This window comes from Phyllobates terribilis, unplaced genomic scaffold, assembly GCF_046119375.1.
Source record: "Phyllobates terribilis strain yellow unplaced genomic scaffold, ASM4611937v1 Scaffold_3__8_contigs__length_932513732, whole genome shotgun sequence".
NCBI lineage: Eukaryota > Metazoa > Chordata > Amphibia > Anura > Dendrobatidae > Phyllobates > Phyllobates terribilis.
In genome coordinates this window covers 840,055,310-840,127,398 of record NW_027362763.1, presented here as the reverse complement: position 1 = coordinate 840,127,398, position 72,089 = coordinate 840,055,310, and the positions used below count along the sequence as shown (strand labels likewise).

Sequence of the window (72,089 nt, the reverse complement as noted above, 5' to 3'; positions counted from 1 at the left end):
GCTCTGAGGCGAGGCGAGCTCACACACGTACCATGCCTGGCCCATGTGCTTAACCTCGTGGTTCAGCGGTTTCTCAAATTCTACCCGGAGCTGTCAGATATGCTTGTTAAAGTAAGCCACCTGTGTGCCCATTTTAGAAAGTCACCTACAGCTTCCGCCGCTCTTGCTGTGTTTCAGCAGCGTTTGCAGTTTCCGGCTCACAGACTGGTGTGTGATGTCCCCACGCATTGGAACTCTACACTGCAGATGTTGGGAAGGATTTGTGAGCAGAAGATGGAAGTTGTTGAGTAACAGCATCAACAAGGTCGTCGGTATTCAGTTCAGACTCCACTCATAAGACCTCAGGAGTAGAGATGAGCGTTGTTCGACTCGAACTGTTCGCCAATCTCAAATTCGAGCTGTTTTGGGCGGTGTTCGAGCCGTTCGGCGAACACGAACGATTTGAGAAAAATTCGGCTGTTCGAGGTTATGTTCGATAACTGTTCGTGCACCAAAATCATAACTGGATTTTTTCTCAGTAATGATGAAAATTAATGTTAATACGCAGTTTGAGTGTAATGAAGATCTCCATTTTTTTTTCTCTTTCCCGCATTTACAGTGGGGAGGTGCAATCTGTCAGCCTATCAGCAGCGCACACACGGAGCGAAGTGCTTTTTTTCACACAAGCAAGGGCATGTGTCATTGGCAGTGTATGTCACATGTCCTTGCCCTATAAGACCAAGCCATTTTCCCCGTCGCTACCATTTTCTCACTGCTGCAGCTGCGTTTTAGACGGCACCGCTGTTGCTGTGTGCGCTATACCTTGTTAATTTCAAGCCAATTTTCGCACAAATCTACAGATAGCTTGGGAGTAGGGAATAGTTGTGATTGCAGTCCTTTTAAGGACTAGGTTACAGCATTTCCTACGACTTTTATCAGGCAGGTCTGTGCTCTTAAATAGATAGGTTGTGGGAGTAAAGACTAATTGTAATTGCAGTCCTTTTCAGGACTAGGTTACATCAGTTCCTATCAGTTTTTGCCAGGCAGGTCTGTGCCAGTGCTGTGCAAGTTTTCTTCACAGCATTTGGCTGAATCTAGCAAAGCTAATCCTTTTTGGCCTATTGCAGGGTGTGTTAGTCAGTGGAGTAGCCTATCTGTGTTGCAAGATATACAACCTGTGTATAGAATACCAATTTTTTTACTGCACCTAGTGAAGTAAAATCTTTTGGGCATAGCATCATTCTATTAGTCCATTTATACTGACCTCCATCAGGTTGCAAATTGAATATAATTTTTTTCTGCATCTAGCTCTGAAAAAATATTTGGGCTTCTAGCAGTGTGTGGGACTTGTTCTATTAGTCCATCTATACTGACCTCCATCAGGTTGCAAACTGAATATAATTTTTTTCTGCATCTAGCTCTGAAAAAATATTTGGCCTTATAGCAGTGTGTGGGACTTGTTCTATTAGTCCATCTATACTGACCTCCATCACGTTGCAAATTCAAAATAATTTTTTGTCTGCGTCTAGCTCTGAAAAAATATTTGGCCTTCTAGCAGTGTGTGGAACTTTCTCTATTAGTCCATCTATACTGACCTCCATCAGGTTGCAAATTAAAAATAATTTTTTGTCTGCATCTAGCTCTCAAAAAATATTTGGGCTTCTAGCAGTGTGTGGGACTTGTTCTATTAGTCCATCTATACTGACCTCCATCAAGTTGCAAACTGAATATATTTTTTTTCTGCATCTACCTCTGAAAAAATATTTGGGCTTCTAGCTGTGTGTGGGACTTGTTCTATTAGTCCATCTATACTGACCTCCATCAGGTTGCAAACTGAATATAATTTTTTTTCTGCATCTACCTCTGAAAAAATATTTGGGCTTCTAGCTGTGTGTGGGACTTGTTCTATTAGTCCATCTATACTGACCTCCATCAGGTTGCAAACTGAATATAATTTTTTTCTGCATCTAGCTCTGAAAAAATATTTGGCCTTCTAGCAGTGTGTGGGACTTGTTCTATTAGTCCACCTATACTGACCTCCATCAGGTTGCAAATTCAAAATACTTTTTTGTCTGCATCTAGCTCTGAAAAAATATTTGGCCTTCTAGCAGTGTGTGGGACTTTCTCTATTAGTCCATCTATACTGACCTCCATCAGGTTGCAAATTGAATATAATTTTTTTCTGCATCTACCTCTGAAAAAATATTTGGGCTTCTAGCAGTGTGTGGGACTTGTTCTATTAGTCCATCTATACTGACCTCCATCAGGTTGCAAAATGAATATAATTTTTTTCTGCATCTAGCTCTGAAAAAAATATTTGGCCTTCTAGCAGTGTGTGGGACTTGTTCTATTAGTCCATCTATACTGACCTCCATCACGTTGCAAATTCAAAATAATTTTTTGTCTGCATCTAGCTCTGAAAAAATATTTGGGCTTCTAGCAGTGTGTGGGACTTTCTCTATTAGTCCATCTATACTGACCTCCATCAGGTTGCAAATTAAAAATAATTTTTATCTGCATCTACCTCTGAAAAAATATTTGGGCTTCTAGCTGTGTGTGGGACTTGTTCTATTAGTCCATCTATACTGACCTCCATCAGGTTGCAAACTGAATATAATTTTTTTCTGCATCTAGCTCTCAAAAAATATTTGGCCTTCTAGCAGTGTGTGGGACTTTCTCTATTAGTCCATCTACACTGACCTCCATCAGGTTGCAAATTAAAAATAATTTTTATCTGCATCTAGCTCTGAAAAAATATTTGGCCTTCTAGCAGTGTGTGGGACTTTCTCTATTAGTCCATCTATACTGACCTCCATCAGGTTGCAAATTAAAAATAATTTTTTGTCTGCATCTAGTTCTGAAAAAATATTTGGCCTTCTAGCAGTGTGTGGGACTTTCTCTATTAGTCCATCTATACTGACCTCCATGAGGTTGCAAATTAAAAATAATTTTTATCTGCATCTACCTCTGAAAAAATATTTGGGCTTCTAGCTGTGTGTGGGACTTGTTCTATTAGTCCATCTATACTGACCTCCATCACGTTGCAAATTCAAAATAATTTTTTGTCTGCGTCTAGCTCTGAAAAAATATTTGGCCTTCTAGCAGTGTGTGGAACTTTCTCTATTAGTCCATCTATACTGACCTCCATCAGGTTGTAAATTAAAAATAATTTTTTGTCTGCATCTAGCTCTCAAAAAATATTTGGGCTTCTAGCAGTGTGTGGGACTTGTTCTATTAGTCCATCTATACTGACCTCCATCAGGTTGCAAACTGAATATATTTTTTTTCTGCATCTACCTCTGAAAAAATATTTGGGCTTCTAGCTGTGTGTGGGACTTGTTCTATTAGTCCATCTATACTGACCTCCATCAGGTTGCAAACTGAATATAATTTTTTTCTGCATCTACCTCTGAAAAAATATTTGGGCTTCTAGCTGTGTGTGGGACTTGTTCTATTAGTCCATCTATACTGACCTCCATCAGGTTGCAAACTGAATATAATTTTTTTCTGCATCTAGCTCTGAAAAAATATTTGGCCTTCTAGCAGTGTGTGGGACTTGTTCTATTAGTCCACCTATACTGACCTCCATCAGGTTGCAAATTCAAAATACTTTTTTGTCTGCATCTAGCTCTGAAAAAATATTTGGCCTTCTAGCAGTGTGTGGGACTTGTTCTATTAGTCCATCTATACTGACCTCCATCAGGTTGCAAAATGAATATAATTTTTTTCTGCATGTAGCTCTGAAAAAAATATTTGGCCTTCTAGCAGTGTGTGGGACTTGTTCTATTAGTCCATCTATACTGACCTCCATCACGTTGCAAATTCAAAATAATTTTTGGTCTGCATCTAGCTCTGAAAAAATATTTGGGCTTCTAGCAGTGTGTGGGACTTTCTCTATTAGTCCATCTATACTGACCTCCATCAGGTTGCAAATTAAAAATAATTTTTATCTGCATCTACCTCTGAAAAAATATTTGGGCTTCTAGCTGTGTGTGGGACTTGTTCTATTAGTCCATCTATACTGACCTCCATCAGGTTGCAAACTGAATATAATTTTTTTCTGCATCTAGCTCTGAAAAAATATTTGGCCTTCTAGCAGTGTGTGGGACTTTCTCTATTAGTCCATCTACACTGACCTCCATCAGGTTGCAAATTAAAAATAATTTTTATCTGCATCTAGCGCTGAAAAAATATTTGGCCTTCTAGCAGTGTGTGGGACTTTCTCTATTAGTCCATCTATACTGACCTCCATCAGGTTGCAAATTAAAAATAATTTTTTGTCTGCATCTGGCTCTGAAAAAATATTTGGCCTTCTAGCAGTGTTTGGGACTTTCTCTATTAGTCCATCTATACTGACCTCCATGAGGTTGCAAACTGAATATAATTTTTTTCTGCATCTAGCTCTGAAAAAATATTTGGCCTTCTAGCAGTGTGTGGGACTTTCTCTATTAGTCCATCTATACTGACCTCCATCAGGTTGCAAATTAAAAATAATTTTTATCTGCATCTAGCTCTGAAAAAATATTTGGCCTTCTAGCAGTGTGTGGGACTTTCTCTATTAGTCCATCTATACTGACCTCCATCAGGTTGCAAACTGAATAAAAAAAATTTCTGCATCTACCTCTGAAAAAATATTTGGGCTTCTAGCTGTGTGTGGGACTTGTTCTATTAGTTCATCTATACTGACCTCCATCAGGTTGCAAATTGAATATAATTTTTTTCTGCATCTAACCCAGCCAATAGTTTTAGCCTAATACCACAGTTTGGCCACTCAGCTCTGCTCGGTTCCCATCCAGTGTTTTTTTGTGCAAACAACTCCAGAGTTGTGAATTAGTTAACCACCAAAATGAGTGGAAAAAGGCCTGCTGCTGGTGGAAAGGGGACTAGGCGTGTTGGGAAGGGGAAAAAAGGTTGTGTCCGTGGGGTAGGTGTTAAAGCAACAGTAACATCTGCAGAAGAAAGACCATCTTCCAGCCAAACTAAAATGTCTACTTCTTTTAGCGGACAATGTGATAAGATCTCTTTCTTACGGCCACGCCAATCGCTACAAATTCCAGATGAGGCACAAAAACAGCAGGTGCTTCAACGGATATCAAGTGCTCCTTTAAGTGGGCTCTCCTCCACATCAACTTCAACATCACAAATACTCCAGTCCTCAAAGGTGTCACCCCAATCGCACTTGCTTCCTCACAGCTCCCAAATCTCCAGCTGCCCATCTGAGTATGAGGTAGAACAGATGGTTGAGTCTGCAGAGCTGTTTACTCATACTATAGCCTGGGAATCAGAGGTCGACTCCAGCGCTTCTGTGAATCCAGACGAGGAAATGATCTGCACTGATGCCCAGAATCTTTATGAGTCGGATCCAGGACCAGACGCAGAAGGTTCTGACCATAATGTAGACCCTCATTCCCAAACAGTAACTCCTGTTGGTGGAGACAATGAGGAAGACGATGATGAGACTCAAATATCTGATTGGAGCGACAACTTTAGTTTTTTGTCAGGGCAGGAACAGGTTGGCTCTGAGGACGACGGGTGTGATAACGCACAGGGTGATGATGATGAGGTTGGAGATCCCACTTACTGTCAACCCACAGTCAGCCAAGAGATGAGGTCAGCAGAGGAGGTGGAGGAGGATGCTAGTGACGACGAGGTCAGGTTGCGCCTTCCTGGACAGAGACGTAGTACTGGAAGCACGTCAACAACTGCATCCTCAAACACAACTCTGCCTCTCACCACAAGTCGTGGTGGCTCTTCAGGTCGCATGGGTGCTAAGCCTTGCATAGCCTGGGCATTTTTTCAGATTGATAAAGATGACCCAACTCGTGTTATCTGTAACATTTGTCAGCAAAAGCTAAGTAGAGGCCAAAAAATACATAGTTTGAGTACTTCATGCATGAACCGGCACATGGACATGAAGCATAAGTTGCAGTGGGAAGCTCACTGTGCTACAATGCGGCCTAGCCGGCCCGGCCAACCACCGTCTGCCATATCTTGTGCATCCGCGGCCTTTTCATCCTCTGTGACTGGGGGGACAGCAGTCACACCTGTTTTGGGGCGCAGACCTGCCACCTCTTTACCCGCAACAGCCAGCGTGATTGGCAGGTCATCATTTTCTTTGGAGGTGGTAACACCAGCTGGTGTTGAGTGCTGTCCGACATCGATAGCACCACCTTTGGATCAAGGCAATCTAACATGTCCGCCTGCATCTTCCTCACAGACCGGCAGTTTGCCGGGGACACCCTTAACAACCCCGTATAAGCACAATACCCAGCCCTCGGTCCCTCAGATGTGGACAAGTAAAAGACCATTTCCTCCTAGCCATGAGAAAGCTAAGAGGTTGAATTTCACCATCTGCAAGCTCTTGGCTACAGAAATGCTGCCTTTCCGCCTGGTGGACACAGAGGATTTTCGAGACCTTATGTCCGTCGCAGTGCCCGAGTACCAGATGCCCAGTCGGCACTACTTCTCAAAGAAAGGTGTGCCTGCGCTCCACCAGCATGTCGCACACAACATCACCGCTTCTTTGAGAAACTCTGTGTGTGACAGGGTGCATTTCACCACAGACACTTGGACGAGTAGGCATGGACAGGGGCGTTACATGTCGCTGACTGGGCACTGGGTAACTATGGTGACAGCAGGACAAGGGGCTGCTGTCCAAGTCTTGCCGTCCCCACGAGTTGTGCGTCAATCCTCTTTATCTCAAAGTTCCTCCACTGCTTCTGTCTCCTCAACCTCCTCTCGGTCCTCCACCTGCACCCAAAGCCTGTCTGGTCATGCCACAAGCTTTCTAACTGCGCAGAAGGGATCCTGCACACCTCCTTACTATGCTGGCAGTAGGGCTCAACGTCATCAGGCGGTTTTTACTTTGAAATGTCTGTGAAATGTGAGTCACACAGCTGAGGAGTTGTGGTCAGCTCTGGAGAACCAATTTCATGAATGGTTGTCTCCACTGGACCTGAAACCAGGGAAGGCCGTGTGCGACAATGCTGCAATCCTGGGTGCGGCCCTTCGCCGGGGCAATGTCACACACGTGCCTTGTATGGCTCACGTGTTGAACCTGGTTGTCCAGCAATTTTTAGCCCACTATCCCGGACTAGATGGCCTTCTGCAGAGGGCACGGTCGCTGTGTGCTCACTTCCGCCGTTCGCATCCCGCAGCTCAGCGACTTACATCTCTACAGAAGTCGTTGGGCCTGCCACTTCATCGGCTAAAATGCGATGTGCCTACCCGGTGGAATTCAACTCTGCACATGTTGCAGCGACTGTGGCAGCACCGACAAGCCCTGGTGCAATATGTTCTGACGTATAGCCTGGGCCAACGAGATCCAGAGTTGGGGCAAATCACGCTGGAGGAGTGGTCTCAGATCAGGGACCTATGCACCCTTCTGCACAGTTTTGAAATGGCGACGAAGATGTTTAGTGCTGACGATGCCATTATCAGCATGACTATTCTGGTAATTTACATGCTGGAGCACATGTTAAACAGAATTCGGAGTCAGGTGGTGGCACAAGAGAAGGTGGAGGAAGTAGAGGAGGAGGAGTTGTATGCGGAAGGGCTAACATCTGCAAGGTCCAGACGGTCGGCAGCATCAAGGCGGCAGGCATGTGAGGGTGGGGGAGATGGTTTTACCAGGGCGGATAGTAGCAGCCAAACTAGTGAGGAAGGTGCAGGAGCCCAGGAAGAAGTGGAGGACGAACTGATGGAAGACTCATCAGATGAGGGAGACCTTGATCACATTTCTGTTGTGCGAGGTTGGGGGGAGAGGACAGAGGAAGGAAGCATGATTGTTACCTCGCCACCAACACAACAGGGACTTGGTGCTCCTGGATGCGCAACACACATGAGTGCCTTCTTGCTGCACTACCTGCAACATGACCCTCGAATTGTGAGAATTAGAAATAATCCTGACTACTGGGTTGCCACACTGTTAGATCCCCGGTACAAAAGTAAATTTGCAGAAATTATTCCTGCCATAGAAAGGGATGCACGCATGCAGGAGTATCAGCAGAGACTGTTGCAGAATCTTACATGTGCTTTTCCACAAAACACCAGTGGTGCACGTAGTGAATCTCACAGTTCCAACTTGCCAACCGTGGGACGGTCGAGTGTTCAGCACTCAAACCGTAACAGAACCACAGTATCTGCTGGTAACATCAATTTTGCGGAATCATTTCACCACTTTTTTAGCCCATCCTTTGCAAGGCCACAGGAGACAAGAAGTCTGACACATAGTCAACGCCTAGAGACGATGGTACAGGAGTATCTCCAAGTAAACATTGAAGCCATGACTGTGTCACTGGACCCTTGCTCTTTTTGGGCTTCCAATCTGGATAAATGGCCGGAGCTAGCCACTTACGCCTTGGAGATCTTGTCATGCCCCGCAGCCAGCGTTCTGTCTGAACGTGTGTTCAGCGCTGCTGGTGGTGTGCTGACAGATAAGCGCACGCGGCTCTCCACTGATAATGTAGACAGACTCACGTTCATAAAGATGAACAAATCATGGATCCGAAACGACTTTTCTACCCCTGTGTCATCCTGGGGAGAGTAAAAGCTTGATGATTGGTTAAAATCACCTCACCAACCGTTTTAAGCTTTCAAATTAATAATCATGTTTATCTGTATCTTGGCTGGAAAATAATTTGGGCTTTGTAGCAGTGTGCAGCACTGATTCTATTAGGCCATCTATGATAAGCTCCACCAGATTTAAAATTACTAATCATGTTTATCTGTATCTTGGCTGGAAAATAATTTGGGCCTTGTAGCAGTGTGCAGTACTGATTCTATTAGGCCATCTATACTAAGCTCCACCAGATTTAAAATTACTAATCATGTTTATCTGTACCTTGGCTGGAAAATAATTTGGGCTTTGTAGCAGTGTGCAGCACTGATTCTATTAGGCCATCTATACTAAGCTCCACCAGATTTAAAATTAATAATAATTTTTAGCTGCATCTAGCCCGGAAAATAATTTTGGGGCTCCGAGATGCGCAAGACACATAAGTGCCTTCTTGCTGCACTACCTGCAACATGACCCTCATATTGTCAGAATTCGAAGTAATCCTGACTACTGGGTTGCCACACTCTTAGATCCCCCAAACTTTTCGATCAACCTTTTCATTCTAATAAAGACCAAAAAAATGGTCATTTTTGAAATTATAAGCATTAGCAGGTTATTAGAAACTGAAATCAAACAGTTTTCAACTCAAAACTTTATTCTAGGTGATGTTACATTTTCACATAGGACCCCTTGTTTGAAAGGAGCTTCTGAACTCTCTCGTCCATTGAATTTGTTAGGTTTTGGATGGTTTCTGCTTCAATTGTTTTGCATGAGGACAGAATACCCTCCCAGAGCTGTTGCTTAAATGTGAACTGCCTCCCGCCATCATAGACACTCCTTTTGATGATGCTCCAGAGGTTCTGAATGGGGTAGAGGTCAGGGGAGCATGGGGGTCACACCATAAGTTTGTCCCCTTTTATGCCCATATCAGCCAGAGATGCAGATGTTTTATGTGCAGCATGAGATGGTGCATTATCATGCATAAAAATGATCTTGCTGTGGAATACACAGTTCTTCTTCTTGAACCATGGCAGGAAGTGCTGTTTGAGAAACTCCACATATATTATGGAGTTTATCTTTACCCCTTCAGGGATCCTAAAGGGGCCGACAATCCCTCTCCCCATGATTCCAGCCCAAAACATTACTCCACCTCCTCCTTGTTGGCGCTGTAGCCGTGTTTGCGTGGGGTGTCCATCAACCAGCCATCCTCCACTCCATCCATCTGGACCATCGAGCGTTGCACGGCACTCATCCGTGAACAAAACAGTTTTGAAATCAGTCTTCATGTAATGTTTGGCCCACTGGAGCCGTTTCTGCTTCTGTGAAGTGGATAAAGGAGGTCGACAGGATGGCGCATGCACAGCTGCAAACCTCTGAAGGACCCTGCATCTTGTTGTTCGGGGGACGTTGGAGGCACCAGCAGCTTCAAAAACTTGTCTGCTGCTATGACAAGGCTTTTTTGCCGCTGCTCTTTTAACCTGACGTAATTGCCTGTACGAAAGAGTCCTCAATTTGCCCTTATCAGCACGCACACGTGTGTACTGTGAATCAGCTACATACTTCTTGATTGCCAAGACACTTCATCCTGATCATCGCACAATGTTGATTGTAGTCATGCCTTGACCTAAACACTCCACAATTTGTTGCTTCTCAGCAGCCGACACATCCTTTTTCTTTCCCATTTTGGCAGAAAATGTAGGCTGCTTAATAATGTGGGACAGCCTTCTTAAGTAGTCTTGCCTTTCATTGGACACACCTGCCAAACTAATTAGCACAGGTGTCTGCAATTGCTTACAGTGATATAAAGAGCCCTGACACACATCACCATCAATGAGTTTAACTGACAAACAAACAAATTCTTCCCTTATCACTCTTAAACACTTTTTGCATAATAATTTGGAACACAGTGTACATGTGCTTTTCCACAAAACACCAGTGGTTCACGTAGTGAATCTTACAGTTCTAACTTGCCAACCGTGGTCTGTATGGAGTTGTTCAAGAAAGGGCCCAAAATTAAGATAACATAGATGGGAGAGGTCTCTATGAATAGGAATTCCTAAGTATTTGATATCCTGTGAGGGCCAGGCAAAGGGAAAGTTGGACTGGATGGAATCCTGTATGGATTTGGGGAGGGAGACATCGAGGGCCTCAGACTTCGCTGCATTGATTTTAAAATTTGACCATGTAACAAAGTGATCTATTTCAGCCATAACAGCATGGATGGATATATGTGATTGAGTGATATATACTAGGACATCATCAGCAAATAGAGAGAACTTGTACTCGGTGCCTCCCACCTCAATCCACCTAATATTGGGGTTATGGCGAATTGATGAGAGCAGGTGCTCCGTCACTAGGGTGTATAAGAGAGGGGACAGAGGACATCCCTGCCTTGTCCCATTGGTGATTGTGAAAGGTGATGAAAATGTTCTGATGCACGCCGGACCCTTTTTGGTGGATGCTGGTGGTTGTAGTCTCCGTGGCGGCGACCCGGTTCCGTGGCTCAGGGCGGTCAAACCAGTGGCGGAACTATTTATGTGGTTTTGATGTTTAAATGTCCGACTACGCCACCCGTGGATTGCGGTCAGAGTGAACCGCCGCTGCAGGGCAGACCGCTGAGGCTGGTGTTGTGGGTGCAGCAGAGCATAGCATAACTCCCCACGGGAGGAGTATAGCCTCAGGGCAGTGTATGCGGAGGATGGGGGTGATGGTGCAGGGCAGCAGCAGTAACGACACGGAGTCAATGATGCAGTCCAGGGCCTTTACTCACAGTTCTTATTATCCAGACCACGTCTGCAGGTAACGGCTGCCCACGTCGTACTGTGCTCACCAGGTGAGGGGCTCAGACAACTCCCAGATAACTTTGGAGCGCTTCACAGGACCCCCTTTGTGTGTCCTTTGTCTGGCCTTTCTTACCAACCCTTCTGTCCGGCTGCCTCCGGCCTCCTATTGGTAAACTTGGCGCCAGTTTCCCTGACCCTATGTGGTGCCTTCCTAGCGGGTGTAGCGAGGGGCTGCACCACATAAAATGTCACAGCCTCCGGTTTCTAGCTGAGGGTCGTTTCCTGCCTCCACTAGTTTCGGGGACCGGTCTCCCCCTTTGGCCTGACCCCTCCACGCTGGTGGATTCGGGCGTGCGGTGGCGACTCGCCCGTCTGCACCCCTGGGATCCCTTTGTTCCTCGTTCCTGGAGCCTTCTCTGCTCCTCTTCCTTCCTTCTCCCTCTTCCAGGCCTGGGCCTCTGTTACTAGGCCCCTGCTCCCTGTCACTTCTGCTCAGACTTCTCTGCACTGAACTAAGATGGTGCCCACCTTTTATACTCCCTTCTCAATGCACCCAGGAACTGCTTCCTCCCTGCTCTTGCACTACAGGGTTCCCCTTTCTCAGTGTTCCCTCCCCCCACTCCAGCCAGGGACAGGGACTGTCATGCCCATCTCAGGGGCATATTGGTCGCCCTGCCCCACGGCAATGTGGTGTAATGCATGCAGGTGTCGGGTCCTGATCCACACTCCATCCTTACCTGAGAGTGAGATATCACACCTCTGGGTGAGGTGCAATACCTCTGTCGCAACCGAGCCCTCAGGGTGCTACAGTTCCATTCATCTTCAGCCTAGGTGACGTATTGCGATACAGGGCCGTGATTTTGGCTATAAAAGGGTCCCCTAGACCCCTACCCCAAGCTTTTTACGAGAATCATATATGGCGTGCCAGGAGACTCTATGGAATGCTTTCTCAGCATCCAACGAGAGTATCTAATTACAAATTTTTAACTGCATCTAGCCCAGGAAATACTTTGTGCCTAGTAGCAGTGTCTGCTAGTCAGCGGATTATCCCGGCTGTTAAGCAAGCTACACCACCTGTAGTTTGGACACTTAATTTTTTCAAAGGAAATGCTTCGAGACCACGGGATACTCAGTGAAGAGCATCAGGAGGCACCCCAAGGCATAGGGGCTGGGACTGGCAGTAGGATGCCTTGCGGTGGACAGCTGAGCTCGATCCTTATAAAAGCTTTTTAACTGCAGCAGCTTTAGTGGACGCTACTGGAGCTGGAATTACGCGGCTGCTGGCATGAGACTTGCCCTCCAATAGATCCTTGTAAATGGATTCAAAGTGTATTCATTCAAATTAGAGAGACAATTTAAATTAAAAAGCTTAGAGCTGCCTCCACCACAGGGGGGCTCGCTCGACCCACCAGCGGACAGGCACCAGTATTGGGAGAGGGGGGCTGGCCATCAGGGTTCACCGCGGCTCTGGCACAAACCCGGCGACACGGAGGTGGCACGGGCAGGAGCGGACTGGCCGTGTCGGCTTCTCACTTTTTGGATTTTAGAAGGGCATGACATGCCTATATCTGTCTCCCCCTCCTTTTATTCCTCCACCTCTTTTCTTTTCGCATGACTATATGTACTTGTCACTTTTCCATGTGTTAGTTGTGTCTTCTGAGCAGTTTGTCAGCTTTTGGACACCTTTGAAGGTGTTTTCTATGTGTTTCTATGTGTTTTTGTTTGCCTGCCATTGGTTTTAACGGTGTTCGAAGGTGTTCGACGAACAGTTCGGCGAACACACGGGTGTTCGACGAACCAAACCGAACTCGAACACTACGGGGGTGGCTCAACACTACTCAGGAGTGGACATGGATGTCAGACATATGTATCATCCTCCAAAACTTTGAGGACTCCACTAAGATGGTGAGCGGCTATGATGCCATAATTAGCATCACCATCCCACTTCTCTGTCTTCTGAAACGCTTTCTGCTCACAATCAATGAGGATGCATTGCAGGCGGAGCACAATGAGATGGAGCAAGGAACAATACAGGGTGATTACACGCAGCCCGCCTCATCTCATCCCAACGTGCATTGAGTGACAATGAGGAAGAGGAGGAGGAGGAAGAACAGGAGCTAGTTTCATGCGCTATAGACGGTACTACCTGCACTACTATCATACCCTCTGTTCAGCGTCGATGGCCTGAGGACAGAGAGGAGGAGGAGAGCATGGTCAGTCGTCCTCTTGGTGAGGACACGGAAGTCTTGCTTGTTAGCACTCTGGCACTCATGGCTGAGTTTATGTTACGGTGCCTTTCCCATGACCCTCGCGTTCTCAAAATTTTGGGGTGACAGTCAATACTGGTTGGTGACACTTCTAGACCCACGCTACAAGGAGAACTTTATATCTCTTATTCCTGAGGCGGACAGGTCTACAGAAATGGGGCAGTACCAGAAGGCCCTTGTTGCGGAACTATTAAAAAATTCCCATCTGAAAACGCTGGCAGCAGAGGTAACATTTTGTTGGACAACCAAGGACTACAGGAAAGAGAGACACAACTTCAATTCACCAGAGGCAGGGGAACACTGTAAGTTCTGAGAGAATTTTCTCAGCCCCTCCCATCGCACAGGCCCTGAGGCGCGGGTACTCTCACAAGGAGTGCAAAGTTTGGGAAGATGCTGAGAGAGTACCTTGCCGACTGTACCAACATCCTCCGTGATTCCTTTGTGCCTCATAATTATTAGGTATCCAAGCTGGATACGTGGAATGAACTGGCTCTCTACGCCTTGGAGGTCCTGGCCTGCCCTGCCGCTAGTGTTTTATCAGAGTGGGTTTTTAGTGCCGCTGATGGAATTATAACTGATAAGCGCATCTGCCTGTCAACTGAAAATGCTGACAGGCTGACTCTTATAAAAATTAACAAGGGCTGGATTGGGCCAGACTTCTCAACACCACCAAATGATAGCAGCGTAACATAAACTCAAATCCAGTGTCTTTTTTTGGAAGGTGTATTCCCATGCACCTCCTCACAACCACACATGGGTATATGCTTTCTGATTTTGGCTATTTGCTCTTGTCCTCCTCCTTCTCCTCATCCTTATCCTCCACCACCATATCACCAGGGTGACCGAGGTCCGTGATGCAACACCCACATAATTTTTTTAAAGTGTGTTTATGATGCCCGTAAAAAGATCTTTTTATACAGTATGTTCATGTATACCCCCCAGGGGTAAATGTTTGTCAGCCCATACACTTAGTGCATGGGCATTACAAGTATAGGAGACCCGCTCCTTTCTAATGGGAACATTTTTTTATGAGGCCCTCCTCCACATCTCTTCCAAGGGACATTGGAGTGCCTCCAAATTTTTTTTTCAGCCCTTGCATTCGCTGCATAGGTCAACACTATGGGAGACCCACTTCCTAATAATGGGAACATTTTTTCATGAGGCCCTCTTCGTCTCTTCCAAGGGGCATTGGAGTGCCTCCCAATTTTTGGCAGCCCTTGCAGTCACTGCATAGGCCAACACTATGGAAGACCCACTTCCTAATAATGGGAACATTGTTTTCAGGAGACCCTCTGACCTCCACGTCTCTTCCAAGGGGCATTGCAGCGCCTCCAAATTTTTGGCAACCCTTGCAATCACTGCATAAGCAAACACAATGGAAGACCCATTTCCTAATAATGTGAACATTGTTTTCAGGAGTCCCTCTGACCTCCACGTCTCTTCCAAGGGGCATTGTAGTGCCTCCAAATTGTTGGCAACCCTTGCATTCATTGCATAGGCAAATACAATGGGAGACCCACTTCCTAATAATGGGAACATTGTTTTCAGGAGAACCTCTGACCTCCACATCTCTTCTAAGGGGCATTGGATTGCCTTCAAATTTTTGGCAACCCTTGCATTCACTGCATAGGCAAACACAATGGGAAACCCACTTCCTAATAATGGGAAAAAAAATTTTCAGGAGGCCCTCCTCTACGTCTCTTCCAAGGGGCATTGGAGTAGGTCCAAATTTTTGGCAACCCTTGCATTCACTGGATAGGCAAACAGTATGGGAGACCCACTTCCCAATAATGGGAAAATTGTTTTCAGGAGGCCCTCCTCTAAGTCTCTTCAAAGTGGTATTGAGGTGCATCCAAATTTTCAAAAAGGTATTGGGGTGCATCCAAATTTTGGGCAGCCCTGCCCCTCACTGCATATGCAATAACAGTATAGGAGACCCACTCTTTAGTAATGGGAACAACAAAGTATAGTCGGCTGATTGCTCTCTAAGAATAGTGAGGGCCAACTGGTGGCCCTTTTAGAATAGTAAAGGCTGCCTGATGGCCCTATAAAAATAGACTTTGTGACTTTCAGAGTCCCTCCTTCATAAATCAAACAGGATGTGTCTGATCATGTCTCACACACCACATGGCCAGATAAGGTTGTAAAATGTTAAAATGACATTTCCCGGTGAATGCATTTGTCACGGTTGAAAGCAATACAAAAGTGCAAAAACGCATCAAAAACACTACATGTGAACATAGCCTATGGTGTGGAGGAGTATTTTTGTTTTTGGTTATTTATTTTGCCTTATATACAAGTCATTACCCTGGAAAGGATGTTCCTTAACATATTTACCAGGAAAATCCATTTTGGTTTCATTTTTGTATGTTTTATTGTGAGTCCGTAAAAGTGGCGTAATACCTCTGAAAACATTGTCGACAGCAGTGACCTGGGAGTCAGAAATGCTTCCAGGGGTCTTCCCCATGCTGTTCTCATGCCATTTGAGCACTGTTCCCATCGATTTGGGCAATTTTGAGGCCCTCTGCAGACCGCCGGGAAGAGCCACCTGAAAAATGCTCAAGATTCCCATAGACTTACATTGGGCTCGTTGCTCGGGTCGAGCACCAGAGTTTTCCAATGAGCTCGACCCAAGCAACGAGCATCCGAGCATTTTTGTGCTCGCCCATCACTAACCACCACTAATCAAAAAAAGATTCTATTGTGTGAAAAGTTTTATGAAATTACAGTTAATTTTTTTTCAGTCCTTGGGGGGTCATATATGAGGGGGTTCTTATTCATATATGGCCTATTTTTAAGCACATCCTTCAGAGGTTTGATCTGATTGAGATCTGGGGAATTTGGAGGCCAAGAAATCATATTGAACTCTTCACAATGTTCCTTAACTAGTTCCTGAATATTTTTTGCAGCATGGCAAGATGCTTTATAGTGCTGAAAAAGATCAGTTAGGTATTAGGAAACACTGTAGTTCTGAAGGGGCAGTCACATACCAACCAACATTTATTTAGATTGCGTAAATTGAGACATTTATGATGACTTGTCCCTAAGAAAGCATCCAAAACAGTTGCTTATAGAGCACCATTTTGCTAAAATCGACCCCATTAGTTGTCTAATTTGTGGGATGGTCCCAGCAAACTCAGGATTGCAGGGAAGTATATAATTGTCCTTCCTTGGTAGATACCTTCAACTGCATACTGGGAAGACACAAAACATATCATTTTGATGTTCCGACCTAGTAGTCACTTGTTAAAGGTTATTCTTCAGTTGAATCAACCCCCCAAACTGCATATATGGGCATGCAGGCCTTTGAAAAGAAAGTAATTCCATCAACACTTTTATATCTTTTTTCTGGTGCTACATTCCTGGGTAATTAGTGTTTTAATTCCTATGCAAATGATGCATTAAGTGCTGTGAACACCATCAAGCACTTTAGGAGCCATTGCATTCCAAAGTTGTTTCCCCACCAAGCACCAGTCTCTTTGGATTTATTGATACCTCACTGTGTGACGTTGCTAGGCAAGGAAATCAGACAGAGAGCTTTCAAGATAAAGAGTCTGGTTTTAGGGGAGGAAGCAACCTTGGGAGGCAATGCCTCAGAAAGTGTTCAGAAATGCCTAGAGCAAGTAATGCCTTATTTGCATATTAGACAAAGTTCAACTCTGTTGAACTGTGTTAGTTACAATCAAGCCCAGCTTTGCATCAGAGCTGACAGCACTATGAGAGGACAGCTGCTGCGGCAAATGTGTTTGAAATTAGACAAAGCTCAGCTCTGCTGTACTGTGTTAGTTGTAATCACACACAGCTCTGCTGTGAGACCAGGAGAGCAGACTGTCACACTGGCGACACCCCCTTTTATTTAAAATAAGCACTGGAGGCAGATTTTCATGCCTACTAACAGTACATTTACATATTAAAAAAACACGGATTTCTTTGGAATGACACATGGGACAGCAGATATTAAAGTATAATTTTATTTAACTTTTTTTACCTGTATGCCCATATAGATGGATTAGGAGAATTGATCTTACTGACAGATTCTCTTTAAGGTCCCTGAAATCATTATGTTTTTTCTGTTACCAGCACCTGAACTTTAAAAACAAATGTTTCACTTTCTGCCTAAAAAAATCTCTCCCCTTAAAGCTAAAACATTGCTTAACAATGCAGAGTTTTGCCTCGATTTCCAAAACTAGTGGAATAGTGGCAAAAACACTGAGGAAAAAAAAACATACCATGGGCGCAAAGTGTGAAAGAAGTCTAACAGGTGCTATGTCAATGAGTGATGAATGTGATTCAATTTGTCAGTGGTTTAATGTTATGGGTGACTGGTGTACAAACAATATATAGTCAAGTCATGTATATAAGCCAAAATGAGGAACACACTCTACAAATAATATTTTAATGTTACAAAATCAGTTACAAAAAAGTTCATATATGAGAACATGTTACGTATACAAGGTAATATTATAGGTATTTTCATTTTGCAAGTTAGCATCTGAGCAGAGACAATGCACACCACCATTTACTGGCATGTTCTTGTTAGCAAACATTACTACACAAGGTATGAGAATTTGTTTAGTGTCAAGAAACAAAAAATCGGTAGAGGAATAAATACTGTAAATCTCCATTGTTAACATGAGTTGAGTTTACTTTGCCATGTACCACACTTCATTGTGGCGGTCAACAAATTCATAAGGAGGATTGTAGCCAACACGAACAAAGTATGAATCATCAAACTGCAGACCAAGGGTCCTCAACTCTTCCGCTAGAGCTTTTGCTTGTTTTTTATATGTAAATTGTAAGGCATATCCTCCAAAAGTCCTAAAATAAATTGAAATTTCATATAACTAACAGGTATAAGAGGAAATTCCCCCTCCCTCCCCCATCTCCTTCTATGAAGCATTGAGGGGAAACTAACAAATAATGGCTCTGGAGGACACAGTCTTTCTATATCATATGGTTGGCCATTCAAGAAAATTGTGGCATATAGTATTACATTTCACCAATTAACATTTTTCATGTAAAGTGCTTGCTATCATTCTAGAATTATTTTTTACTCACATATTTCCTTATAGAAAGGAAAAACTATGCAACCATCTAAACTGGTAGTGACTTACTTGACATAAATAGAAGCTGTAGGAACCGTGTCAAGGTAAACCTCAGGGTTTGTAGGTTCTGGAGGATTCTCCACTTCATGTGGCACAAATAAGGACATTGTGGAATTACCAGCCGGTGGTTGTTTTAATGGCATATATATCACCACGGGCAGGGTCATGTTGATCTTCCGCTCTAGCAAGGAAACAAAGATAGGTAAGTGAGAAATTTCACTTGATAATAGAATGTAGTTTGGAGCTGATACATCTAAGCTTGCGAGCATGTGAAAGAAGGTGCTCTGGTCAGATGATACAATAGTAGAACTTTTTGGGCTAAAAGCAAATTGATGTGTGTGGTGGAAAACTAACACAGCACATCACCGTGAAAACACCATCCCCACAGTCAAAAATGGTGGTGGCAACATCATGCTGTGGGGATGCTTTTCTTTAGCAGGGACAGGGAACTGGTCAGAGTTAATGGGAAGATGGATGGAGCTAAACACAGGGTAATCCGGGAGAAAAACTTGTTAGAGGCTGCAAAAGACTTGAGACTGGGGCGTAGGTTCACCTTCCAGCAGGACAACAACCCTAAACATACTGCCAGGGCTACAGTGGAATGGTTTAGATGAACGCATATTCACTTGTTTTAGTCGCCCAGTCAAAGTCCAGACCTTAATCCCATTGAGAATCTCTGGCAAGATATGAAAATTTCTGTTCACAGATGCCTCCATCCAATCTCACTGAGCTAGTTTGCAAAGAAGAATGGGCAAAAATTTCAGCATCAAGATGAGCAAAGCTGGTAGAGACAAACCCCAAAAGACTTGTGACAGTAATTGCAGCAAAAGGTGGCACTGGTCCTACAAAGTATTGACATAGTGGAGTTGAATACAAATGCACATAACAATTTTAGATTAATATTTTTAAAATATTTAGAAAAACATGTATCATTTCCTTTACACTTCACAAATACTTGTTACTTTGTGTTGATAGATCACATAAAATCCAAATATAAAACATTTAAGTTTGTGGGTGTAACCTGAAAAAATGTGGAAAAGTTCATGGGGTTTGAATACTTTTTCGAGACACTGTAAATACATGGACACTCCAGAACTTTTAGGAAATTTTTGGAAATTACAAGCTGTGCATTTCTTATTTTCACTAGCCGTAAAGTGAATCGCAGAAACTTTTAAGTTTGAGTTAAGACTGCTCTAACAATGTTATTACTGTTTTTTCAGTATGAAGTTGTGAAGGAACGATCACTGATAAATCCCATTTACTGGTTTTGTCCATCAGGGTTTACATAATTTTGTACTACATCGAGACAGCACCCCATGACACAAGTGTAAGCAGAGGCTTATATAAGACAGCAACATACCTTCAGCATTATTCCCCCTGATATATTTATATAGACGTTGAAAGCTTGCCACCATCTCTAAGCCAAACAAATCCTGTTTTAGTGAGGTTCTCACCCATCGAGTTTCTTCATATTGGCGAATTTCAAAGTTCTGAAAAAGTAGAAGCTCAATTAGAGAAGAATAATCTGTCAAAAATTCTAAGATTTTAAAAAAGGGTTGACCAAATGAGGGTAAAGTATTTCTTAAAACAAAGGTCCCAGTCTTAATGATAGGAGTGCAGGAATAAGATGTTCTGAATTCATTAAGAAGTGCATGCCACATCTTATCACTGTTGTGTGCCTCACCAGAAATTTTACACCAACTAAGGACTGGAGTAACATTTCTGGTGTAAGAAACACAGTAACTTTTGCCGAATTTGATGGGTGGATGTAAACACGCCACGTTCCAGCTCCTCCCCAGGCCCGACCGTTTTGTCATGTGTAAACATGCCAAAAGTAAAAAAAAAGTTGTGAGTTTTTGAATACCAATGCATGTCATAATTTTCAGATTTATATTTTTAAAATAATTAGAAAACTATCATTTCTTTGACACTTCACAAATACTTGCTACATTGTGTTGGTATATCACAAAATCCCAATAAAATACATTTAAGTTTGTGAGTGTAACTTGAAAAAAATGTGGAGAAGTTCAATGGGGTGTGAATACTTTTTCTAGGCACTGTATACTAAAGTTTCTACTAATATAAAGTAACTTAGACCAAATCGATTAAACTGCAGTCAACAGAGATAATATTGCAGACCTCTTTTAAATAGAATATTCTACAACCAGAGTTTATGCTTACATATTTTTAAGAGATTTAATGCATACCTGTGATTTCACCCAAAACATGATATTGCAGTCATTATCCTTCACAACAGATTAAACTGCTTTTGGAGCATTTACCAGTTTTACGAGACTGCCTTCATTCTCGTGCTCTGTAATTTGGTGTACACTCTTGTTGAGTAATCTCTTCCATTTCATAAGCATTTTGCCTGCACTAGAAATGGAAGAACTTCCTTTCTTTTCCTTCCTAGCATTCATAGATCATGCCATTGCTTATCCTAAACTGAAAGTCACCTTACATGTTAATCCCGTATAATGTTTGACAGACAGGAGAACAAGAACAAAATGACAAAGACCCTCCTCCATTTCCTGTAATTCGTCTCATGTCTGCTGCTAGAGGTGGATTGCACTTTCACAACAGACAGTGGGTAGTACTTTAAAGTGATTTTTTGGAGGGATTAAAACCTACGTTTGGGTAAATACTTTGCAATTTTGTTAGCCATTGTGTTTGACTTATGGTTGTAATTATTTTTACGGACTGTCAAGCAACATTCTGAAGTCTTCCTACTAATGTTATTAATGTAAGAGATTTTCATTGCTCTGAACTTCTAGTCTTTATGCCACCAGCTTTCCCAGGGTCTCGAATAGCATAACTGCTTAGAAATATGGTACAAATTTGGTGAAGCATTACTAAATAATAAGCAAGATTTATATTTTCAGAGTCACAACTGACGCATTAGTGACTGCTATACTGTAATCCTACTTTCTCAGGAACAAATATTTAGACTAGGGGCCACAGAATAGAATTTTAACTTGTAATTTTATGATTTCAGTCAGAAATGGCAACTATAAAGCTACATATTCACACATCTGTTTCCCTTTATATATCTGTGAAAAACAAACCATTTTTCTCCCATGTGTCATCCTTTTTGTTATTACCTGTTATTTTCTCATCCAGTTTTTTAAAAATGAAAAAGGTAAAGTGTCTGAACTTTTGTTTTTATATATACACTTAGTCTATTCTCACATGCTGTCCTTTAGTCGTTTTCCGGGTACGACTTTGCCAGTGGATTTGCCATCATTCTTGTAGCGGCTCCGGAATCTTTTACTCTATACTGTGAAGCATAGAGAGTCCAATGGGGGCTTTCATTCCATACTCTCAGGAGAATGAGCATTTCACTTCTGTTATACTCTTTAGGGTTTCCAAATCTTGACGCAGTTACAAAATAAGTGACATAACATGGAAATGTATACAGCTGTGCATTATGTTAATTTTTGGGGACCATTTTCTGCACTTTTACAGGCAGTTTCTTGGCAGAAACCACCTGAAAAAGACTTTGAGCCCAATATATCAAGACTAGTGATGAGCGAGCACTAAAATGCTCGGGTGCTCAAAGCTCGGGTCGAGCACATTGGAATACTCGGGTGCTCGACCCGAGCAACGAGCCCATTGTAAGTCTATGGGAAACTCAAGCATTTTTCTGGCGGTCGCCCCGGAGGTCTGCAGTAGGTCAAAAGTTGCCAAATCGATGGGAACAGTGCTCAATTAAACGTCAGGCAGGCAGAATATATAGGCAGACAGGAAGGCAGGGTATATAGGAGGGTGTGTGTCACCCCAGGCCTGGATGCCACAAATATTCTAGGCTGTGTCTGAGAGCAGGAGGGAGGTTCCCTGGTCAGGGACAATTAGCATACAGCACCTCCTGTCCCAGGCCAGTAGGGGGAGCTGGCTGCCCCTATAAAAGCTGGAGCTGAGGGCAGGGTTAAGGAGAACTGGACGACCTAGCTCAGGACTGAGACTAGTCCCAGAGAAGGAGGGACAGTTCAGCTGTAGCCGAGGAGTCCGTGAGGCAGAGGAGAAACTGCGAATTAGAGACAGAGGCGACGAGAGCCGGTCCTGGCTGAGAGAACTACACTACCGGACATTGGGGTCCGAGGCTGTCAGGGTTGCAAGCCCAGCAGCAGAGAACCAACCCGCGAGGGATTTCAGGTCCCTTGGCCTAAGAAGCCTGGAGGCTCCACCACACAGAGGGACCAGTACAGCACGGAGAAGCTAAGGTACCCAAGGCCTGAGTCGCAAGCCATACAGGCGAAGTACACGGCCAGCTCAGGGACGTGGGCTATTACACCACAAAAAGGGGGATAGTCAGCAAGGGCAGAGAGAGAACGGTAGGCCTTCACACTCACCCTGACCAGCGGGGCTCGCCCGAATGCTCTCAGACACCCAGGCCCATTCCTACCCGGTACTCCTGTTGGGTCAGTAGTAATACCTACAATAAAGACCCTGGACTGTTTGAAGCGGACTCTGAACTCTTATTACTGCGGCCTGCACTATCACCCCCAGCATTCACATACGCTGCCCTGAGGCTACACTCTTCCTGTGGGGAGTTATCCTATCCCTGTGCGGCACACCAACACCAGCCTCAGCGGTCTGCCTTGCAGCGGCAGTCATCCCTGAATGCAATCCACGGGTGGCGTAGTCGGACATTCATAACTCTACAAATAGACTGCCACAGCATTTGGTCTGACCACCCTGAGCCACGGGATTGGGTTGCCACTACTACCCCCAGCATCGCACAGAAGCCCGGTTCCGGTTAACTAGGGGGGAGGAAGATGTCGGACGTGGAGGGATCCTCTACCAGCAGGGTAGCCGCTGCAGCTGTGATGCCGTTTTCCATGCCCTATATCCCCGGAGCGGCCTGGCTGCCACAGTATGCTGGCGAGTCGCACACCTTGGGCGACTTTAAAGAAAGACTGTATAGCTTATTCAAAGTTTATCCCCTGACAGAAGAACAGAAAGTAAGAAACTAATAGGGCAGTTAACTGGTGTGGCCCAGCGGGAGGTAAAGTCTTGGACAGATGAGGAGAAAAGGACTGTAAAGGGGGTTCTGACCAGTCTACGGGACACCTTTGATACCCGTACCTCAGCAGAAATCAAAATGCGGTTCTATGGCTGTAAGCAGCGAGCCCAAGATAGTATCAGAGACTATGCCTTAAACCGGCAAGAGGCTCTGGGAGCAATCAAACAAGCTGACACTGGCAGCATGCAGGACACCGATAAACTGTTGACTGACCAGTTCATAGAAGGTCTGCTGTCCAGCGCCCACAGGACTCAGCAGCGCCTCATGGCCCTACAGAACCCCGATTTGACTTTTGCACAGTTCAAAGATAGGGCCATCCGGGTGCTCCGAGAACCCGCACCAGGTGGCGCTGTAGCTTCCCGGCGCCCTGCCATTACTTAACACCAGGGGGCGGCGCCCCACCCCGCAGACCTTGTGGGGGCTGATGCGCAGGCCCTAAATCCATCCCAGCCTGCAAACCTGCACCATCAGGTCCAAGAATTAACAAAGAGTGTTGCTGCATTGACCAGGACCGTACAGTCGTTGCAGATGGAACCGTCAGGACCAATCAAGCTGGCTTCCAGCCCGGAGGATGTCCCGTGGCGTCGACAGAGGAGGATCCCGTCGTTCAGAGGGAGGCCCGCCGACCGTTACACTGAGATGGCCAGCCGATTTGCTGCCGTTGCAGCCAGCCCAGACACATAGCCAAGTACTGTACTTTAAATGGGTCCGACCTGGGGCAGAGGGCCAACCCCCAGGCATAAGGTCACCAGGCCCGTCTAATTGGCACGATAAGTACGTGGGTGGATGCCCGGTCTTACCCGTAGTGCTGGACGGTATCCCCATGAGTGCACTGCTGGACACCGGGTCTCAAGTGACTACCATCCCCTACGTACTTTTCAAGCGGTACTGGAGTGACGCTGATATAACCCGTTATCCAGACGATGACTTATGCATCATCGCCAGCAATGGCCAACCCGTGCCGCAGGTGGGGTTCAGAGAGATGACCATCAAGATTGGTAAGGTTGAACTGCCGGCACAGGGAGTGATCACTATGGACATTGACCGTCGAGAAAGTCACCCTAAAATAACCTTGGGTACTAACGTGATTGAAAACTATCTTTCAGAAGTAATTGTAATTTTGCAGCAGGTGGCGATGAACGCGAGCTCCAGCCAACAGAGGGTCCTCCAGAAAGAGATAAGAGCCCTGATGAGACAGCAACAGGTAGAACTGTCTGGTGGTGAGATCGGTAGCCATGCCCCCCAAAAGTGAAATGATGATCTGGTGTCGGACTGCAATCGGGTTAAGAGGGAGAGACTACCAAGCCATGGTAGAACCCGTGTACTCAGACAGCAGGCCCACCATTTTGACAGCCCGGGGGGTGGTTGATGTCCGCCATGGAAGGGTGCCCGTCCGGATCTTAATCATTGGGGAAAGGGAAGTACACTTGCCCCGGTACGCTACACTAGCCAAATTGTTTGCCGTCGAACACAATGCTATCAGGGTCGTGGAACCCTTGCCTCCATCTCCCCCGGTGGAGGATAATGGCTCCCAGAAACACAAGGAGGACTGGTGCCAGAAACTCCATGTGGGTGCTGACTCTACTCCCCTGCACCAAAAACAAGGAGTCTACCGGGTGGTTCAGGAGTACGAGAGGATCTTTAGTAAGCACCCGCTAGACTTCGGCCGCGTAAAGGGAGTGGAACACCACATCCCACGGGGAGCCACCCACCAATAAAAGAGAGACACAGACCTGTACCCCTGCACATTATCAGAACGCAAAGGGCATGCTGAGAGAAATTAAAGAAGCTGGGGTCATTAGAGATAGCTGTAGCCCCTGGGCAGCTCCCTTAGTTTTGGTAAAAAAGAAAGACGGTACCATGAGAATGTGCGTGGACTATAGAAAGGTCAATCGTATCACCCATAAAGACGCGTACCCATTTCCTAGGATAGAGGAGTCTTTGGCCGCACTAAAATCAGCTAATTTCTTCTCTACTTTGGACCTTACTAGCGGGTACTGGCCGGTTCCTGTGGCAGAGGCTGACAAGGAGAAGACCGCCTTCACCACCATGATGGGATTGAGCGAATTCAACTGTATGCCATTCGGGCTCTGCAACGCACCTGGGACCTTCCAGAGGCTGATGGAATGCTGTCTAGGGCACCGAAACTTCGAAACGGTCCAACTTTACCTGGACGACGTGATTGTCTATTCGAAGACCTACGAGTACCATCTGAAACACCTGGCAGAGGTGTTCAAAGCCCTGGCAGGCTATGGCCTGAAGGTGAAACCCTCAAAGTGTCACCTGTTGAAACCGAAGGTGCAGTACCTAGGACACGTGTTGAGTGCAGAGGGAGTAGCCCCCGACCCCGACAAAGTTACAGCCATCAAGAGCTGCCCAAGCCCCTCTAACATCAAAGAAGTGAGGCAGTTCCTCGGGTTGATAGGCTACTACCGAAGGTTCATCCCCGGGTTCACAAAGATGGCAGCTCCAATGCAGGACCTCCTGATAGGCCAGTCTAAATCCAGAAGTCACAAGCCACCCTTCAAGTGGGACAAGCAGGAAGAGGAGTCCTTCCGCCAGTTGAAGATGGCCCTCACGGGGGATGAGATCCTGGCCTACCCCGATTATGGCCAGCCTTTTATCCTCCACACAGATGCCAGCAATGTGGGGCTGGGAGCCGTACTGTCACAGAATCAACAGGGCAGAGAAAGGGTGATCACATATGCCAGCCGGAATCTGAGGCCCACTGAAAGAAACCCGGAGAATTACAGCTCCTTCAAGCTAGAATTCTTGGCAGTGGTGTGGGCCATCACAGAACGGTTTAAGCATTACCTGGCCTCCGCAAAGTTCACTGTGTACACGGACAACAACCCGCTGACACACCTGGACAATGCAAGAATAGGTGCCCTAGAACAGCGGTGGATGGCCCGGCTATCAAATTATGACTTCACAATCAAGTACCGGGCGGGCAGAACCAACGCCAACGCAGACGCCCTATCGAGAATGCCCCACCTACCCGAAGGAGAAGAAGACTCGGAAGAGCTGGAGGAAGTAGAGCTCCCTGCGTTCCACCGGTATGGGGCCACTCAGTATTCTCACCGGGTAAGAGACAAAGACCTAACCACCGTCATGTTCAACCCCTTACACCACCACGGCTGGGCTGAAACACAAGATAGTGACCCTGCAATATGCCTGGTGAAAGATCTGTTAACCCAGGCAGAAGCTAGCCCTGGCCCGGATGCTCCAGAAGAAGCCAAGCAGTTATAGAAGGAGAAAAGCAGGCTATTCCTCAACGAAGGTAAGCTGTGCAGAAGGCTTGTTAACCACCGGACGCACAAGCTGACCTGGCAGGTAGTGGTCCCAAGACGAGATGCAGCAATGGTCCTGGAGGCCTACCATGACAGAGCGGGACACTTCGGGTGGAAGAAACTGGAGTTCCTACTGAGAGAGCGGTTCTACTGGGTCGGTATGAGAGGGGCCATAGAGAAGTGGAGCAAGGACTGCGGCCCATGTCACCTCAGAAGGAAGGACCAAACCAACCAGAAGACACCTTTGAGGCCCATCGTCACCAGGCAGCCTCTTGAGCTGGTAGCTCTGGACCATGTGAAGTTGGCTCCAAGCTGGTCCGGCTACATCTATGCCCTCATGATTGTGGACCATTACTCCCAGTTCCTGGTGGTGGTCCCGGTTAAAGACCTGACAGCCCAAACAGCGGCCAGAGCCTTCCAACAACACTTCTGCCGTCGGCACGGGTATCCGGAACAGGTCTTGACAGATCAAGGTCCAGCGTTTGAGGCGGAAGTCTTCCAGGAGTTCTGCAACCTCTACGGCTGTAGGAAGATTCGGACAACGCCTTACCACCCGCAAACCAACGGGCTGTGTGAGAAAATGAACAATATCGTCATTGATCTCCTCAAGACGTTGCCCCTGGAAGAACGCAGCCTGTGGCCGGAGAAGCTGCCAGACCTGATTGACTTGTACAACCATATCCCGGTGAATGCTACACATTGCACCCTGGCTTACCTGATGCGAGCAAGACTAGGTAAGCTGCCGATAGACCTGGAGATGGGAGTCCTGACACCCGAGGACACCTCCCCAGACGTGGACTGGGATACGGAACGGCGGCTACAGTACAAGAAGGTACAGGAGAGTGTGGAGAGGGGTCTGGCTCAAGCTAGAGAAAAGCAAGAGAGGCTCTTCAACCAACACGCCCCAGCTGGTCCCCTGGAACCTGGAGAGCAGGTCCTGAAGCGGAAGAGAAGGCTTCACAAGCTGGATGACCAGTGGGAGAGAGACCCGTACACAGTACTGCAGTCCGACCACAACAATCAGAAGGTATGTGTAATTACCAAGGATGGAGGAGAAACCACTAGCACTGTCTCCAGAGACCACCTAAAATGGTGCCCCGAGCAAATACAAAGTGCAGGAGAAGATCAAGATGACCTTGAGCCCGCAGTGGACAAGGAAGAAATGGTCAGCACCGTTCTCGGAGAGTTCCCCCGGTCCTGGACTCGGATAAACGACGCGATAGTGGTACCCATCCTACACTTCCTTCAACCTACCCAGCAGGAACCTACAGGAGAGCAGGAAGAACAAGAAGAACAAGCAGCCCCAGAGGCAGAAGAACCCATGCCAGCAGCCCAGGAGAGTCTACCCTCTGCTGACAGTGAGCCTGCCATGCCTGCGGTAAACCAAAGGACCCGCAGACAGCTGCCTGCTCTGCCTGTAAACCCAGCTAGTAGCTGTACCCTAAATGTTAGTGGGGAAAGCCAGGTTAGACCACCACCAGACAGTGGGTTACGCAGGTCAACCCGGAGCACTAGGGGTCAAGTACCAGCTCGCTGGAACATCTAAATGCACAATGTATATATTTAATGTTTTATGTTTGTACCCTGGTTATTAATAATGTTTTTCCAGTTTTCCTAGATACAATGGACTAACAGGTTATGAACTTTGAGTAACCGGGACTTCCTTGTAAATATGTTCGGAGCCTAACCAAAGGAATGAATAAAGACTGTAAAGGACTCGGGGCAAGGACAGACCCCCACCTGGTTAAGGCTCCCGATGTGTTGGTGAAATGGGCACCCGGTCACGGATCATACTGTGACCCTCTCCTTTTGTTGGTGATATGGACACCCGGTCACAGACCACACTGTGACCTAAAGAACTCAATATGTGATGTAGTTTGTTATTTCCTTCCCTGCTGTGTTTATGGTCATGCATTTATACCCTGTATTTGTGTTTCTTGTTAGTCCCGGAGTACTAAATTTTACTAGGGGGGAATGTGTCACCCCAGGCCTGGATGCCACAAATATTCTAGGCTGTGTCTGAGAGCAGGAGTGAGGTTCCCTGGTCAGGGACAATTAGCATACAGCACCTCCTGTCCCAGGCCAGTAGGGGGAGCTGGCTGCCCCTATAAAAGCTGGAGCTGAGGGCAGGGTTAGGGAGAACTGGACGACCTAGCTCAGGACTGAGACTAGTCCCAGAGAAGGAGGGACAGTTCAGCTGTAGCCGAGGAGTCCATGAGGCAGAGGAGAAACTGCGAGCCAGGGACAGAGGCGACGAGAGCCGATCCTGGCTGAGAGAACTACACTACCGGACATTGGGGTCCGAGGCTGTCAGGGTTGCAAGCCCAGCAGCAGAGAACCAACCAGGGATTTCAGGTCCCTTGGCCTAAGAAGCCTGGAGGCTCCGCCACACAGAGGGACCAGTACAGCACGGAGAAGCTAAGGTACCCAAGGCCCGAGTCGCAAGCCATACAGGCGAAGTACACGGCCAGCTCAAGGACGTGGGCTATTACACCACGAAAAGGGGGATAGTCAGCAAGGGCAGAGAGAGAACGGTAGGCCTTCACACTGACCCTGACCAGTGGGGCTCGCCCGAATGCTCTCAGACACCCAGGCCCATTCCTACCCGGTACTCCTGTTGGGTCAGTAGTAATACCTACAATAAAGACCCTGGACTGTTTGAAGCGGACTCTGAACTCTTATTACTGCGGCCTGCACTATCACCCCCAGCATTCACATACGCTGCCCTGAGGCTACACTCTTTCCGTGGGGAGTTATCCTATCCCTGTGCTGCACACCAACACCAGCCTCAGCGGTCTGCCTTGCAGCGGCGGTCATCCCTGACCGCAATCCACGGGTGGCGTAGTCGGACATTCATAACTCTACTAATAGACTGCCACGGCATTTGGTCTGACCACCCTGAGCCACGGGATCGGGTTGCCACTACTACCCCCAGTATCGCACAGAAGCCCAGTTCCGGGTGCCCCACGGCCCAGGGGGCGAGTCAGCTTCATGAAAAAGATAGCAGGGCACTTGGAACACACTAGTGCCCTCCGATTTTCATGCACCCGTCTCTTTAAAAAAGCCAGCAATTCATCAGCTGCATACACTGGTGCTCGACAATTTAGAACAGAAAGAATAGAGCATCACACATAGATTAGATAGAAACATGTCAGTCACATATATAATAAGTACAGTGACAGTGTTGGTTACTGTACTTGTTATTTAGTGTTAAAATAAAGGATTTATTAAAAAAAAATAATAGTGTTTTTGTCTCTTTAAAAAAGCCGGCCGGCAATTCCTCAGCGGCATACATCGGTACCCGAGAATTTAGAACAGAAAGAATAGAGCATCACACATAGATTAGATAGAAACATGTCAGTCACATATGTAATAAGTACAGTGACAGTGTTGGTTACTGTACTTGTCATTTAGTGTTAAAATAAAGGATTTATTAAAAAAAAAAATTGGCGTGGGGTTCCCCGTAATTTTAGTCTCTAGCGGAGGTTAAGCAGACGGCTGGGGCAGATGTTTGAAACCTGGGAAGGGGGTAATGCCCACGGAGCTTCCCAGGCTACTAATATCAGCCCCCAGCTGAATACCTAGCCTTTACTAGCTATTAAAATGGGGGACCCCAAAAAAAATGACGTGGGGTCCCCCCTATTTTAATAGCTAACAAAGGCTAGGCAGATAGCTGGTGGCTGATATTAATAGCCCATGAAGGGTGCCATGAATATTGGCCCCCTCCCAGGCTAGAAACACCAGCCATCAGCCGCCCCAGAAATGGCGCATCCATAGGATGCGCCAATTCTGGCACTTAGCCTCGCTCTTCCCACTGCCCTGTAGTGGTGGCAGTTTGGTAATAGGGTTGGGGTTGATGTCAGCTTATAATGCCAGCTGACATCAAGCTCAGGTTTGTAATGGAGAGGCGTCTATAAGACACCCCCATTACTAACCCCATAGTGAAAGTTGAAAAAAACACAAACACCCAGAATAAAGTCCTTTAATTGAAATAAAGACATAATTCTTTTATGTTCTACATTCAACTCTACTTACCGTCACGCCCATTCCAGCTGAAGCCAACGATCTCCTGCAATAAAAGTAAAATAATAAACCAACCTCATCCTTACCTTTCCATAGTTCCCAGGACGGCTTCAGCTCTGCTACATTGACATGACAGGCTGGATCGCAGCAGAACGCTGCCATCCAGCTTGCCATGCCGCAGACACTGAGAAGCTCCTCAGTGAAGCTCCTCAGTGTCTGGCTGTGATGGCATCCAGATGAGCCGAGTTCATGTCCAATGAACTCAGCTCACCTCACGCACGTCACTGACAGCGTGGGAAAATTCTCCTGCGCATGCGGTGCCGGCAAATAAAAAAATTATATCCCACTTATTTACCTCATCCTAGCTATTTGGTGCTCCTTCCAAACCACCATTTCTTTTTCTTTTTGCCTACTTCCCTCTTTGAGGGTTGCAGTGGAGCGGCCTATTGCTTGGAGATTTTCTAGGACCTTGCCTTTACCCCTTGTCTCTCCAGGACCTTGCTGATGCTTGGTCACATGACCGCTGGAATCCAACCCTCCAGTGGTGTGTGAGCTGCCAGCGGCATGCGATCGCTCCAGGACCTGTGCTGTCGCTGGGACATGTGACTGCCGGTCTACAGCCCTCCTGCGGCATGATGAAGGTGGTGAAGGCGTTTTTTTCTGCCGAAACGCGTTGTGATTAATAAATAAAAAATTTTAATCCCACTTATTTGCCTCATCCTATATATTTGGCGCTCCTTCCAAACCGCCTTTTCTTTTTCTTTTTCCTTGTTTCAATACATCAAGACTGGCATTGTTCACGTCGGTCTTGAAGAGATGTGCTGGAGTAAAATGCTCCTGATTCATAAAGAGGCATATGCCTGCTCAGGATTCGGGAGCGCCGGATGAATGGCGTACACCTCTGCGTGTGCATCGCCACAAATCCTACTCCAGTCCCTGCTGAAGTAAGATTTGTGGCAAAGCAAACGCCACCGCTCATCATGAATATGACAAGTGGTGGTCGGCACGCCCCTGTCCCATCTTAGCTCTGCCCAGTTTATCGGAGCTGGGCAAAAATGTCCTGAGAACACCAAAGGTCACTTAATTTTAGCGCAGCCACCAGCTGTGCCAAAATTATGTGACTTTTTGACTTTTCAAAGCTTTTTATACCAGAATACTATCGTAAAAACTTTGATGAATCGGGCACCATATTTGCACATAATCTTAGCAGTAGATGACTGAAAAACTGCAGGAAAATGGAAGTCTTCCATTTTTCATCTGTTTTTGACAGATCCCCATAGACTTGAATGGCTAAGTCTGATTCATAAAAATTGATGAGATTAGGACATATTCTAAGTTTCACAGAACAGACACACAGATTTGTTTAAAAACCAGATGTGAAATTAATTAAAATAAACTGTTTGGGTTACTGCGCTGTTTACTATTAAAATATTAGACGTAATGGTAGGCACTGAGGGGGGAATACACCCTAAGGCTAAGTGCACACGATGCGTATTTGAAGCGGAAATTTCCGCTTCATTTCCGCATGTCCTTTTTCCTGGAAAACGCATGCGGAATTTGGCATGCGTTTTTCGCGCGTAATTCGCGCGTTTTGCACATGCGGAATTGCCTTGCGTTTTCTACTGCATTGTAGATGGCAATTCCGCATGCGTAAACGCACAAAGAATTGACATGCTGCGGAATTTTCCGCACAACAAAACGCTGCGGAAAATTCCGCATCGTGGGCATTACAATTGCGGAATGCCATAGGGGACCATGGCAGAAGGCTAACATGCGTAATTCATGCGTTTACGCTGCGGAATTTTCCGCACAAAATACGCATGAAATACGCATCGTGTGCACATAGCCTAAGAGTAGTTTTGAAGCCAGTTTTGCTTGTTACTTTGTTCCTGTTATTTGCGCTTCATTTATTAAAATGTTGCACAAATTTGGCCTTTTTACACTATGCCCATACTGGAGTGAGTTCCCATTTTTTAAATCTTGCATTTTTGCAGAAATAACCACTCCCAAAGTGGCGTATAAATAGTAAAAAATCATTAATATATACAGTACAGACCAAAAGTTTGGACGCACCTTCTCATTTAAAGATTTTTCTGTATTTTCATGACTTTGAAAATTGTACATTCACACTGAAGGCATCAAAACTATGAATTAATACATGTGGAATTATATACTTAACAAAAAAGTGTGAAACAACTGAAAATATGTCTTATATTCTAGGTTCTTCAAAGTAGCCACCTTTTGCTTTGATGACTGCTTTGCACATTCTTGGCATTCTCTTGCCTGCCTTATTAAACTCCTGTGAATGCCGGCCCGTGGCTGGCTTTCATAGGGAATCTTGACTTCTGTTATACATAGCAGTGCTGAAGCACTACTATGTCTAGCAGAAACGATCGGACAATTGTAGCTTCAAGTCTCCTAAGAGAACTACTGAAGTCAGTAAAAAGTGAGAAAAAAAGTTTAAAAATGTGAAAAAAACCACAAAAGTTCAAATCACCCCCCTTTGCCCCATTTAAAATAAATTTTTAAAAAATACAAGTTTGGTATTGCTGCTTTCAGAAATGTCCGATCTATCAAAATATAAAACAAATTAATCAGATTAGTAAACAGCATAGTGAGAAAAAAAAATCGAAACATAAGAATTACGTTTTTTTGGCCACCACAACATTGCAATAAAATGCAATAAGAGGTGATAAAACATCATATCTACCTCCAAAATGTTATCAATAAAAAAAAATAAGCCATCACACAGCCCCATTTCCTGAAAAATTAAAATGCTACGGGTCTCGGAAAATGGCAACATAAGAAAAATGTTTTTCTTTAAAACTTCTGAATTTTTTTTCACCATTTAAATGAAAATAAAACTATACATGTTTGGTATCTGTGTACTCATACTGACTTGGAGAATCATATTGCCAAGTCAATATTAGCATATAGTGAACATGGTAAATCAACCCAAAAAACAATTGTGGAATTGCACTTATTTTGCACTTTCAACACACTTGGATTTTTTTCCCGCTTTCCATTGCATCAAATGATAAAATGAATGGTGTCATTCAAACGAACAACTCGTCCTACAAAAAAACAAGCCTGCATGTAGCTATGGGGATTGAGAAATAAAAAAAAGTTATGGCTCTTGGAATTAGAGGAGGCAAAAATGAAAGCGCAAACATGTAAATTCGCAAGGTAATGAAGGTGTTAATGCTATAGTATTCAATATATCAATCCCATAATATGGAATCTAAAGCAGTCTAGATGAATTTGCGTGAAGAAATCTGAGGAGTATCGCTGGTCAAGCCAGCTTCATCAGGGGAGGAAAAAGTTTTCCCTCCCCGGATGAAGCTGGCTTAACCAGGGATAAATCCAATACAGCGATTTCTGTGTATGTGGTTTTTTAAAATTATTTTTGTATATTTTGTGCACGCTGGAATGTTAGTGTAGTGGATCTTTTCTTTTGTATTGTAATTGGTTTTATCAAGTATTGCTCTTTTAGTTTCTCAATAAAATATATTTCATATTATAAACAGGTTTGTACATCAATATAGTATTGCATTCTTCCTCCCTTTTGGTTAACAGTAAAAAAAAAAAATCACACATGGCATGGAACAAAATGTCTTTTTTTAATGGTGCAAAAACCTTAATCAATTCCAGCACGGAGTATAATTAACATTCTGCATTAGTTCATCCACAACCCCTTCCCCATACTTACATCGTATTTCTTCACCAGCTGGTACTTTGGACAGTCACTGGTGCGACAAAATGAAGGCAGCTGGTTCTGACTGGAGACATTAAATTCTTGTTCTTCAGCCACTGCAATCCCAAAAAGAGAGAGCAGCCCCAGAAGCAGTGCACTCCTCACCTCCATGTCTGTGTATGGGTGCATGGAGCAGCACAGCTGCTATTATAAGCTGTGGATATGGGTGGGTGGAGCAGAGAACTTGTATAACTGTCCCAAACAAAGAGTTATGTAAGACATGGAGTCATCACTCACTGCCCTCAAGTGGAGACAACACTGAGGATGTGTGCAGGGTTTTATAACTCACTGCTTGTATTTACTGGGGCTGAGCTGTTATCTAACATATTATTTTGCATTCTCCAACCAATATTACTTAACACTGGGGAATAATAAAAGAAAGGGTAAAATAATATAACCATCACAATCAATAAAATTATATTTGATCCATATTGTTATACTGCTGTGATTTTCACAAAATAAGTAAAAAAATAGAGTAAATGTTCCCACTGTTAGTCTATGTGCACACCGTATTCATGCACATTACTGACCATATACAGTGGTGTGAAAAAGTGTTTGCTCCCTTCCTGATTTCTTACTCTCTTGCATGTTTGTCACACTTAAATGTTTCAAATCACAAAACAAATTTAAATATTAGACAAAGATAACACAAGTAAATGCAAAATTCAGTTTTTAAATGAAGGTCTTTATTATTAAGGCAAAAAGAAATCCAAACCTACAGGGCCCTGTGTGAAAAATTGATTGCCCCCCACCTTAAAATATAAATTAACTGTGGTTTATCACTTCTTTGTAAAGCTGAGTTAAATTCCTCTAGCCACACACAGGCCTGATTAGTGCCACATCTGTTCTCAATCAAGAAATATCTTAAATAGGACCTGCCTGACAAAGTGAAGTAGACCAAAAGATCCTCAAAAGCTAGACATTGTGATGCAATCCAAAGAAATTTAGGAACAAAAGAGAAACAAAGTAATTGAGATCTATCAGTCTGGAAATGTTATAAAACCATTTCTAAAGCTTTGGAATGCCAACAAACCACAGTGAGAGCCATTATCCACAAATGGCGAAAACATGGAACAGTGGTGAACCTTCCCAGAAGTGGCCGACTGACCAAATTCACTCCAAGAGGGCAGCGATGACTCATCCAAGAGGTCACAAAAGACCCCACAACAACATCCAAAGAACTGCAGACGTCACATGCCTCAGGTAGGGTCAGTGTTCATGACTCCACCATAAGAAAGAGACTGGGCAAAAATAGCATGCATGGCAGAATTCTAACACAAAAATCACTGCTGAGCAAAAAGAACATAAAGGCTCATCTCAGTTTCACCAGAAAACATCTTAATGATCGCCAAGACTTTTCTGAGAATACTCTGTGGACTGCCGAGACAAAAGTTGAACTGTTTGGAAGGTGTATGTCACATTACATCTGGCGTAGAAGTAACACATCATTTCAGAACAGGAACATCATACCAACAGTAAAATATGGTGGTGGTAGTGTGATGGTCTGGGGTTGTTTTGTTGCTTCAGTACCTCGAAGACTTGCTGTAGTAAATTAAACCATGATGTCATGCACAGTGTGGGAAAGACTAAGTGAAACATGAAGTGATGAGAGGAAGGAAGCCCAGACACTAGAGAAAGGGGGAGTGGAGACCCCTAGGCTGATCTAATAAAACCCTGCCTACCATACCAACTCTATATTGGTTCCACACCAATCTGCGAACAGGAAACCTAAGCCCTGTATATCCCTAAAGCTAGGACCTGGATAGGAAGGGGGGGGGGTGAGCACTGGTCAGTACCCACTATAAATTAAAGACAACAAGGTAGACAAACTTAGCTGGAGCAGACACCAGAGAGACAACACGAAACGTCCTCCTAGGGCACCACATAGGAAGCTAGTCGACTGCTATAGCGCCAAGCCTTCACAAGCTAAAATGCGAATATCACTGGCGACTCCCTGAAGCAGACTGAGACTTTATAAACACCCAGACCAGGGTGTGTCAATCAGAGCAGGAGGGAGGTTGCCGCTGGGTCCAAAAGTAAGAAGGATTAAGAAGGCTCTGCAATGCCAAACGCAGTGACCTTCTGCAGCCAGCTGCAGAGCAACTGCTTGTTACATCTGACACACCCGTGTCACATGAATTCTGCTGTCTACCAAAAAATCCTGTAGGAGAATGTCTGGTCATTGACAGTATCCCCCCTTCTATGAGAGACCTCTGAACACTGAGGACCAGGTTTCTCAGGATAAGAGGTGTGAAATGAACGAACTAGCTTGGGGGCATTCACCTCTGATGCTGAAACCCACTTCCTTTCCTTTGGCCTATAACCCTTCCAGCGCACCAAGTATTGTAGGGAATGATGATGGAGATGAGAATCTACAATCCTCGAAATCTGAAACTCTAGATTACCATCAACCATTATTGGGGGCGGTGGTAGGGGTGAGGACTCAAAAGGTTCCACATATTTCTTGAGGAGAGACCTCTGAAAGATATTGTGGATCTTAGGGGCCTGAGGTAGCTCAAAACAAAACGCTGCTGGGTTTATGAAAATGGTTATTTTAGAGAGACCAATAAATCTAGGTCCCAGCTTTCAAGAAGGAACCTTCAACTTGATATTCCTGGTAGACAACCACACAAAGTCATTCACATTCAGGTCCGGATTTGGCAAGCGTTTTCTGTCAGCCATACATTTGTACCTATCTCCCATGATCTTCAAATTACTTAGAACTCCCTGCCCCTCCCCCACTAAAAGCACCAAACTGTGGATGGTAACCGTATGCACCAAAGAACGGTAACCTGCCAATAGATTCTTGATAATAATTATTAATAACAAATTCTGCCAGCGGAAGGTAGGATGCCCAATCCTCCTGATTTTCCAAGACAAAACACCTGAAGTAAGTCTCCAAATTCTACAAAAATACAGAATGCTTTCCAGAACTTGGAAACAATCTGACACCACATCGTAGGGAACCCTATGAAGCTTCACGATCTCATTTATAAACACATGAGCTAGGTCTTGGCATTCGGAAGTGCTGGTAATGCGACGAAGTGAACCATTTTACTGAACCTATCTACAACCACCAAAACCACAGTTTTGCCTGCAGATACCGGTAGGTCAGTAATAAAATCCATGGACAAGTGTGTTCATAGCCTGCTAGGAATAGGGTATTCTATACGTGCAAATATTGCAAGCAGATACGTGTTCAACCACATCCCGATGCAATCCTGGCCACCAAAAACGACGAGAAAGGAGGTCCACAGTTGCCTTACCACCTGGATGACCAGTAAGTACAGAATTGTGATGTTCCCTGATTACTTTGTGGCGCAGATTAGATGGTACAAATAACTTTCCTGAAGGTCAGGAGGCAGGGGCGTCCCCCTGGGCCTCCAACACCTCACCCTCCAGTTCATGGTACAGTGCCGAAATGACTACCCCTTCTGTAAAATCGGGGCAGGATTCTGATGGTCATCGCTACCAGGGAAGCTCCAGGACAAAAGCATCAGCATTGATATTTTTGACCCCTGGATGGAAAGTGACAACAGAATTGAACCTAGTAAAAAACAGGGACCAATCTAGCTTGAGACGTTTAACCGATTGAAGATATGACAGGGTCTTATGGTCAGTGATAACAGTAATAGGATGGACAGCCCCATCCAACCAATGTCACCATTCTTCAAACGCCAACTGAATCGACAAAAACTCCTTATTAACCACGTCATAATTTCTCTCAGCCGAAGATAATTTCTTAGAAAAGAAAGCGCATGGATGTTATTTACCAGAGGAAGGACCCTGAGACAACACAGCCCCAACCTCCTTGTCCGATGCATCAACTTCCACAATAAGTTTGACAGGTTGACTGAGTATAGGTGCCATGGCAAAACAGATCTTTAGGGAGTAAAAAGTCAGCAGGGCGACATCCGACCATTTGGAAAAATCAGACCCTTTCCTAGTCATGTCAGTAAGGGGATTCACAATTAATGAATAATTTTGGATGAATTTCCGATAAAAATTAGTAAAGCCCAGAAAACGTTGTAGAGCCTTCAGGTTTTCGGGACAGTCCCAATCAAGGACAGCACAGATCTTCTACGGATCCATCTGAAAACCCGAAGATGACAACAGGTACCCCAAAAGCTGCATATCCTGGACGGCGAAAACACACTTTTCTAGTTTGGCATATAGTTTGTTATCCCTTAATATCTAAAGCACCTGTCTAACATACCCCCGATGTGTCTCAAAATCAGGTGAGTAAACCAAAATATCATCTAGATAGACCACCACAAACCTGCCCACCAAATGATGGAAAATATCATTAATGAAATGCTGGAACACTGCAGGTGCATTTGTCAGACCAAAAGGCATAACCAGACTCTCGAAATGCCCCTCAGCGGTATTGAACGCTGTTTTCCATTCATCACCCTCTCTGATTCTAATCAGATTGTAGGCTCCCCTTAAATCCAACTTGGAGAATACCTTAGCTCCCACAACCTGGCTGAACAAATCTGGAAACAGAGGAAGAGGGTATGGATCCCGGATGGTAATTTGGTTTAATTCCGGGAAATCTAAAAAGGGACGTAGACCACCATCTTTTTTCTTCACGAAGAAGAACCCTGCCGCCACGGGCGAAGATGAGAGTCTGATATGTACCTTCTCCAGACTTTCCGCAATTAAATCTTTCATGGCTTGTCTCACAGGGCCAGAAATATTATACAGTCTGGACTTTGGTAGTTTAGCTCCGGGGGTCAGGTTAACAGGATAGTCATATGCATTATGAGAAGGCAAATCTTGACACTCCCTCTCAGAAAAAGCATCCTCAAAACCCGACAAAAATGCAGGTAAGGTCTCTGTAGAGACTGTAGAAAGGGAAATGTTTAAACAGTTGTCATGGTAGTAATCTCCCCACTCAATGATCTCCCTGGATTGCCAATCCACCAACGGATTATGTTTCACCAACCAGGGTTGACCCAAAACAATTGGGGTGGGAAGACTGTCGAGGACATAGCAAGGAATTATCTCACAATGGACCGACTCCACTCACACCATGTACAATCTGAGTCAGAGCTCTCTATGCAAGTGGCGCTGAGTCGATGGCGAAGACGGGAATGGGCTTAGCTAAAGTACAGCAAGCAAGACCATGAGTTCTCACAAACTCAGCATCAACCATGCTGAGTCCAGCTCCACTGTCAACAAACACAGAAATTTTCTTGGTTTTGCTCTCTAACACCATCTACGCTGTCAGGACAAACCAGGAACTGCAGGTTAACAATAAATGCACTCATTGCTTATCCAACTCTAGACTACCAAGGGTTAATTGAGTTTCCTTTTGCTTAGGAATCGAAGGACAGGCCCCAATAAAATGTGCCTTTTTTCCACACAAAAACCACATACCCTTCTTTTTGTGGATGTCTGGGGAAATGTACAATGCAGAGGCACCCCCTAACTGCATGGGTTCTTCCACCCCCCTGTACTGGTTCACTGCCAGACCCTTCCCCCGGCAAAGGAGCATTACCCCGAAAAGAAGGCTCCGGAGAAGGTGGTCTCACCCACCTATCCCGAAGGCGTCTATCAACATGTATAGCCAACGACATGGCAGCCTCCATGGACTCTAGGGTTTCATACACTGCCAAAGTATGTTTCAACTTTTCAGTGAGGCCCTAATAAAATTGACTTCTAAGAGCTGGGTCATTCCATTTTGTATCAGTTGCCCATCTGCGGAATTCGGAGCTGTACGTCTCCACTGATTTCCCTGATGGAGGCAACGCAACCTGGACTCAGCCAAGGAGATTTGGTCAGGGTCATCATAAATGAAGGCTAGAGCCCCGAAAAACCCCTCCACAGACTGGAGGCAAACTGAAGCCTTTGGCAAAGAGAAAGCCCAGGATTGAGAATCTCCTTGAAGCAGTGAGATCACAATTCCCACTCATTGCTCAGGATGCCGCTGGGTCCAAAAGTAAGAAGTATTAAGAAGGCATCTGCAATGCCAAACGCAGTGACCTTCTGCAGCCACCTGCAGAGCGACTGTCTGTTACATCTGACACACCCATGACACATGAATTCTGCTGTCTACCAAAAAATTCTGTAGGAGAATGTCTGGCCATCTGTTCATGACCTCAAACTGAAGCGTTCTTGGGTTATGCAGTAGGACAATGATCCAAAACACATCAACAAGTCCACCTCTAAATGGCTTAAGAAAAATATGATGACTTTGGAGTGGCATAGTCAAAGTCCTGACCTTAATCTGATTGAGATGCTGTGGCATGACCATAAAAAGGCACTTTATGCTCGGAAACCCTCCAATGTGGCTGAATTACAATAATTTTGCAAAGTTGAGTAGGCCAAATCTTCTCCAGAGCATTGTTAAAGACTCATTGCCAGTTATCACAAGCGCTTGATTGCAGTTGTTGCTACTAAGCGTGGCTCAACCAGTAATTAGGTTTGAGATGTGATAAACCACAGTTAATTTATGTTTTTTATGTTTTAAGGTGGGGGCAATCACTTTTTCACACAGGGTCCTGTAGGTTTTGATTTTTTTTTCTCTTAATAATAAAGACCTTCATTTAAAAACTGCATTTTTTGTTTACTTGTGTTATCTTTGTCTAATATTTACATTTGTTTTGTGATTTGAAACATTTAAGTGTTACAAACATACAAAATAATAAGAAATGAGGAAGGGGCAAACACTTTTTCACGCCACAGTATGCTGTGAAAAAGCTGCGTTACCATAGGCCCCATTCACCAGCCAGCAGTGATACGATCATTTAAAAATCATTGTTTTCAACAGCACATCACCCTATGTAATCAGAGGATTTGTTGCCGATAGCATGTTGTTATGTGGGGACAGAACAATTGTAATAGCAATCTTTCTATTCCAATCAGTAACTTTTGGGTTATGTAAACAAGTCTTTAAACAAGTGCCGATCAAGTTATATATCATTGATTGGAGCTCTTTAATGGGCTGAAATGGGTATTGTTTAGATGCCTCTGTAATCTAATTTCATTATTTCAAGAAAGGTGTAATAGCTTGTTAAAAAGTCAGGGGACTAACACGGTTCAAAAATTACACAATAAGGGCTTCTGCACGTGGCCACATTTTTAGTCTGAGTGCGATCCAACAAAAACATCAGATGAATGTTATTCTATATGTTGCATGCACACCAATAGGTATATAGAGGCAATACAAATAAACATGAATTCTTTAAAATCCTGGGGGAATGTTACTCAGGGTGACCATTAATCAGTGCTTCCACAGTCAAGGAGGGGGCAGGAGAAGAGTAGAGCTAGAAGGAGGCCCCCCATGACTGGGATTGGCCTGGAGGGTTCAAGTTTTGAAGGATGCGGTGTGCAGGATTGGGTATGGAGAATGTGGGGAGGTAATTCAGGATGAAGCGGGGGTGTAGTATATAAGGAAAAGTGTGGGAAAAACACCATTCCTGAGGGGAAAGACAAGCAGGACAGACCCACCATCCCACCCTCTTTGTTGGTTTTGCCTGGTAGGGGGAGGTATTTATATCAAAGGACAAAGTAAGGGATGCATAAAAAAAAAGGGGGTTAGTTTAGCCCCTTTAACCCCGAGGATGGTTTGCAGGTTAATGAACAGGCCAATTTTTACAATTCTGACCACTGTCAATTTATGAGGTAATTACTCTGGAACGCTTCAACGGATCCCGCTGATTCTGAGACTGTTTTTTTGTGACATATTGTACTTTATGATAGTGGTAAAATTTCTTCGATATCACTTGCGTTTATTTGTGAAAAAAACAGAAATTTGGCGAAAATTTCCCAATTTTCAAAATTTTAATTTTTATACCCTTAAATCAGAGAGATATGTCACACAAAATAATTAATAAATAACATTTACTACATGTCTTCTTTACATCAGCACAATTTTGTAACCAAAATTTTTTTTTAGTAGGGAGCGATAAGGGTTAAAAGTTGACCAGCGATTTCTCATTTTTACAACAAAATTTACAAAACCATTTTTTTAGAGACCACATCACATTTGACGTGACTTTAAGGGGCCTTTATGACAGAAAATACCCAAAAGTGACACCATTCTAAAAACTGCACCCCTCAAGGTGCTCAAAACCACATTCAAGAAGTTTATTAACCCTTCATGTGCGTCACAGGAATTTTGGGAATGTGGAAAAAAAATGAATATTTAACTTTTTTCACAAAAATGTTACTTTAGACCAATTTTTTTTTATTTTCGCAGGGGTAACAGGAAAAAATGGACCCCAAAATTGGTTGTGAAATTTCCCCTGAGTACGCAGATACCCCATATGTGAGGAAAAACTATTGTTTGGGCGCACGGCAGGGCTCAGAAGGGAAAGAGCGCCATTTGACTTTTTGCATGCAAAATCTGCTTGAATAATTAGCGGACACCATGTTGTGTTTGGGGAGCCCCTGATGTGCTTAAACAGTGGAAACCCCCCACAAGTGACCCCATTTTGGAAATTAGACCCCTTTCCTTAGGGAACTTATCTAGATGTGTGGTGAACACCTTGAATCCCCAGGTGCTTCACAGAAGTTTATAACATTGAGCCGTAAAAATAAAATTTTCACATTTTTCCAACAAAAATGTTTTCAGCCCCCACTTTTGCATTTTCACAAGGGTAACAGGAGAAATTGCACCATGCAATTTGCTGTGCAATTTCTCCAGAGTAAGCCAATACCCCATATGTGGGGGAAAACCACTGTTTGGGCGCACGGCAGGGTTCGGAAGGGAAGGAGCACTATTTGACTTTTTGAATGTAAAATTTGCTTGAATAATTAGCGGACGCCATGTTGCTTTTGGGGAGCCCCTGATGTGCCTAAACAGTGGAAACCCCCCACTAGTGACCCCAGTTAGGAAACTAGACCCCTTAGGGAACTTATCTAGATGTGTGGTGAGCTCCCTGAACCCTCAGGTGCTTCACAGAAGTTTATAACATTGAACCGTAAAAACAAAATTTTCAAATTTTTTCAACAAAAATGTTTTTCAGCCCCACTTTTGAATTTCCATAATGGTAACAGGAGAAATTGCACCATGCTATTTATTGTGCAATTTCTCCTGAGTAAGCCAATACCCCATATGTGGGGGAAAACCACTGTTTGGGCGCACGGCACGGTTCGGAAGGGAAGGAGCACCATTTGACTTTTTGAATGTAAAATTTGCTTGAATAATTAGCGGACGCCATGTTGCGTTTGGGGAGTCCCTGATGTGCCTAAATAGTGGAAACCACCCCCCCTCCCCCTAGTGACTCCATTTTGGAAACTACACCCCTCCAGGATTTTATCAAGGGGTATAGTGAACATTTTGAACCCAGAGGTACGACACAGAATTTGATAACATTAGGTCATCATATTGAATAAGTTGTCATTAGTCTTGAGTGCAAGTGCTCGCTATTTGAGTTTGCATCGGGTACTCGGGTATGCACCAAGTATCACGGGTGCTCAAGTGACATGCACGAGTCCCTGCCCCGCATGTTTCACGGTTATTAGACACCCCGAAAAAAACATGCGGGGATCGCTCGTGCATGGGGGCAATCCCCGCGAGGTTTTTTTGGCTGTATAACAGCTGCAAAACATTTGGGGCGGAGACTCAAGCATGTCACTCGAGCACCCGCTATACTCGGTGCATTCCCAAGCACCCGATGCAAACTCAAGTAGCAAGCACTTGCACTCGACATTAGTTGCCATATCGTCGTCATTTTTTTTCTTTACTTCTGAAAAAATCACAACCCCAACCCTAACCTTAGCCCAACTCTAACCCTAACCCTAGCACAACCCTAACCCTAGCACAACCCTAACCCGAGCACAACCCTAACCCTAGCACAACCCTATCCCTAGCACAACCCTAACCTGAGCACAACCCTAACCCTAGCACAACCCTATCCCTAGCACAACCCAACCCTAGCACAACCCTAACCCTACCCTAACCCTAGCCCAACCCTAGCCCAACCCTAATCATAGCACAACTCTAACCGTAGCCCAACCCTAACCCTAGCACAACCCTAACCCTAGCACAACCCTAACCCTAACCCTAGCACAACCCTAACCCTAGCACAATCCTAACCCTAAAGTTTATTTTTTACGCCGTTCCTTGTGCGGTATAAGTGATTAGACGTCTTTATTCTTCGGGTCGGTGCAATTACAGCGATGCCAGATTCATATTGGGTTTTTATGATTGACAGCTGTCACAGACTATATTTCTATTTTATAGAAAAAATAATTGTTTTTGCATCGCTTTATTCTGAGAGCTATAACTTTTTTATTTTATGGCCGTTCGAGCTGTGTGGTGGCTTGTTATTTGCGGGACAAGATGACGTTTTCAACTGTACCATTTTTATCTACATTCTTCTTTTTGATCGCGTTTTATTCCATTTTTTGTTTGGCGGAATGATGATAAAACATCGTTTTGTTTCGTTTTTTTTTGTTTGTTTTTTTACCATGTTCACTAAAGGGGTTAACTAGTGGGACAGTTTTATAGGTCAGGTAGTTCCGGACGCAGCGATACCAAATATGTGTACTTTTATTGGTTTATTTTTTTTTCCATAAGATTATTAATTTATGGGTACAATATATATATTTTTTTTTAATTATTTTTTTCTTTTTTTTTTTATATTTTTACAATTTATTTATTTATTTTTTTTCACTTTCTGACATTTTTATGACTTTTACACTTTGTTCCACTATGGGATTTTCACTTTTTGCAGCCTGATCGGCTGTATAGAAGAGAGAGCAGCAGCTCCCTATGCCATGCAGCCTGTCAGCGCTGCACAGGAAGAAGCTACTTTGGTCGTGCACTGCGCATGACTAAAGCAACTTCCTGCCTCCTGGTGACACGGATGTTGTCATGATGATGTCGGGTCAACATGGCAACATCCAGGACCGGACTCAGACGCCGCTGGACGCCGGCAGAGAAGGTAAGTATAGCGCTTACCTCCTCTTTCCACCAGAATGCTGCGATCGATTTCGGGGGTTAATGTGCCGGGAATGGTGCGGGACCGCTCCCTGTACATAGCACCGAGTGTCAGCTGTAACAATCAGCTGACACCCGGCAGCGATCTCGAAATCGTCAGGGCATACTAATGCGTATCAGGCCCAAAAGGCCCAGGGCACAGGTATGTATTAATACGCCTTGGGCCAGAAAGGGGTTAATACAAGCGGCAAGGGCAAGGATATGGAGGATTGACAGTTACTCGTCACAGTGGCTGTGGGTGGCGGGAGGTGGGGTTCTTAGAGTTGGTATAGTATTGACAGTGGATGGAATTTGGTAAATTCCAGGCAGTTTAAAGTTGAGTGGGGTGATCTGGCATTTTGGTTTTGGGCTCTGGACGGGGTTTTACCCTGGGAGCTTTGTAGGTGGTTAATCTTTCACGTACTGTGAAAGTATGGTGCCCTTGAGCTGGTGGCATACGGCTGAGGGTAACATGGCGGTTGTAGCTCTTTAGCTTATTCATGCCAGATCTATGAGCTCCCCTCATATTTATGTTATAATATTGTTAACTTGTTAATGTTGTTTGCTAATAAAATGGCCGCTGTGGCCAAATTATCCAAAGAATCTAGGTGTCAGAGTTTTTATTCAGGGAAGAAGAAGAGGTGAGTGCCTAGTTTCGGGGGAAGGGGCAGTTGGCAAAGAAGAAAACCCGTATTGGCTGTACCCGGTCATGAGGTATTATCAGCCTCCAGGCACACACAGCAATGACAGGGTCCCAGGCTGCAGTTAATCACAGTTGTTTAATTCAAGTTTAAGTCCATCACATTGAATCATTACTCTCTGTCGCAATACTTCCAGTACAATTGTGAAAGTCTCTTCACAGATCAGAGTGTACATTCATCCTGCAATGAGGTGGAGGGGAGAGATGTTGGCAGGAGAATAACTCCCTGTAGGGATTCTCTCCCTCTCTTATCTTGATGCACAGATTTGGCTCCAAGCTGTCAGTACTGAGCTTCTGATTCCAGATGTAAGGTGCCCCAGCGAGGTAGTCGTGGGCGAGCTGTAGCCCCCTCTCGCTCTGGCACCCTACAGACAATTCGTGTCCTCCCTCTGAAGTGTGGCTGTGTATGTGGTGCTCTCCACTTACTTCAAACCATCCGATCGCGGCTGTCTCCAGGCATTTCTTTTCTGGGACCAGGGCAGCAATAAATTCAGAGGACACGAGGTTCTTAACCATAACTTGGACTTTACTTGGGGAAGAGGAATATATACAGTATTTACAGGCAGATATAATGGATAAGGCCTGACAGGTTATTATTAGTGTTGAGCGAACATGCTCGACACTGCTCGGTACTCGCCCGAGCATCACGCTACTCGGGATGTTCGGTGAGCACCGAGCATTTCCGGGTTACTCGGGCGGGAGCTCGGGTCTCCGCCCTGCATGTTTGGCGCTCTTTACAGAGCCAATGAACATGCAGGGATTGCCAGCCAGTCACTGTAATGCCGCAGCCATGTTGTTTGTGGGCATTACAGTGATTGGCTGGCCGCACAGCGTCACCTCGAGTATTTAAAACCGGGCGCCGCCATCTTGGACACAGTCGCTCCGGATCAGACAGTGTAGGGACAGCGCTGCTGATTTAGGGAGAGATATATCCTGCAAAATAGTTAGTGTAGGGTCTGTAAAGGCTGCCAGATCAAACAAACAGTCCTTCTCAGGACTAATATCCATCCCAGGTATATCAGGCAGACAGGCAGGCAGGCTGTATAGGAGACGCAGTGGTTATACCAGCAAACGCTGCATTACAGTCCTGTGTGCTGCTCCTGTTGCTGAAATTGCTGGACTTAGCTCCAGGTCCTGGGGGCCAGGAAAAATCCTTTTTTTTTAATCTAAATCCTCTTTTTTTTTTCCTCCTTCACAATGTACAAATACCCATCTTATTAACCTTTTGGTGTCCCCCCCCCCCCCCAAAAAAAAAGGGTGCCTCTGATTTTTCAGACACAAATATATCTGTTGAAAATAGTCTGGCGTAGGCCAGAGAAATAGAAGTGTGGTTTTGCAGTTCTATGGGCCATTTGTATCTAAAAAAAACAGTTTGAGTGTGTCGCTCACTGTTCAGCCGCAAATATATATATATTTTAAAAAGCCTGGTATACACCAGTAAATTATTACTGTGGTTTTGATGTTCCACGGTAAAACATCTCTATTATCCTGTTTTTGGCATTTTTTGCTGTATAAAAATAATAATAGTGTCTCCCTGATTTTTCAGACACAAATATATCTGTTGAAAATAGTCTGGTGTAGGCCAGAGAGACAGAAGTGTGCTTTTTCTGTTCCACAGTAAAAAATCTCTATTATCCTGCTTTTTGCATTTTTTGCTGTAAAAAAAAAAAAAATAGTGTCTCCCTGATTTTTCAGACACAAATATATCTGTTGAAAATAGTCTGGTGTAGGCCCAAGAAATACAAGTGTGGTTTTGCAGTTCCACGGTACAAACCTCTGTATTATCCACTTTTGGGCCATTTGTATCTTAAAAAAACAGTTTGAGTGTGTCGCTCACTGTTCAGCCGCAAATATATATATATTTTAAAAAGCCTGGTATACACCAGTAAATTATTACTGTGCTTTTGATGTTCCACGGTAAAACATCTCTATTATCCTGTTTTTGGCATTTTTTGCTGTATAAAAATAATAATAGTGTCTCCCTGATTTTTCAGACACAAATATATCTGTTGAAAATAGTCTGGTGTAGGCCAGAGAGACAGAAGTGTGCTTTTGCTGTTCCACGGTAAAAAATCTCTATTATCCTGCTTTTTGCATTTTTTGCTGTAAAAAAAAAAAATAGTGTCTCCCTGATTTTTCAGACACAAATATATCTGTTGAAAATAGTCTGGTGTAGGCCCGAGAAATACAAGTGTGGTTTTGCAGTTCCACGGTACAAACCTCTGTATTATCCACTTTTGGGCCATTTGTATCTAAAAAAAACAGTTTGAGTGTGTCGCTCACTGTTCAGCCGCAAATATATATATATTTTAACCCCTTAATAACATTTGACGTACTAATACGCGTCTGTGCCCTGGGACTTAAGAGCCAGACCCGTATTAGTACGTCATGGCGATCGCGCGCGCACACAGGCTGTGCGGGCGCGATCGCCGCCGGGTGTCAGCTGATTGTCACAGCTGACACCCGGTACTATGTGCAGGGAGCGGTCCTGCACCGCTCCCAGCACATTAACCCCCGCTATGCTGCGATCGAAGTCGATCGAAATCGATCGCGGCATTGCGGGGGCAAGGGGAGGTGATCGGCGATACTCACCTCCTCTTCCGGCTTCCAGCGCAGACTGCAGCGGCTTCCCGGGTGTTGCCATGACGACCCGATGTCGTCATGACAACATCCGGGTCACCAGAGAGCAGGAAGATTGCTTGGACATGCACAGTGCATCTCCAAGCAATCTTAACACTGTGCACTTCTGACAGCCTGCATGGCATAGGGATGGTGCTCCATTCCTATGCCATGCAGGCGATCAGAAAAAAAAAAGTGAAAGTCCCAGAGTGGGACAAAGTAATAAGGTGTACAAACTGTCTGAAAGTGGAAAAAAAAAAAAAAAATGTGCAAAAATATTATAAAAAAATAAAAAAAATAATACACCAAAAATAAAAATATAATGTACCCATCAATAAATATTATTATAAAAAAAATAAAAAAAAAACAATAAAAGTACACATATTTGGTATCGCCGCGTCCGGAACAGCCTGACCTATAAAACTGTCCCACTAGTTAACCCCTTCAGTGAACACGGTAAAAAAAAAAAAAAAAAACGCAGCAAAAAACAATGCTTTATCACCATACCGCCAAACAAAAAGTGGAATAACACGCGATCAAAAAGACGCATATAAATAAAAATGATACCGCTGAAAACGTAATCTCCTCCCACAAAAAGCAAGCCGCCATACAGCTCAATCAGCCAAAAAATAAAAAAGTTTCAGCTCTCAGAATAAAGCGATGCTAAAAAATATTTTTTTCTATAAAATAGCTTTTATTGTGTATAAGCGCCAAAACATAGAAAAATTATACAAATGTGGTACCACTGTAAACGTACTGACCCGAAGAATAAAGCTACCTCATCAATTTTACCACACGCGGAACAGAATAAAAAAAAAAAAAAAAAAAAACAATTCCTGAATTGTTGGTTTTTGTTTATTCTGCCTCCCAAAAATCGGAATAGAAAGAGATCAAAAATGTCACGTGCCTGAAAATGGCACCAATAACAACGTCAAGTCATCCCGCAAAAAACGAGCCGTCACATGACTGTCTGCCAAAATCTGGAAAAATTATAGCTCTCAAAATATGGCGATGCAAAAACTAGATTTTACAAAAAATGCGTCTTTTAGTGTGTGACAGCTGTCAGTCATAAAAACCCCATATGATTCTGGCATTGCTGTAATCACACCGACCCAAAGAATAAAGTCGTCTAATCACTTATACCGCACAAGGAACGGCGTCAAAAATAAACTCTTGGGTTAGGATTGGGCTAGGGTTAGGGCTGGGTTTGGGGCTAGGGTTGTGCTGGGGCTAGGGTTGTGCTGGGGCTAGGGTTGTGCTGGGGCTAGGGTTGTGCTAGGGCTAGGGTTGTGCTAGGGCTAGGGTTGTGCTAGGGCTAGGGCTGGGGTTGGGATTTTTTTCAAAAGTAAGAAAAAAAGATGACGATATGGTGACTAGTGTTGAGAGCAAGTGCTCACTACTTGAGTTTGCATCGGGTGCTCTGGTATGCATTGAGTATCGTGGGTATTTGAGTGACATGCTCGAGTCTCTGCCCCATATGCTTCGCGGCCAAAAAACTTTACGGGGATTGCCTGCCATGCACGAGCGATCCCCACATGTTTTTTTTTGGGTGCCTAATAACCGTGAAACATGCGGAGCAGGGACTCGAGCATGTCACTCAAGCACACGCTGTACATGGTGCATACCTGAGTACCCGATGCAAACTCAAGTAGCGAGCACTTGCGCTCAAGAATAATGACAACTTATTCAATATGATGACCTAATGTAAACAAATTCTGTGCCGTACCTCTGGGTTCAAAATGTTCACTATACACCTTAATAAAATCCTTGAGGGGTATAGTTTCCAAAATGGGGACACTTGTGGGGGAGCTCCACTGTTTAGGCACATCACGGGCTCTCCAAACGCGACATGGTGTCCGCTAACAAATTGAATGGAAAATCGGCTCAAATTGTTAGCGGACGCCATGTTGCGTTTGGAGAGCCCCTGTGTGCCCAAACATTGGAGCTCCCCCACAAGTGACCCCATTTTGGAAACTAGACCCCCCAAGGCACCTATCTAGATGCATAGTAAGCACTTGGAACCCCCAGGTGCTTCACAAATTGATTCGTAAAAATGAAAAAGTGAAAAAAAAATCACTTTTTCATTTTTATGAATCAATTTGTGAAGCACCTGGGGTTCCAAGTGCTCACTATGCATTTAGAAAGGTGCCTTGGGGGGTCTAGTTTCCAAAATGGGGTCACTTGTGGGGGAGCTCCAATGTTTGGGCACACAGGGACTCTCTAAATGCAACATGGTATCCGCTAACAAATTGAATGGAAAATCGGCTCAAATTGTTAGCGGACACCACATTGCGTTTGGAGAGCCCCTCTGTGCCCAAACTTTGGAGCTCCCCCACAAGTGACCCCATTTTGGAAACTAGACCCCCCAAGGCACCTATCTAGATGCATAGTAAGCACTTGGAACCCCCAGGTGCTTCACAAATTGATTCGTAAAAATGAAAAAGTGAAAAAAAAAACACTTTTTCATTTTTATGAATCAATTTGTGAAGCACCTGGGGTTCCAAGTGCTCACTATGCATCTAGAAAGGTGCCTTGGGGGGTCTAGTTTCCAAAATGGGGTCACTTGTGGGGGAGCTCCAATGTTTGGGCACACAGGGACTCTCCAAATGCAACATGATATCCGCTAACAAATTGTCGGCTCAAATATATCTGTTGAAAATAGTCTGGTGTAGGCCCGAGAAATACAAGTGTGGTTTTGCAGTTCCACGGTACAAACCTCTGTATTATCCACTTTTGGGCCATTTGTATCTAAAAAAAACAGTTTGAGTGTGTCGCTCACTGTTCAGCCGCAAATATCTCTATTTAAAAAAGTGTGGTATACCCCAGTAAACAATAACTGTGGTTTTCCTCTTCCACGGTTCTAATTTACTCTTTATTACCCTTTTTCCATTGATAGTGCAAGTGTAAGCTATTTTACTTCATTTACAATGGGCAAGGTGCGTGGCAAGGGACGTGGAACTGGACGTTCTGGTGATGGTTCGTGCAGAGGACGGGGCCGTGGCCAAGGTGAAAATGTGCCACAACCAACAGCCACATCTTCTCGCTCCCACTTCTTGACCGAATTACTAGGGAAGCACAGAACAACACCAGTATTGAGAACTGATCAGTGTGAACAGGTTATTAATTGGATAGCAGACAATACTTCCAGTTACCTGGGCACCACCACCTCCGGTCTGTCTTCCACACGGTCAACTCTTAGTAGCCGTGAGTCTCGACCACATACTCCTCCTCACCCTGATGCTCCTTCCTCCCACCATGCATGTAAAGATGCCCCCTCCTCTCAGTCTTCACTTGTTATGGCAGTTTCTCAAGAAACAGCATCAACGTCCACGCCCCACCGCAGCGTTCAATTGTCCATATCCCAGACCTTTGAACGAAAGCGGAAATTCGCAGCTAACGCCCCACAGGCCACAGTCCTAAATTCGCACATTTCACGACTGCTTGCATTGGAAATGCTGCCTTTTAGACTGGTGGAGACGGAATCCTTCCGCAATCTTATGGCGGTGGCCGTCCCTCGGTACTCGGTCCCCAGCCGACACTATTTTGCCCGGTGTGCCATCCCCGCACTACACAAGCACGTGTCCCAAAGCATCTGCCATGCCCTCAACAACGCAGTTACTGGGAGAGTCCACCTGACAACGGACACGTGGACAAGTGCTTGTGGCCAGGGACGGTACATCTCTCTGACGGCACACTGGGTAAACATAGTGGAAGCCGGGACCCAGTCGGACCTTGGGACGGAACACATCCTCCCCACACCGAGGATTGCGGGCCCTATGTCAGTCAGAGTTGCCCCCACAGTGTACAGCTCCTGCGCATCCTCCTCCTCCTCCTCCTCATGTTCAGCCTCCATCTCAGATATCACCACATCAGTTACAAGCTGGAAGCATTGCAGTACTGCCTCCGCCAAGCGGCAACAGGCTGTGCTGAAACTCATAAGCTTAGGTGATAAACCTCACACTGCTTGTGAGTTGTGGACAGCTGTGAAAGAGCAGGCAGATCTGTGGCTGAGACCGCTGAACCTACATCCCGGCATGGTCGTGTGTGACAATGGCCGTAACCTGGTGGCGGCTCTGAGGCGAGGTGAGATCACACACGTACCATGCCTGGCTCATGTGCTTAACCTCGTGGTTCAGCGGTTTCTTAAATCGTACCCCGAGTTGCCAGATCTGCTCGTGAAAGTACGGCGCCTGTCAGCTCATTTTCGCAAGTCGGCTACAGCTTCCGCCGCCCTTGCTGTGTTGCAGCAGCGTTTGCAGCTTCCGGCACACCGACTGGTGTGTGATGTCCCCACACGTTGGAACTCTACCCTCCACATGTTGCAAAGGATTTGTGAGCAGAAGAGAGCAGTTGTGGAGTACCAGCTGCAACAAGGCCGTCGATATTCAGGTCAGACTCCACACATAAGACCTCAGGAGTGGACCTGGATGTCTGACATATGTACCATCCTGACAAACTTTGAGGAGGCCACCAAGATGGTGAGTGGCGATGACGCCATCATTAGTGTCAGCATCCCACTTGTCTATCTTTTGCAACGCTCTCTGCAGAGAATTAAAGAGGAAGCATTGCAGCCAGAGTATGATGAGATGGATCAAGAAGCCGTAGCGGGCAATTACACACAGCCCAGCCTCATCTCATCCCAACGTGCATTGGTGGACAATGAGGGAGAGGAGGAGGAGGAGGAGGAGGAAGAACAGGAGCTGCTATCATGCGTTGTAGACGGTAGTACCTGTACAAGTGTCATACCGTCGGTTCAGCGTGGGTGGCCTGAAGACAGGGGGGAGGAGGAAGAGGAGGAGGAGGAGGAGAGCATGGTCAGTCGTCATCTTGGTGAGGACACGGAAATCTTGCCCGTTACCAGTCTGGCACGCATGGCTGACTTTATTTTACTCTGCCTTAACCGTGACCCTCGCGTTGTCAAAATGTTGGGTGACAGTCATTACTGGTTGGTGACACTTGTAGACCCCCGCTACAAGGAGAACTTTCACTCTCTTATTCCTGAGGTGGAGAGGTCTACAAAAATGGGGCAATACCAGAAGGCCCTTGCTGCAGAACTCTTAAAAAAATTCCCATCTGAACACGCTAGCCGCAGAGGTCACAGTTCGTTGCCCAACCAAGGCGTACAGGCGAGAGAGATGCAACTCCAATCCAGCAGAGGCAGGGGAACACTGTCAACGTTCTGGGACAGTTTTCTGACACCGACACCCGCCCAGCTTACAGGCCCTGAGGCGCGGGGTACTCTCACAAGGAGTGGAAAGTTTCAAAAGATGGTGAGGGAGTACCTTGCCGATCGTACCAGCGTCCTCCGTGATTCCTCTGTGCCTTTTAATTATTGGGTATCCAAGCTGGACACTTGGAATGAACTCGCTCTGTACGCCTTGGAGGTCCTGGGCTGCCCTGCCGCTAGCGTGTTATCGGAGCGTGTTTTTAGTGCCGCTGGGGGAATTATAACTGATAAGCGCACTCGCTTGTCAACTGACAATGCTGACAAGCTGACCCTTATCAAAATGAACAAGGACTGGATTGGGCCAGACTTCTCATCACCACCAAATGACAGCAGAGTAACATAAAGTCAAATCCACTGTGTTATTTCGGGAGGTGTATTCCCATGCATCGCTTCACACCCACACATGGGTATACGCTTCCTCATTTCGGCTGTTTTTTGCTCTTCTCCTTTTCCTCAGCCTCCACGACCACTATACCACCAGGGTGACCGTGGTCCATGTTGCCAGCATTGCAAGTTCCTCTGTCCTAATTTTTGGCAGCTTTTGCTTGGAAGGCATAGGCAAAGACTATGGGAGACCCACTCCCCAATAATGGTAATAATGTTTTTAATATGCTGTACTGCATGGCTCTTGTAAGGGACGTTGCAAGTTCCCCCTTCCTAATTTTTGGCAGCTTTTGCTTGGAAGGCATAGGCAAAGACTATGGGAGACCCACTCCCCAATAATGGGAATAATGTTTTTAATATGCTGTACTGCATGGCTCTTGTAAGGGGCATTAAAATCGTCTTGTTAAGCTACTGTGACCTCCACATCTCTTCCACGGGGCATTGATATTGTCTTTTTATTCCACTGTAAACTCCACCACTCTTCCAAGGGGCATTAAAACTGTCTTGTTAAACCACTCTGAACTCCACGTCTCTTCCAAGGGGCATTAAAACCATCTTGTTAAACCACTCTGAACTCCACGTCTCTTCTAAGGGGCATTAAAACTGTCTTGTTAAACCACTCTGAACTCCACGTCTCTTCTAAGGGGCATTAAAACCGTCTTGTTAAACCACTCTGAACTCCACAGCTCTTCCAAGGGGCATTAACATGTTGTTTTTATTTACCTCTAACCTCCACGACTCTTGCAACGGGCATTGCATTTCCTCCTAATTTTTGTCAGCTTTTGCTTTTCAATGCATAGGCGAACACTAAGGGAGACCCACTCCCCAATAATGGGTAGAAGGTTTTTAATACGCTGTAATCCATGTCTGTTTCAAGGGGCATTGCAGTGCCTAATAATTTTTGGAAAGCCTTCCATTCCCTGCTTAGGCCAACAGTGTACAGGAGACCCAGTTGCTATAAATGGAAAAAACGGTTTAGTTAAGGCCCTCTGACCTCCATGTCACTTCCAAGGGGCATTGGAGTGCCTCGAAATTTTTGGTAGGCATTGCATTCACTGTATGCCTTATAACTGTGTAGCTGAACTGCTCCTTTTGGTACAGAAACATATCCTACAAGACATGTGTGGTTGGCTGGCCTGATATTGATGTGAATGGTCCCTGTTCCTCCTGCTCTTTCTCCTTTGCCACCACCTCATCCATCATTCATCACCTGAAGCTTTGTTTTAACGGGAGTCATAGAACTGGGATAGTAGCAGGAAAACATCCAGCAATCCTCGAAGGAGGTAGAATATGCGCCAAAACGCTGGCCACCTCAGACCTAGCTGCTACTACATACATGCGCTTGCATTCCAAGGAACAGAAAGCTAAGGAGGTGGATGGCCTCATGATCATGAATAATTTACTCGTTGTGTAGGAGGCCGACCACTGCTGCTGTCTACCTTCTGAACTGTGTGTTGAAGCCTGATTGACCCAGGACCCGCAATCCTCTATGTCTGGAGGACGTGTTGCATCCCAGTGTCCAACTGTGTCCCGGCTTCCACAATATTAACCCAGTGTGAAGGCGTCAGTGAGATGGACCATTCCTGGCCACATTCACTTGTCCACGTGTTTGTGGTTAGGCTGTCCTTCCCACTAAATGCACTGGGGAGGGCACAGGTAATGTTTTGGTATGCGCTCTTGTGTATAAGGCGCACCCGGACAAATAGGGGCGGCTGGGGACCGTTTATGGACACCCGGCCACCCCCACGCGGCTGGGGACTGTGTGTGGGCACCTGGCCGCGGGGCGGCTGGGGACTGAGTATGGACACCCGGCCGCCCCCTGGCGGCTGGGGACCAAGCGTGGACACCCGGCCGCCGGGCGGCTGGGGACTGAGTATGAATACCAGGTTACCGACGCAGCCATGACGTGGTGGCCAGATTCCACCTCCACATGCCTAAAAAGCCCAATTTCAAGTGCAAGCAAGCTAGCAGTATGGTATTGCAGCCTGGGGGTGGGTGGGTGGCAGGCTGCATACTTGCGCTTGCATTACAAGGAGTGGGGGAGGTACAATTGAACACTGCCCTGGGACAAGGACTTGCACGGGGATAGTTGCAAATCTGCATCTTCTGATGCGGCAAGGATCACTTCTGATGGGCACACTTTTAGGCAGTGACCTGGGTGTCAGAGATGCTTCCAGGGGTCTTACCCATGCTGTTCCCATGTCTTTTTAGCACTGTATGCATGTGTCACACAGCACATGGCCAGATAAGGTTGTAAAATGTTAAAATGACATTTCCCGGTGAATGCATTTGTCAAGGTTGAAAGCAATACAAACGTGCAAAAATGCATAAAAAATGCTACTTGTGAACATAGCCCAAGGTGTGGAGGAGTATTTTTGTTTTTGGTCATTTATTTTACCTTATACACAAGTCTTTACCCTGGAAAGGATGTTCCTTAACCCCTTTCCGACCTGGTCAGTAATAGTACGCACCAGGTCGGGAAGGCCGGTTCAGCGGGGGCTCCGGCGGTGAGCCCGCACTGAATCGAGCACATGTCAGCTGATTATTGGAATCGCAATCCACCCGCGGCTGTTAACATGTTAAATCTCTGACAGTGGCATTTAACTCGCGCTTCCGGGAGTCCTAAGCCCCGCCCATCAGTGACCCCGTCACGTGATCGCGGGTCACCAATGGGTGGGCATGACAACTCAGGGTCTGCAGCAGACGCCTGTGGTTGTCATGTCTCAATTGCTATGAGCGCCACCTAGTGGTCAGCGCTCATAGCAAGTGAGTATTTCTCCTGCATACAAGCGATCTGCTCATCGCTTGTATGCAGTAGAAGCAATCAGACAACTGCTGCTTCTAGTCTCCTCTGGAGACTATAGAAGCAAGCAGAAAGTGTAAAAAAAAAGTTTTTAAAAAAATAAAAAAAATAAAAAATATATAAAAGTTTAAGTCACCCCCCTTTCGCCCCATTCAAAATAAAATATATATATAAAAAAAAACACATACACATATTTGGTATCGCCGCGTTCAGAATCGCCCGATCTATCAATATAAAAGAAGAATTAATACAATCAGTAAACGGCGTAACGAGAAAAAAATTTTAAACGCCAGAATTAAGTTTTTTTGGTCGCTACAACTTTGCAATAAAATGCAATAACGGGCGATCAAAACATCGGATCTACCCCAAAATGGTATCAATAAAAACGTCAGCCCAGCATGCAAAAAATAAGCCCTCACCTGGCCCCAGATCCCGAAAAATGGAGAAGCTAAGGGTCTCGGAAAATGGCGTCATTTTTTTTTGTTTTTTTAGCAAGCTTTGGATTTTTTTTTCACCACTTAAATAAAAAAGAACCTATACATGTTTGGTGTCTATGAACTCGTAACGACCTGGAAAATAATGATGGCAGGTCAGTTTTAGCAATCTGTGAACGTGGTAAAAAAAGGACCCAAAAAACAACTGTGGAATTGCATTTTTTTTTGCAGTTTCACTGCACTTGGAATTTTTTTCCCATTTTCCAGCACATGATATGGTAAAACCAGTGATGGTGTTTAAAAGTACAACTCGTCCCGCAAAAAATAAGCCCTCACATGGCCATGTTGAACGAAAATTAAAAAAGTTCTGGCTCTGGAAAGAAGGGGAGCAAAAAAGGAAAACACAAAAACAGAAAGACCCATGGTCGTTAAGGGGTTAACATATTTCACAGGAAAGCACTTTCACTTTCGTTTTTGAACGTTTTATTGTGAGCCTGTAAAAGTGGCTTAATACCTCTGACGACGTTGTTGACAGCAGTGACCTGGGGGTCAGAAATGCTTCCAGGGGCGATCCCCATGTCATTTGAGCACTGTCACTATCGTTTTGGGAACTTTTTAGGCTTTCTACAGACTGCCGGGGGAGCCGCCCCAAAAATATTTGGGTCTCCCATAGACTAACATTGGGCTCGTTGCTCGGGTCGAGCACCCGAGTATCACAGTGAGCTCGGCCTGAGCTTCGAGCACCCGAGCATTTTAGTGCTCGCTCAACACTAGTTATTATCTCTCTCACAGGCGCTGGCAACATCTTCAGTCCTGGTTCCCTCTTTAAGTGAAGCATCTCTGTGACTCTAATCTCTAGCCCAAGAGACTCTTCTGCAATATCAACAGTGTTCCGGATCTTATATCTCCCCCACGTCTTAGCCTGGAGTCCTATTTATCTTCCTCTGCTTCCTGCAGACTAGAAGTGCCCCGGGTCCTCAATCCCTCTGTTGAGTTTCTCCGGCCAGCTAACAGGACTCTTGCTCTTGCGTAGGGAGACTTTTACACTGGTGATCTCACTATCTGAGGGTATGGAACTCCCGTCTACCCTAGCAGCCACTATATAGTCAGGCTGCCCGTACAGTTCACTGTCCTATCTCTTAATGATCATCACTTCCTGCTTCTGGAAACTAAGCAGGGATTTTCCTAAAGTGCCCACCCTCTGTCAACTGTCATAACACAGCATTAACCCCATCACTGTCTGTAACACTGCTAACAGACTCAACCTGACATCTGCACCCAGGACAGTGGCATCTTGTGGCTGATTACAGGTACTGCAGCCCACAAGAAATTATGCCAGGAACAAGCTCTACAACACTCAAGGCTTGATCAGGGCACTAAGTTCCCTCTCTACTCTACTGACTGGACCACTGAAGCTAACCCCTTAGCTTGGCCAACCAACAGTTCAGCGAGGTCTAACTACAGGAACACTTCTTTTAACTACCTCAGTGCCAAGGGAAGGCTACATCCTTCCCCACTATTACACAGACACAGCTGTTCTCAACAATCTGATCTTGATAACCCACTTGCCTTATCCTGAGACCCTGACAGCACAGAGCTTCTTCCTGCAGCTTCCAGACAATAATAACTTCCCCAGAATTCCTCTGAAGCTGTGCTAACCACTCTCTGTCTCCTTTGGCTGTGTTAGCTCCTCTAGTTGCTGGATACTTTTGAAAACACAAGCACAACTTCTGTCTGTCACATATGGGGCTGTACACATGTCAGATTTTTTCCTCGGAGTGAGCCAGACCGAGGAAAAGGTTGCTGCATGATCAGAGTGTGATTTTCAGAATTGAACCGATTCTCTGAAGCTTAATTACGGAGTAAATCTTTATTCTGGATAGGGCACAAAAAGTAATGGTTATAGATAATGGCACTTAGCTCAGTGGTTACAGTGTAATGTGGCATAGGATGGTAGCCACGGTTGAGGTACTCGTGCTTCACACCACGGCATGCTACATGAAAATGGGAGCCCTGGCTGGGTGTGTGCCATAGTATTCGGCTGACCAGGACCAGATGTGACAGAGTTCAGTGAGGAAGACCATAGTTCATAACGAATGAATAAGAATAACTTAGTATGAACTATATACAGCAGACAATAGACATTTATCTTCAAGGACGTTTCTTTAACAACAAGCGACATCATCACACACACATTTCCGCCTTTCCTGGAAACACTCCATCTTCCTCGGTTACTTCCTATACTCTTAGCACAGCCCAGCACACTATTTTGGAATTTTCCCTCATTCTAAATAATGTCACTACAGTCCAGTAGGCGAGAGTCCTAAAGTCCAACCTGTTTTCTCCATAGGAGAATTTTCTGAGGTCAATATGGTGGCTACTCCGCTTCCTTTTCTACTGACGTCTCTGTACTACCACAGGGTGCATTTTCTCAGCATGTTGCTTCACCTTCCCTTTCAATTACCTTACTGGCAGACAACGCCATACCATCCCGCTAGTCTTCCTGCCCCAGGCCCCGACACTTCTTCCTTCACTCTCTCACTATTTCTGTCCCGACTCTGAACAGCTATTCACTTCTCTTACAGCTTTCTCCTTTTTCTGCTGGGTCTTATTATCTGTGCGACTGTCTCCCTCTCATCACAGGGACACCCACTTCCATGAGGTTCTGCTGACTAATCAGACCAGAGGTTTGCTCTAGCTGCAAGCGAGGCCCTATATGGCATTCTACCTGGAACCTCTCTATTGTGCCCATGCTAAGTTCCTCCCCGCTAGGCTAGTCTTACTTAGAATCATTGAATATTAGAGTTGGAAGGGACATCAAGGGTCATGGTGTCCAACCCCCTGCTCAATGCAGGATTCATATAACCATTAGTCATGAGTAGTGTTGAGCGATACCTTCCGATATCAGGAAATATCGGATCGGATTGGATCGGGCCGATACTCAAAAAGTATCGGATATCGCCGATTCCGATACCGGAAACCAATGCAAGTCAATGGGACACAAATATCGGAATGAAAATAAACCTTTTTTTTCCTTGTAGGTTAATTCTACATGAAGGTGGTTGCCCAAATCGATGGGAACAGTGCTCACAGTGAAACATGAAAAGCCGGCAATTCATCAGCGGCATACACCGGTACCCGACAATTTAGAACAGAAAGAATAGAGCTTCACACATAGATTAGATAGATAGAAACATGTCAGCCGCATATATAAGAAGTACAGGGGCAGTGTTGCTTACTGTACTTGTCATTTAGTGTAAAGGATTTATTTAAAAAAATAATAGTGTTTTCGTGCACCGTCTCTTTAAAAAAGCCGGCCGGCAATTCATCAGCGGTACCCGACAATTTAGAACAGAAAGATAGAGCATCACACATAGATTAGATAGATAGAAACATGTCAGTCACATATATAAGAAGTACAGTGGCAGTGTTGGTTACTGTACTTGTCATTTAGTGTTAAAATAAAGGATTTATTAAAAAAAAAATTGGCGTGGGGTTCCCCGTAATTTTAGTCTCTAGCGGAGGTTAAGCAGACGGCTGGGGCAGATGTTTGAAGCCTGGGAAGGGGGCAATACCCACGGAGCTTCCCAGGCTACTAATATCAGCCCCCAGCTGAATACCTAGCCTTTACTAGCTATTAAAATGGGGGACCCCCACAAAAAAATGACGTGGGGTCCCCCCTATTTTAGTAGATAGCAAAGGTTAGGCAGGCAGCTGGGGGCTGATATTAATAGCCCAGGAAGGGTGCCATGAATATTGGCCCCCTCCCAGGCTAGAAACACCAGCCGTCAGCCGTCCCAGAAATGGCGCATCCATAGGATGCGCCAATTCTGGCACTTAGCCTCGCTCTTCCCACTGCCCTGTAGTGGTGGCAGTGGGGTAATAGGGTGGGGGTTGATGTCAGCTTATAATGCCAGCAGACATCAAGCCCAGGTTAGTAATGGAGAGGCGTCTATAAGACACCCCCATTACTAACCCCATAGTGAAAGTTAAAAAAAAACACAAACACCCAGAATAAAGTCATTTAATTGAAATAAAGACACAATTCTTTATTGTTCTAAATTAAACCATACTTACCATCACACCCATTCCAGCTGAAGCCAACGATCTCCTGCAATAAAAGAAAAATAATAAACCAACCTCATCCTTATCTTTCGATGGTTCCCAGGACGGCTCCAGCTCTGCTACATCGAGATGACAGGCTGGACCGCAGCAGAAAGCTGCCATCCAGCTTGCCATGCCGCAGACACTGAGAAGCGCAGGCATGCTTGCGCTCCTCAGTGTCTGGCTGTGACAGCATCCAGATGAGCCGACAATGAACTCAGCTCACCTCATGCACGTCACTGACAGCGTGGGAGAATTCTCCTGCGCATGCGGTGAGCGTGAGAGAATTCTCCTGCTGAAGCCCCACGTCAATTTTTTTTAAATTATTTCCTGAATTTCCTGAAATAATTTTAAAAAAATTGACGTGGGGCTTCGCACTATATTTGTGTCCAGCCAGGTACAGCAGGCAGGAACGGGCTGCCCCCAACCACCAGCTGCCTATTTGTACCTGGTTGGACACAACAATATAGGGAAGCCCTTTTTTTCTTAATTATTCCATGAATTTCATGAAATAATTAAAAAAAAAATACGTGGGGCTTCGCCCTATTTTTGTGTCCAGCCAGGTACAACTAGGCAGCTGGGGGCTGGAATCCGCAGCGCAGGGAGGCCCAAGCTTTCTGGGCCCCCCCCCCCCGCTGCAAATTGCAGTCCGCAGCCACCCCGGAAAATGGCGCGTTCATAGAAGCGCCATCTTCTGGCGCTGCACCCAACTCATCCAGGGCCCTGGTGCGGTGGCTCACTGGGTAATAAAGGGGTTAGGGCCAGCTTGGCATTATCAGCTGGCCCTAAGCCCGAAATTCATGGGGTCACGCCAATATTAGACATGACCGCCATGAATTTCTAGTAAAGTATTTAAAAAAACACAACACCCAGAATAAAGTCCTTTAATTGAAATAAACACACAATTCTTTATTGTTCTAAATTAAACCATACTTACCATCACGCCCATTCCAGCTGAAGCCAAAGATCTCCTGCAAGAAAATAAAAATAATAAAGCAACATGATCCTTACCTTTCGATGGTTCCCAGGACAGCTCCAGCTCTGCTACATCGTCACTGACAGCGTGGGAGAATTCTCACGCTGAAGCGCTGAGTGCAGGAGAATTTTCCCACGCTGTCAGTGACGTGCATGAGGTGAGCCGAGTTCACTGGACATGAACTCGGCTCATCTGGATGCCGTCACAGCCAGACACTGAGGAGCGCAAGCATGCCTGCGCTTCTCAGTGTCTGCGGCATGGCAAACTGGATGGCAGCTTTCTGCTGCGATCCAGCCTGTCATCTCAATGTAGCAGAGCTGAAGCTGTCGTGGGAACCATGGAAAGGTAAGGATGATGTTGCTTTATTATTTTACTTTTATTGCAGGAGATCGTTGGCTTCAGCTGGAATGGGCGTGATGGTAAGTATGGTTTAATTTAGAACAATAAAGAATTGTGTCTTTATTTCAATTAAAGGACTTTATTCTGGGTGTTTGTGTTTTTTTTTAACTTTCACTATGGGGTTAGTAATGGGGGTGTCTTATAGACGCCTCTCCATTACTAACCTGGGCTTGATGTCAGCTGGCATTATAAGCTGACATCAACCCCAGCCCTATTACCCCACTGCCACCGCTACAGGGCAGTGGGAAGAGCGAGGCTAAGTGCCAGAATTGGCACATCCTATGGATGCGCCATTTCTGGGACGGCTGACAGCTGGTGTTTCTAGCCTGGGAGGGGGCCAATATTCATGGCACCCTTCCTGGGCTATTAATATCAGCCCCCAGCTGTCTGCCTAGCCTTTGCTAGCTATTAAAATAGGGGGGACCCCACGTCATTTTTTGGGGGGGTCCCCCATTTTAATAGCTAGTAAAGGCTAGGTATTCAGCTGGGGGCTGATATTAGTAGCCTGGGAAGCTCCGTGGGTATTACCCCCTTCCCAGGCTTCAAACATCTGCCCCAGCCGTCTGCTTAACCTCCGCTAGAGACTAAAATTACGGGGAACCCCACGCCAATTTTTTTTTAAATAAATCCTTTATTTTAACACTAAATGACAAGTACAGTAACCAACACTATCACTGTACTTCATATATGTGTGACTGACATGTTTCTATCTATCTAATCTATGTGTGATGCTCTATCTTTCTGTTGTAAATTGTCGGGTACCGCTGCTGAATTGCCGGCCGTCTTTTTTAAAGAGACGGTGCATGAAAACACTATTATTTTTTTTAATAAATCCTTTACACTAAATGACAAGTACAGTAAGCGACACTCACTGTACTTCATATATATGTGACTGACATGTTTCTATCTATCTAATCTATGTGTGATGCTCTATTCTTTCTGTTGTAAATTGTCAGGTACCGGTGTATGCCGCTGCTGTATTGCCGGCCGGCTTTTTTAAAGAGACGGTGCATGAAAACACTATTATTTTTTTTAATAAATCCTTTACACTAAATGACAAGTACAATAAGCTGAGCGCTGCCATCCAGCTTGTCATCCTTCAGAGACTGCAGAGCGCAGGCATTATGGAAACTTCCGATTCCGGTATTCGATATTCTAAAAGTATCGGAACTCAGTATCGGAACTCCGATACCGCGAATATTTCAGTATCGGAAAGCTCAACACTAGTCATGAGCGAGCATGCTCGTTACTGTTTGGTGCTCACCCAAGCATCTCACTGATCGAGATGCTAGGCGCTCGCCGAGTATTTCCTGAGTTGCTCGGCGGGAGCTTAGGTCCCCTCCCTGCAAGTTTGGCACTCTTTACAGAGCCAATGAACATGCAAGGATTGCCTGCCACTCACTGTAATGCTGCAGCCATGTTGGTTGTGGCATTACAGTGATTGGCTGGCCACACAGCGTCATCACATCTATATCAAACCCGGCGCCGCTGTGCTCGTCACAGTGTAGGGAGAGGTACTACTGAGGTAGGGAGAAATTTGCTTGTTTATTAGATAGTGTAGGTAGAACAGAAGTATATTACACATATCCATCTCAACAAACAGTCCTTCTGAGGACTAATCCATCTACAGAGATATCAGGCAGTGTATATAGCAGACTGCAGTGCATTTAGCACAAGAGGCTCCATTTCAGTTCTGTCTGCTGCTGTTAGACATTTATAAACATAGGCCCAGGTCTCAGAGGCCAGGAATAATTTTTTTGGGGATCTTAATCCTCATTATTTGCTTAAAAAGCAATCCAGAGAACACCATCTTTCTGCGCCATTTGCTTGTTGGCACTGCAGAATACAGCCAGGTCCTTTCCATATTACAGCGCTAAAAATCCAGCTATTTAAAACTGTGGTTTGTCCGTCGAAACAGACCGTACGAAAAATATTAGGGGCCCCGGGGGGATACATTGGGGGATAATATAAAGTAGTGCACAACCCCTTTAAAAATAGTTACCTACAGGCTAGCTATTTAAAACTGTGTTTTTTCCATCACGCGGACCACATATACGCTTTCAGAAAATACTGCCATTGCTGGCCTCCATTAAAAATTAGTTTCAGTGTGTCAACGAAGCTATTGACATCAGTTTGCTGTTAAAATAGTTACCTACAGGCCAGCTATTTAAAACTGTGTTTTCTCCGTCTCACGGATCACATATACGTTTTCAAAAAATACTGCCATTTCTCTCCTCCATTAAAAATTTGTTTCAGTGAGTCAGTGAAGCTATTGACACCAGTTCGCTGTTAAAAATAGTTACCTACAGGCCAGCTATTTAAAACTGTGTTTTCTCCGTCACACGGATCCAGGGGTGAATTAAGAGTAGCAAGGGCCTCGGGCAGTTTAGAAGGCGCGCGCCCCTCACCCTCCCCCCACACACACCTGATGTGATAGATCATGTGATAGTTCACGTGAAATTAATTTGGTACAATATTAATATATTAATTCCAATAATTTTTTTTAGGCTGTGTGCCCACTATGCATTTTTTAAGCATTTCCTTGGTAGAAGCCCTGCCATGTTCCCAAATGATAATCCGCATGTGCTGTGCACATGCTGTGGAAATTTCCGCTGTGGATTATCATTGCGGAAAAATCCGCAGCACTACCAATTATTTTGCGGAAGCGCTGCGTTTTTGCCGCCATTGACTTGCATTGGAACGCATGGAATCCGCATCACTGGTTCTGTACATGCGGAATCCTTGCGTTTCAATGTGCGGATGGTACCCGGGTCTGGAGGAAAGGAGACTCTCCTCCGGACCCGGGTACCATAGAACCTGTTAAAAAAAGAATAAAATAAAAATAAATATTATATTTATCTTCTGATGGCCCCCGGTGCCTTTATCCGATGAGTCCTGGCTTGCCGGCAGCTCGCGGTAGACTAAAGGACCTGTGATGTCGTCATTTAGTCATGTGACGGGTCACGCGACCGCTGACGTCAACAGGCCATCAGAAGGTAATATATTTATTTTTTACCATTCTTTTGCGGTCACATTATATAAATCCATGCCGGTTGCATGGATTTATAGTGTGACCAAGTTGTCAAGTACTTTTCCAAGTGATGCTAAAATTGCTTGGAAATCGCTTGACAACCCGCATGCGGAAATACATGTGAAGAACGCTTCACATCCGCTTGTCCCTGGCAGGAAAAACGCATGTACAATCCGCATGCGTTTTTTCTGCCAGGGAGATGCAGAAACGCTCAGGAAAAATCCGGAGCATTTCTGCATCGTGGGCACATAGCCTTACATTAATTGTATGGCTTAATATTTAGCACACGTAGCCATCTATACACAGCAGGAGGCCGCACGTAGCCATCTATACACAGCAGGAGGCCGCACGGCGCCATCTATACACAGCGGGAGGCCGCATGTAGCCATCTATACACAGCGGGAGGCCGCACGTAGCCATCTATACACAGCAGGAGGCCGCACATAGCCATCTATACACAGCAGGAGGCCACACGTAGCCATCTATACACAGCGGGAGGCCGCACATAGCCATCTATACACAGCAGGAGGCCGCACGTAGCCATCTATACACAGCAGGAGGCAGCACGGTGCCATCTATACACAGCAGGAGGCCGCACGGCGCCATCTATACACAGCAGGAGGCCGCATGCAGTCACGCACACACACAAACATGTGTGTATCCACCAGACTTCTGCACAACACAACTGATGGTCCCAACCCCATTTATAAGGCAAGAAATCCCACTTATTAAAACTGACAGGGCACACCTGTGAAGTGAAAACCATTTCCGGTGACTACCTCTTGCAGCTCATCAAGAGAATGCCAAGAGTGTGCAAAGCAGTCATCAAAGCAAAAGGTGGCTACTTTGAAGAACCTAGAATATAAGACATATTTTCAGTTGTTTCACACTTTTTTGTTAAGTATATAATTCCACATGTGTTAATTCATAGTTTTGATGCCTTCGGTGTGAATGTACAATTTTCATAGTCATGAAAATACAGAAAAATCTTTAAATGAGTAGGTGTGTCCAAACTTTTGGTCTGTACTGTACGTGGGGCGAGATGTGTATGAGGGATGTGACAAGGGTCTCTGTATAAGCAATGGCATATAGCGTCAACTCACTGACCTGCACGTGGTAATCCGGAATGATGATGCAGTGATGAATTCAACAGATTTATTTACAGTTCTTGATGAGGTGAGATGAGGGAAGGTGAAGGATGAGGAAAGGGTAGGAATTGTAGGTATTAGAAGCGTCAGGTAAAGTGGTAACAAGAGAATCCTTTCTCCAGTCCTGCAGCATGTGTAGTCAAGATGGATGTGATGAAGAAGAAGGAAGTGCTGAGCAGGAGATAGAAGGAGTTACAGACCAAAGGGGTTTGTGGGTAAAACACAAGAATAATACATGTTATAACATACAATATTATAAAAACGGACAGTAGATAGCAGCAAAGTACAACAATACAATAATCATGTAACATTAGGTAATGCCCAAAATGGCTGAAAGTCTTTTCAAACAAAGAGCTGGACAGCACACTCCCCGTCTGAAATCACTGGATTTCGCTATATTAACAGTCTTGAGGTAGAGGTGTTTTCCTGTAGTACTGAGGGATACCTCAACCTGAAAGACAAACAATGCATGCAATGCAACAATAACATATAACAAACAAAGTAGACGAATGTCTATAACAGTTCCTGAAGCAATCCAAAGGATGCCCATCTTCGGATTGGAGAAGCCGCACTAGGCCAAACTGTCTCCAACCCAATCGTAATCCAGTGGTTACAGTTCTTGGTTGCAATCAGATGAGTGTCTTTAGTAGTCCAAAAGTTTCTTGAAAGTTCCAAGTTCAAGTTCCAGATGTGTTGGCGCAAACAAGCCTTGTCCATCTGGAGAAGTGTTCAAATTGCTGTCAGCCCAAGCCAACCTTGTCCTTGGCGATGGGGGTGCTGACATCAGGACGGATCTCTGGGTCGATGTCTGGATCCTGAAGACTGAAGCTGTCTTCCACGGTAGTCTCTTCACACTGGCCGCAAAGAAACTCTGGTCCTGTTAACCAAGAAGAGTTTGCGAAGGCACAAACAGACACTGGCCTAGTAGCAAGGTCATCAGGGTTAAGATGGGATGGAACATACTGCCATTGCTCAGGTTTAGAGGATTTCCTGATCCTTTCAACGCGGTTACTGACATAGACATAGAAGCGTTTTGTCTGGTTGTATATGTAGCCCAGAACAACCTTGCTATCTGTGTAGAATCTTGTGTCATCCACGTTAATAGCTAGTTCACTCTGTATGAAGTCTGCAATCTCGATGGCTAGTACAGCCCCACAGAGGTCAAGTCTGGGTATGGTGTGTTCAGGTTTAGGAGCCAATTTAGCCGTTCCAAATAGAAATCCAACATGGGCTTCATTGTTAGAGTCTATAACCTTCAAATAGGCAACAGCTGCAATAGCTTCAGTAGAGGCGTCAGAGAATATACGGATCTCTTTCCTTTGACTCGTAGCAAGAGATGCTGGAGTGTAACAACGTGGTATGTGGATTTTATCTAAGGCAAAAAGAGATTCCCTCCATGACTTCCACTTTAGTTGTTTGTCAGCGGGGAGTGGTGCATCCCAGTCCTTAATAGACTCTGAGAGTTGCCTTAACAGAAGCTTGCCTTGTATAGTCAGTGGTGCAACAATCCCGAGTGGATCGTATAGACTGTTCACCACTGACAGAACCCCACGCTTAGTAAATGGTTTTTCTGTACCACTAACCTGAAAGATGAAGGAGTCCTTTAGCAAGTTCCATCTCAAGCCCAGACTTCTCTGTACTGGTAGGTTGTCTGAACCTAGATTCAAGTCTCTGAATTCTGAAGCATAATCAGAATTAAAAGCCTTCATGACAACAGTACTGTTGGAGGCAATTTTATGCAATCTTAAATGAGCTTTCGAAAGCATACCTTGTGTCCGTTTGAGCAGATCTATGACTTCTTCCGCTGTGGGCAGGGATTTGAGACCGTCGTCCACGTAGAAGTCCTTTTCAACAAACTGTTGGGCGTCCTTCCCGAATTCTGCTTCACCATCAGAGGCGGTTCTACGTAGGCCGTATGTAGCAACTGCAGGAGAAGGGCTGTTTCCGAACACGTGCACCTTCATGCGGTATTCAACTATTTCCTTGCTGGTGTCGTTGTCTCGGTGCCATAGAAACATAGATAGTTTCTGTGATCTTGTCGCACGATGAAACAATGGAACATTTGTTCAAATGTCAGCAGTAATGGCGACTGGCTCTTTTCTGAATCTCATGAGCACTCCCACCAGGTTATTAGTCAGGTCGGGACCAATGAGGAGAACGTCGTTCAGAGATACACCATCATGTTTGGCGCTTGAATCGAACACCACTCTGATTTGTTTAGGCTTTCTTGGATGGTATACTCCAAAGGAAGGTAGATACCAGCATTCTTCACTGGCTTGCAAGGGTGGAGCTGGCTCTGCATGGTCATTGCGAAATATCTTCTCCATAAAGTCTACAAAAATGGTCCTTCATTTCAGGCTTATTTCTCAATGTTCTCTGCAGTGAGGTGAACCTTGATAAGGCCTGTTCTCGGTTGTTAGGAAGCATGGCCCTTGTAACCTTGAAGGGTAAGGGAGCGACCCAACGGTCAGATTCGTTCTTCGAGAATCCACTGTCCATTATTTTAATAAATTCCTTGTCTTCTATGGATAAGGCGACCTTGTTGTCATCTTGTGTTGTGCGCAACACTGGTCTCCCTAAGTCGTCACCATAGGGAGTGGGAATGATGTCAGGCTCTTGGATGAAGTCAGAGAACCTTTCTTTCACTTCCTAGTGATGAGAGCATGGTTTGAAGTGAGTTGTGCGACCATTTTGAAGTACATACGTTTTAAAGGAGTTGACTTTGGATGTCTTGTGACTCTTATCCAGACATACATTGCCCACAATTACCCAGCCTAGGTCAAGTCTTTGGGCGTATGGAGCATCATCTGGGTCAATGCATTGTTGGTGCACCTTGTGGACCCTTAGAATGTCTCTCCCCAGTAGGATTAGAATATCAGCATTCATGTCCAGAGGAGGAATTTCGTTAGTTAGGTGCCTCAAGTGGGGATGATGAAGCGTGGCTTCCGGAGTGGGAATTTCTTCCTTGTTATTGTAGCATCGGCGTCTCTGCCTCGTACTAGGCAGAGACGCCGTCCCTCTCACCTCCCCGCTCCTTGCGCGGCGTCCTCCAGCGCTTCTCTCCCCGTTGCTTCCGGCACATGCTCCTTCCCCGGCAGTGTGCTTAGGGCGCGCGCGCGCGCGCTCCCCCTCTCTTAAAGGGACCGCGCGCGCCATCCTAAAGAGTCCCCGGCCAATTTGCCGGAGGACCTCCCATATATAAGGCACCTCCTCCAAAATGGAGGAGCCCGAGCAATGTTGTTGCAAAGCCTTTCAACTCTGCTTCAGCCCTCAGGTCCCGTTACCAGTTACCTGCCAGTTACCTGCCAGTCACCTGCCAGATTCCTGCTTGATACCTGCCTGATACTTATCTATCTGCTTTCATTCCTGCGGTCCGACAGTCTGCCTACCAGCCCTGCCAGTCTGTCTATGGATCAGTCTGCCCGCTCACCTGGAAGCGTTCACCTGCTACCTGTCTGCTAGCCTACCTGGAGGCTCCACCGTCACCTGCCGTGACCTCCTGCCTGTCCAGAGACTCTTGCCCGCTCACCTGGGAGCGTTCACCTGCTACCTGTCTGCTAGCCTACCTGGAGGCTCCACCGTCACGTGCCGTGACCACCTGCCTGTCCAGAGACTCTTGCCCGCTCACCTGGGAGCGCTCACCTGCTACCTGTCTGCTAGCCTACCTGGAGGCTCCGCCGTCACGTGCCGTGACCACCTGCCTGTCCAGAGACTCTTGCCCGCTCACCTGGGAGCGCTCATCTGCTACCTGCCTGCTAGCCTACCTGGAGGCTCTGCCGTCACGTGTCGTGACCACCTGCCTGTCTAGAGACTCTTTCCCTGCTGTCACTTACCGTGACCACCCGCCTGTCTAGAAACTCATACCCTGCTGTCACTTGCCGTGACCACCCGCCTGTCAAGAGACTGTCCCCGTCACTTGCCGTGACCTCCTGCCCTTCTACCCAGAGACTGTCCCTGTCACTTGCCGTGACTACCTGCCCGCCTTCCCTGGGAGCCACCCTCTTCCTTACAAGGACTGCCCCCTTTGTATAGTAGCTCAGAGGTTCCACCTCCCAGACCCGTTACAGTTTGCTCGGGCCATGGAACCCGGTGGCACCCAAGCTCCCTCGCTCTCTGACCTATACCAGGAAGTCTCCCGTCAGAGATCCCAGCAGGAGTCCATCTTGAACCACCTGCGGAATGTCCACTCCCGCCTGGACACACTGGCTGCTCCTCCTACAACCTCCGCTAGTTGCACGACTCGCACCCCAGCAGCGCCGCTGCCCATCAATACCATGGCATCCTGCTCTGGACCCCGGCTTTCTGCACCTCCTCGATTCGGAGGCGACCCCGCTCAAGCTCGGGGCTTCATAAACCAATGCACCCTGCACTTTGAACTCTCGGCACATCACTTTACCACCGACCGGGCCAAAGTGGCTTTCATAATGTCCCATCTCACTGGAGAGGCACTGGCTTGGCTTAATCCCCTGTGGGAGAGAGGGGATCCCCTAGTATCCGACTTGTCGGCTTTCCTCACTGCTTTCCGGAAAGTCTTCGATGAACCGGGATGA

General features: G+C 45.4%; 1 protein-coding gene across 1 annotated transcript; it reads right to left on the bottom strand.

The window, feature by feature from the left end:
• Nucleotides 1-17,968: 17,968 nt before the first annotated feature.
• On the bottom strand, nucleotides 17,969-34,950 carry LOC141257652 (heme-binding protein 2-like). The gene is made up of 4 exons (XM_073672472.1): nucleotides 34,737-34,950; nucleotides 20,052-20,181; nucleotides 18,701-18,872; nucleotides 17,969-18,404 (listed from the first exon to the last, which is right to left on the bottom strand). The coding sequence occupies exons 1-4, from the start codon at nucleotides 34,908-34,910 to the stop codon at nucleotides 18,230-18,232; spliced, it is 651 nt and encodes a 216-aa protein (XP_073528573.1). The 5' UTR covers nucleotides 34,911-34,950; the 3' UTR covers nucleotides 17,969-18,229.
• Nucleotides 34,951-72,089: the final 37,139 nt, after the last annotated feature.

What these genes read in the sequence shown, in the direction of transcription:
- LOC141257652 (XM_073672472.1), bottom strand. Translation starts at nt 34,910, where the DNA reads ATGCACCCATACACAGACATGGAGGTGAGGAGTGCACTGCTTCTGGGG. An exon ending in AGCTGGTGAAGAAATACGAT is followed by an intron (nt 20,182 to 34,736) that starts GTAAGTATGGGG and finishes CTACTTTTTCAG; the next exon opens with AACTTTGAAATTCGCCAATA. An exon ending in ACAGCTTCTATTTATGTCAA is followed by an intron (nt 18,405 to 18,700) that starts GTAAGTCACTAC and finishes AATTTATTTTAG; the next exon opens with GACTTTTGGAGGATATGCCT.